The sequence below is a fragment of the Spermophilus citellus genome (assembly GCF_964194105.1).
Source record: "Spermophilus citellus genome assembly, chromosome: 1".
NCBI classification, from domain to species: Eukaryota; Metazoa; Chordata; class Mammalia; order Rodentia; family Sciuridae; genus Spermophilus; species Spermophilus citellus.
Genome location: NC_138182.1, coordinates 188496800 through 188568149, shown reverse-complemented (window position 1 = coordinate 188568149; position 71350 = coordinate 188496800). Strand labels below are relative to the sequence as shown.

At 46.0% G+C, this 71350-nt stretch overlaps 1 protein-coding gene and 1 long non-coding RNA gene across 4 annotated transcripts; one reads left to right on the top strand and one right to left on the bottom strand.

The window, feature by feature from the left end:
- Nucleotides 1-12993: 12993 nt before the first annotated feature.
- SPRY4 (sprouty RTK signaling antagonist 4) lies at nt 12994-29274 on the bottom strand. 2 transcript variants are annotated; one of them, XM_081283429.1, is made up of 2 exons: nt 24403-25850; nt 12994-18788 (listed from the first exon to the last, which is right to left on the bottom strand). In XM_081283429.1, exon 2 carries the CDS (start codon nt 18739-18741, stop codon nt 17842-17844), a length of 900 nt encoding a protein of 299 aa, XP_081139555.1. In that variant the 5' UTR covers nt 18742-18788; nt 24403-25850; the 3' UTR covers nt 12994-17841. The 2 variants fall into 2 exon arrangements, with proteins under 2 accessions (XP_081139555.1, XP_081139554.1); XM_081283428.1 differs by lacking the exon at nt 24403-25850 and adding an exon at nt 29077-29274 and having other exon boundaries at nt 12996-18788.
- Nucleotides 29275-29515: 241 nt separating this feature from the next.
- On the top strand, nt 29516-64436 carry LOC308650010. 2 transcript variants are annotated; one of them, XR_014022219.1, is made up of 5 exons: nt 29520-29598; nt 35456-35510; nt 39711-39865; nt 54031-54279; nt 63182-64436. It is a non-coding gene; the product is annotated as an uncharacterized lncRNA (long non-coding RNA). The 2 variants fall into 2 exon arrangements; XR_014022218.1 differs by lacking the exon at nt 35456-35510 and having other exon boundaries at nt 29516-29598.
- Nucleotides 64437-71350: the final 6914 nt, after the last annotated feature.

Here is a 71350-nt window from a genome sequence, read left to right as displayed (position 1 = left end):
TTATCCTGAGGTTCACACCTTGAATTTCTCACTGGGTTTCAGCTCAGCTGTCACTTCCTCAGAGGGCCTCTGACTGACCACCACCTGCGTCATTACCTATCCTGTCACCTGATGTAATTTCTCTGTAGCCTTTTCACTTTCTAAAATTATCCTGAACATTTATTTCTCACACAGTTCTTTCTCAGCTGCTTCCTTCCCTGAGAACATGAGCCTGTCTGTGAGGGTCCTCTGGCTGCACTGTGCTTTTTGGGCCCTTGGTCAGTGTTGTTGACTGGCCATTAGTAGCAGAGCCCGAGTAGGCCAGTCACCAGGCATGGCCTTTGCTCCTTGTTGGGATCTCTGCTTGCTGTAAAAGGTCATGACTTTTCATTTTGGGGGCTATGGAATCTCCATCACTCTTGATCAGCAGGCAGGACAGCTGCTCTGGGTTAAACATACAGCCTAACCCCCAGGACAAGATGCAGGTGGTGGAGCTTTGCCAACTCTGTGCCAGGAGAGGAAGTCATGTTGTCCTTCTGTTTCCCCTCGGGAGCTTCTCAAATCATGCCAGACAGTTCCTCCCTGTGTCTCTGTAGCTCTGAGATCTGCCTCTGCCCATTGCACTGGCCCCACATGGCTCTGTAGTTCTCTGTCCTATTTCTCTCCTTTTCCTTCTCTTTCTCTCCTGTTTTCCTTCACTGAGTTCTTACTTCATGATAACTGCTATGCACATAGACTCTTGCTGACTCCTAACAAGAGGTCATATGAGACAAGTCAACCTTATTGTTATTATGCGGTACCAGGGATTGAACCCAGGGGCAATGAGCTATAACCCTAGTCCATTTTATTTTACCTTTGGAGACAGGGTCTCACTAAATTGCAGAGATTTGCCTCAAACCTGGGGGTCCTCCTGTCCCAGCCTCCCAAGCCACTGGGATTAGAGTTGTGGGTCTTGAGATAATCATTATTGTCATTATTTTTCAGATAGAGGCACAGAGGCTCTGGGAGACTTTCTGATGTGTGTTCACACAGAGCACACAGCTCTGCAAGATCTGAACCCAGATCCTCTGATGTTTAAACTCTAGGCTGAGCCATGGTTCTCACATATATAAAGAGTATCTCATGAGGGTCTGAGGTTGTGGCTCAGTGGTAGAGCGCTTGCCTAACATGAGTGAGGCCTTGGGTTCGATTCTCAGTACTGCATATAACTTATTGAGTAAAATAAAGATCTATCAAAAACTAAAAAAAAAGAAAGAAAGAAAGAGTATCTTATGAGCCAGACACAGCGGTGCACATTTGTCATTCCAGTGACTTGGGATGCTAAGGCAAGAGGATTGCAAGTTTGAAACCAGCCTCAGTAACTTAACAAAGCCCTAAGCAACTTATGGAGACCCTGTTTCCAAACAAAAAATAAAAAGGGCTGGGGATGTAGCTCAAGTGGTAAAGTGCCCCTGGGCTCAATCCCCATATAAACAAATCACAAAAGAGTCTCTCAGGAGGCCTTGATGATCTCAGGTCCACCACTCCAACAGACTTCTTAGGACAAAGGAGGCGGAGCAAGGTGGAAATGAGCTTGGACAGGCCTAGAGCGTGTCCGGGCAGGTGAGCTTGTGAGATCACCCTATGAAGTCACCCTCCAGGAACATTCTGCCTCTCTGAGTCCTACCTGATGAAAAAAGTGGGGGATCACTTGATCTCAGTCCAGGCACCGCTCACAGGCCATCTGGTTTATTTGTAATCCCAATTGTCGAAGTCTGACCTAGAAGATCTTCTACGAACTATTTCTATCAGGTCACCAGTGACAGAGGCCAGCTCCAGGAGACCCTTCTGGTAGAAGAGGTGGGAAGGAGGACAGGAATCAAGTTATCCTTATCCAACAACAACAGAAATACGAGCTCATCACGCTGTTAATATGGGGTGGAGGTATGGGAACTGGTCAGCCTGAACCACCATCTTCCAGACTGTCCTTTCAAGAGAAGTTTGGGGAGGCCTTGGAAGTAGCTGCTCCCCAGCTGGCCTGGCAGGTAAGTTAGGGTTAGAGAGCGGGGAAACATGCTCCTAGGGCCCGTCTCTACTGGCCTCGCCACTGAGTGGGCCGGTGACCATTATTTACAGGGCTGGCTTATTCATGGCCACTGGAGCTCGGAGAGGCAGGATGGAGACAGCATCGAACAAATGAGTTATTTATATCTACATCCCAGACCTCAGAAGGAAAATTCCCATACTTAGACATTCCTAGATGGCCTGCGACACAGGATATTTAAAGTAACAATGGGCCAAATTCTTGCTCACATTTTTGGCAGGGCTCCAGTCTGAAAGTCCACAAGAGAAAGACTTGGGCTGTGTAGCTTGGGGGGTGGGAGGGGCTGTTTCTAATTTGGGATCTATTTAAGATCTGACTTCCCCCCTCCTTCCTGGAATTACAAGGAAAATATGATTTTGATTTTAGAGGCAACATTCCATGTGATCTATTTGGGAAGATTTTAGGAGTTGTAGCTCTGTGCCCCGCCCCTCATCTTTCAGAAAGGGGGGGTTGTTCGGTAAACAAATAGGACATACGTTGAAAAACCTGAAACTTTCTTCTACATTTCTTCTACCATTCATTCCTCTTCTACCTGAGGGTAGAAACAGCTGCTACCAATGGTCAGGCCAGTGAATCCGTAGATGATCACAGAGGAGGACATGGCTCTCTACAAAACAATCAATGACCCATTTAAGATGTGACTTTGAGACACCAGTTCCAATGAAATCACAGAAAGGGTTTAAAATGTGACCTATTGTACTTACAGAGTTGAAATTATTGTCAAAGTGACTTTTTCCAATAACTGTATTGAGGTCTGATTGACATAAAAAGCTATGTGTATTCAATCTATGCAAGTCGATGAGACGATAACGTCTTCAGGCCCTTCCCAACCTGATATTTCTAAACACTAGCCTCACGTAGAAGTAGAGAATGTAGTAGCTATTTCAGGTAGGACGCCTTTGATTGCAAGTCACAAAACTTATCTGGCTCAAACTGGCTTAAGTTAGAGGAGCTGGGTGCTGTGGGGCATGCCTGTAATCCCAGTAGCTTGGGAGGCTGAGGTAGGAGGTTTGATTGCAAGTTTAAGGACAGCCTCAGCAACTTAGTAAGACTGTCTAAAAATAAAAAATAAAAAAGGCTAGAGATTTAGCTCAATGGTAAAGTGCCCCTGGGTTGGTTCAATCCCCAATACTAAAACATAAAAATAAAAAAATAAATATATGGAAGATTTATTCTCTCATAACAAGAAGTCTCCTGGTATCACCTCAAGGTTGTCTAAGTAGGCCACTCAATGGTGTCAAAAAGCACCCAGGAGCCAAACTGTGCTAGTAGAGGCCATGTGGCATCTGATGCATTGCAGCCATGTCACACTGGTACTAGTATTGTGATCCCAAGTATTATGGTCTAGGGATGTACAATATGGAGATAGCAGCTGAAGCAGAGCAAGGTGTACCAGCGGCAGCCACAGAAGCAGCAGCAGCAGCAGCTGCAAGCAGCCACTTTCATGAAGGAGTTGTAGGCCTCATGGAAGACGTGATTCAAGAGGGTTACCTCAGCCACGAGGGCACTGTGAACCAGGGAGGTGTCGTATACCGTGAGGCACAGCCCAGGCGGCCTGTGGTTCTGCAGCTCCGGCACAGCCATCCACCAATCCAATCCAAGTTCTCAAAGTGGCAGTTGCAGAACTGGAAAGTGTTTTCCAATTAACTCAGTACTCTAATGTGACCACCAGAAAGGGGCTTGCAAGATGCATCAACGTGACTGAAACCAGAGTGCAGGCTTAGCTTAACAAAAGGAGAGCTCAACATAGGAATCATCAGAGGAAGTTAATGCTTGGAGATGCACCATCTGGTTTGCAGGACCACATATTCCTGGCAATCATGAACAAACCCTAGAATGCCATCCTTCAAGAGCCAGATGATACATGTTGCAACTGATACATGGGCCACTGCTCCTTCATGGTGCTGGGAAGGCTGCAATTCCAGTGTCATGAGAAGATGCTAAGTCATGTTCATTTTTCCTTTTGTTTCTCTTGCTTCTCTCTTGCTCTTTTTAATGCTGGAGATCTAACCTAGGGACTCAGTATGATAGGCAAGTGCTGCCCCGAGCTATACCTCCAGTCCTAGGTTCTCATTTTAAGAATGAAAAAACTTTTCTCACCAGGTTCCCAGCATATTTCCTTCAGGTCCCATTAGCCAGCACTGGATCACATGTCCACGCATGAGCCAATCACTAGCAAGGGTGATAGGGCCTAATCATTTGATGAGCAGCTTCCTGGTTTATCTCTAGAGGTGCCAAACAAAATTGTTCTTTCCTGAGTCACATAGCAAGGGGTGAACTCTGGAACACAAAGGGCAGCCAACAAAAACTAAGGACGAATATCATCTAAATTGCCACTGTAGCTGTGAGAGCAAATATTTGGAGAGCATTAATATCCATCAATGGGGAATAGATTCATTCATTAAAAACAAAGAGAGAAAACTATTGACAACCAATGTGCTAGGCAAAGTCTAGAATCTGCAGATTGAGCAGTAACTAAAACTGCTGCCCCATTAAAGAGGAAAGACAGTTAGTAAATGAATGCATGTGTACATAATTGCAAATTGAAATAAGTGTAGTGAAGGAAAAGATCAGAGCTAGGGTAGAGAATGTCAGGGCAGCCCAGAGAGGCCTCTCTGAGGGGGGGTGACACTCCAGCTGGAAGGACAGAGCCATGCACAGGGACCAGAGCATTGCCCTGGGAATCAAGGGCTGATCCCAGAGCTCATAAGCAGGCTGGGGCCTCTTAGCTTGTTGAGAGCCAAGGAGGTGCAGGAGGGAGGACCAGGTGAGGGTGGGAGAGGTGAGTGGCCAAGATTAGGCAGGATCTTGTGGATTTGGGTAAGGAGCTTGACTTTTGCCTTGAGATGAATGAGAAAAAGCCAAGTTCAAAGCAAACAAACAAAAATTTATTTTTAAAACTTTTTATTTTTAAATAATTTTAGGTTTACAGAAACGTTGGAAAGATACTAGATAATTCCACTATATTCTTCAACCAGCTTCCCCTAATGTTAACATCTTTATAAACATGGTACATTGATCAAAATGAGCAATTAACACTGGCACAATACTACACAGACTTTATTCACATTTAACGAGTTTTTCCAACAATTGCCTTTCTCTGCTCTGTGATCCAGTCCAGGATACCGTGGAACTTCCAGTCTTTCATTGTTTTTCAGGACTGTGACACCCCACCCCGCCCCCAGGTGCTAGGGGTGTAACCCAGGGCCTCACACATGCTAGGCAAATGCTCTACCACTGAGCTACATCTCCAGCCCCTTTTATTTGGAGAAAGGGTCCCAAGAAGTTGCCCAGGTTTGTCACAGACTCATGGGCTCCATCCATTCTCCTGCCTCAGCTCCTGAGTGGCTCGGTTTACATGTGTCGTAGCACCATGGAAGCATGGACCTTGACAGGTTTTTGTTGTTTTGTGGGGTGTTTTTTGTGGTGCTGGAGATCAAATTCAGGGCCTCACACATGCTAGGCAGGTGCTCTACCACTGAGATACACCCCCAACCCAAATTTGGATCTTGATGCTTTTGAAGAGTATTAGACAGGTATTTTGTAGAAATGTCCTTTGATCTGGGTTCATCTGCTATTCTCTTATAAGACTAAGGTTATGAACCTGGGGTAAGACTATCAGAGGGGAAGTGTCCTTTTTGCATGTGACATAAGATCATATGACTTATTTCTGGTGATGCTCAACCCCAATCACGTGGTCTGCCAGGCTCCTCCACGGTCAAGTGACTATTTTTCCCTTTCCATATTTTGTTCTTTAGAAGTAAGTCACTAAGTCCAGCCCACACTTAAGGTGGGGTGGGAGAAACTGTAGGGCTTTAAGAAGGGCAGGACAACAAAGGACTGGATGCCTAAACTACAGTCACTGTGGAATGCCCCAAGGTGTGCAGATCTGGACAGCCCAGCCACCTGTGCATTTGAAAGCCAATAGCCTTTTCTGTTTCCTCCACTTGATTGTCTTTAAGGTGAATCCCATTCCATCTAGGATCTTGACCTAACTCGGATATACCACTGGCAGATCTTCCAGCGAAAAAGGAATTTCCTTCACCCCTAAGTGACAGCCTTCCCTGTGTGTCCCCCCCACACCTCCCGCCACACTCAGGGGCCCAGGAGGTCCTGCTTTTGACCAGTGGTCTCCTTGGGCAAGAAGAGGGCATGGCTAGTATGGTTCAGGTGAAGCTGTAGTGGGGGTAAGAGGAAAGAGCAGAGCACATCACAAGCCAAGTGGGAAGAAGAGATGGCAAAGACACAACGCAATAAAATGCAATAGCAATTAGAATGTCTGTTGGGTACACTGTGATCCCATGTATACATAGTTGTTGTTTCTTGGTAGTGGGGATTGAACCCAGGGGTGCTTTACTTTTGAGCTACATCCATAACTGGCCTTCCTTCCTTCCTTAATTGCTGAGGCTGGCCTTGAACTTGTGTTCCTTCTGCACTCAGCCTCCTGAGTTGCTGGGATTACAGGCATGTGTCACTTCACCCAACCCACATGTGGTTTGAAAGATGAAAGGATGATGCCTAGCATGTAATCAATATTATTTCTTAAAAGAATAAGTGGGAATATGATGGAGTTTTATTTTTCCCATTTTTTCTTTTGCAATAGTTATTTTTTAAAAATATAATTTGATTTATAAAATAAAACCCCACATACCACCTTGATTCTTTTTCTGCAAATTGATCAATAGTAATTCTTTTGTGTGTGTGTGTTGCCAGGGACTGAACCCAGGGCATGGAGGCCAGCACTATATCAACCCAGCTATATCCCTAGCCCCAATAATAATTCTTATACTGGTCTGGTGGAGGTGGTAAGTGTTCAATACTGATCCTTAATAAATACTTGAGGCCGTACACATTCTAGAAGGGCCAGAAGAACCAAATAGCATAAATCCGTAAGGCCTTCTTTTTATCCTCCTTGAGAATATTCTGTCACAGGCAAGTAGAGGGATAGGAATTTGCCAGATTCAGTTTGCAAAATACAGCCCATGGGGAGTGATTCTAGAGAGAAGGTGGTCAGGAATTCCAGCCCCACCCTCTCCTCCCACACACCACCCACCCCCCACAGCTGGCCAGAAGACACCCTGCTAAAGCCTCTTCTGCTGGGCAGGGGAAATAATGGATTTTAAAAAACCAACTTATTTGGGGGTCCTGGGGTTGTGACTCAGCAGAAAAGTACGTACTGGGCATGTGCGAAGCCCTGAGTTCAATTCCTAGTGTCCCTCCTCCCTCCAAATGAAACTTTTAAAAATATTGTGCCCTAGCACATGGTAAATACTCAAATGTCAGTCATCAGAGATGAGAGCTAGCACTACTATTCACATCAAAATGATTATGTAATGGAAAGGCTATATTACTTGGCTAGTTTCAGGACAGAAAAAGTCTAAGGCTATTTGACTCTCTCTGAATCTCTATCTTTACAAATTAATACATTTAGCAAATATTTCTTGAATGCCAGTCCTATGCCAGATGCTATTCTGGAAGCTTACCAACAGGTAAAAGGTAGCAGGTATATTGAAATACTGGTCCCTCAGATTTATCTCTTTTCTAAAGAAACAGGCAGTGGGTGACTTGGGGAGAGCGATCCCTGGACCTCAGTGGACAAGTCAAATATCACGTATATATGAAAGCCAGAAAGTGCTGCAGTCACGATCAAAGAGGCCAAGTTTCCAGCCCTGATGGAACCCAGCATGTAGAAACAGAAGGCTGTGAACAAGCCAACAAAGTATCAAACCACTGCATATGGTAGGAAAAGCAGGAAGGAACCAGAGGAAGAAGAAAGAGTGTGAGAGGGGGTGGCAGTGGGGGTGACAAAAGACACATCATTGCTTTAGTTCCACTTTGTTACTATAACAAAACACCTGTGAGCAGGTAAATCCAAAAGCATGAGTTCATTCAGCTCCCGTTTCTAGAGGCTATGCAGTCCAAGAGCAGACACCGGCCTTCTTGCTGCATCATAACATGGAGGAGGATGTCACGTGGTGAGACAGTAAGCAAGCCAGAGAGAGCTTGCTTCTGCAACAAAGCCACTTCTTAAGAGCCCATTAATCTATTATCTTTGTTTCTTTCTTTTTTTTTTTTTTTTTTCAGTACTGAAGATCAGCCAGGCAGGGTAGCACATGCCTGTAATACTAGCGGCTCAGGAGGCTGAGCTGAGACAAGGAGGATCACAAATTTGAGGCTAGCCTCAGCAATTTAGCAAGGCCCTAAGCAACTTAGTGAGATCCTGTCTCAAATGAAAAATTAAAAGGTCTGGGGATGTAGCTTAGTGGTAAAGTGCCTCTGGGTTAATCCCTAGTAACAAACAAACAAACAAACAGTACTGGGGATCAAGCCCAGGGTCTTGTGCATGCTAGGCAAGTGTTCTGTCACTGAACTCCATCCCCAACTATTTAAACAAAATTTTTAAAAAATTTTAACAGGGCCTTGCTAAGTTATCCAGGCTGGCCACAAACTTGTGATCCTTCTACCTCAGTCTCCTGAGCTCTCAAGTATCTGGACCACAGGCTAATAGAACACTCAGTTCTAATCCATGAATGGGTTAATCCATTCTTGAGGGCAGAGCCCTCATGACCTAATCACCCAATCACTTCATGGATTGAACCCAGGGGCATTTAACCACTGAGCCACATCCCTAGCCTTTTCCATATCATATTTTGAACAGGGTTTCACTAAATTGCTAAGGGCCTCACTAAGTTGCTGAGGCTGGCTTTCAACTTGTGATCCTCCTGTCTCAGCCTCCCGGGGCACTGGAATAACAGGCACATACCATCACACTCAGCCCAATCTCCTTTTAAAGATGACCTCCCAACACCACCACAAGGGCAATCAAATTTCAATCTCAGTTTGAGGGAATAAACTCTATACCAATCATAATAATCATTAAGGTTGATAAGTTTTGGATAATTTTTTTTTTGTAGGAGACACTATAAATTGGTTCATAAATGCCTGAAAACCAGTTTCCTAAAGAAAAAAAAAATTGTCTCTTTTCTAAAGAACCAGAAAACATGGCTCTTATTCTTGGCTTTGCCACTAAGGCTCTCTGTATGTGACCTTGGGGGAGTCACTTGTTCACTTTCAGGGTCTCTTATGCTCATCCAGGCGGTGGAGCTCATGGATTGGACCAGTAATGCTTAACATTTTGGAGAGGTCACATACTGTTCTGAGAATGCAGAAAACATATCTGGGCATGGGGTGCATGCCTGTAATCCCAGCGGCTCAGGAGGCTGAGGCAGGAAGATCATGAGTTCAAAGCCAGCCTCAGCAAAAGTGAGGCAACTCAATGAGACCCTATCTCTAAATAAAATACAAAATAGGGCTGGAGATGTGTCTCAGTGGTCAAGTGCCCCTGGGTTCAATCCCTGGTACTTGCCCCTCCCCCAAAAAAGGATGCAGAAAACATGCCTCAAACAGAAAGAAAAACACACCCCAAAATTTATCTTCCACCTCACAAATCCTAGACTGGTCTCTTAGATCTCAAGTCCTTTCTAGGATTGACTCTGGGATCTGCCATCTGAGTAACATGACACAGGTCTGGCATCCTTAGGAAGCCCCCAGTCAGGGGTTGAGACAACATGATGTCTTGAGTTGAGCTGTCCAGGAAGGCCAATCAGACTTGACATCAGCCAGCATCAAAAGCAGAGGGCCAGGCAGGCATAGAAGAGAAGCAGGTACAAGTGACATCAGGTGCAAATCCAATGATGGATGGTAACTGGCATTCAGCCCAGGGGACTCAGGCAGTGAAAGGGGGCTGAGGAAAGGACAGGGTGATGCCTGGTTTGAGAAGGGCAGCTCCAACCCATCATGGCCATAAAGAATGGGGCCAGGAGTGCCAGTTCCCTTCCAAGAGAAGTTTTAGATCTGGGTAGGGAAACCTTAATTTGGGTGACAAGCCCAGTTTTTAAGAACACCGTAGGCCAACAGCGCGTGACTTTTTTGTGGTTGTTGAAATGTGGTCTCGATATGTTGCTCAGGTTGGCCTTGAACCCACGACCTTCCTTGCCTGAATGGCTGGGATCACAGGCCTGCACCTCTGCTTGTGGCTTGTTGCTTACCTGGTGGTCCACACTGCCAGGCTGAAGATGGAGAAACCAAGGCTAAGAGGAGAGCAGAGATGAGTTCTTCTGTTCTCTGCTCTCCCATCTTTAAGAGACTAAGAAGTTACCAGTGCAGGGCTGGATCTAACCTCCAACGGCACGGGGGGGGGGGGGGGGGGGGGGGGCTGGGAGTGAGCTCAGTGGTAGAGTCCTCATGCCGGAAGCTCTGGGCCCCATTCCCAGTACTTCCTCCCAACACCACAGCTGGTGAAGGCCAGAGGTGAGGGGGACCCACGCAGAGGACCATAAGGCTCTGTGTTCTTTACCCCATTTTCCTAAGAGTGGCCTTGTGGAAGTAGCTGTCTCTTCTTCGAGAGCCACAATGCCCCTGCTAGGCCCACTCTGGGAACTGACCTGCCTAGATGGACACAGTGCTTTAGTAACCCTGGGCTGGCTGGATCAGTGCCCGAGAAATGGTCAAGGGGCGCTTGGAGGGTTGAGTGGGGCACTACTTTTAACTTGGGGAGTCCCCAACGCCTTCCCCACTGCCTTCCACTCCTCCCTGACACTTTGGCTTTCTGGTCCCTGTTCCATCCGTCTACTCCAAAGCTGGCATGAAGAGGAAGACGTCTGTGCCCTGGAAGAGCGGCGTAGCCTATGCCCACTGTCCCACGTACTCACGTCTCCTCACTTACCCATGAAGTCAACAGACTTTGACTTTTCAAATTATCTGAAGCAATCTACATTTCCTTCTCTCACCTTGAAGATTTTTGCTCTGTCCCCAGATACTGCCCCTAGCCATCTCAGCCCCAGTTATTTCTCTATCGTAGAGGAAATCAGGAATGCTGTTCTGAGCAATGTCAGAAGGGATGGTAGCAATGTTGTATGGTCACAGAGGATCCTTCCCAAGCCGCTTGATGATGAGCCCTTAGGATTTTATATGGGGTGTTGATGGTTCACTGGTGAGATCTGGGTTCAAGTCCCATCTCAGTTACAGTGGAAATATTCTTGGTTTAAACAAACTACCTATTCTACTGACTTCCACAGAAGCCCCACGGGGAAGAAAGCCTCTTTCTGGGGACGCAGGAAGGCATCCCAGGGGAGGTGGTCCACAGTTTGGCCTAATACTTATAAAAGCTTCTTAGTGTTCCGCGTACTGACTTTGGAGGTGGATCCTCTAAATTGGAATCCCAGGTCTACCTCTTATCAACCGTGTAGTTCCTTGGGCAAGCAACTTAATCTCTAAGCCTTGATTTTCTCATCTGTAATGAGGCTGATTGTATCAACCTAGTTTAATTGTTTTCAGGATTGTAAACAAGAATCTGCATCTGTGCTCAGAAGTGATATCCTCTGTAATTATATCCTGAGGCCGCTTGGTCTGTTGCCCTGAGGCTTCACAGAGAGCCCTGTCTGCAGGTTTTCCAACTGCTGATTACAATCAGAACCTCACCCATCGCTCTGTGACCTCTCTCTGAGCTACTCCCTCCACTATGCCCAGTGGAGGGGAGGAAGCCAGTCAGGACATCACTGGATTCTCTTCAGATACAGTGAAGGGGCCCAAGGGAGAGGGTGGGAGAGGAAGGGAAAGGGATGAGGGATGGCTCCAAACTTTTGCAACAGTTAAATGTTAATATAGGTGTCGGCATAGGAAGTATCTTCTAATGACAGAAGGAACCCAGGGAGTTTTTCAATCATCTCCTGCTTAACACATACAGATGTATTCATAATCACCCCTTGCCTCGGGCCTCGAGGCCCAGGTGGGTTCCAGACGGCCTGAGCCGCTGCCAGACAAGAGTCCTTAAAGAGCATCATGTAGACAATTGGAATGCCATTTATCGTGCAAAACACAATAAAACCCTGAGCTCTCTTCCTGTCTCAGAGACCTATAAATTATGAAAATTATACCTGCCCCAGGCCATGGACATATTGTTTTATTAAAGTTCCATGAATAAACTTAAGGCTCTTAAAAATGTCCTCTTGGCTTTTCCTCCGGCTCACACCTCCAGCATGGGGCCTGCTGCCTGGGTTTGTTGGATTCCTTCACAGTTCTTCCGAAAACTGAGCTCACTTGAGCTATGGAGAGTTGGGGCCTCTTGAACAGATGACCAGGCTAGGGGTGTGTGTATGTGTGTTTTAGCTGTTGCCAGAGTTACCCAAGACCATTTGTTCTGGTGTGATGTCCTTTTAGGGGATATATGGTCATGGACAAAGAGAGGGTTAAAATCTGCACCCCTCCCATGTTTTTTTCTAATATTGGGGCCTGAACCTGGGGGCTCATGCTTGCCAGGCAGGTGTTCTACCACTATGCTTCACCCCAAGCCCCTTCCTTCCTGTTTATTTTTACACTGGATCTCTGGGGAGCCTTCTATCTACTCCATCATGTTCTTTGTCCCCAAATTGAGTCACTAAATTGTCTTTACTCTCTACCTCTCATCACACAATAGGCGTGACTTCTTTGGACCTGTTTCTACATCTCTAAGGGAAATAACCATAATATCTGCCACACATATTCAGTGTAAAGCAAAAAAGAAAATTCCACGATTGTCACCCCAAAGCCATCTTTTAATTAGGAATCTAGAGGAATAGGACCAGATAGATAAAGATAAGAGAAGCTCATGGAACTTTTTCTATGGAAAAGTCCAGCTTCCATTTCCCCAAGAGCATTTGGGGGGCTGGGGATGTGGCTCAAGCGGTAGCGCGCTCGCCTGGCATGCGTGCGGCCCGGGTTCGATCCCCAGCACCACATACAAACAAAGATGTTGTGTCCGCCGATAACTAAAAAATAAATATTAAAAAAATTCTCTCTCTCTCTCTCTCCTCTCTCACTCTATCTTTAAAAAAAAAAAAAAAAAGAGCATTTGGGTGGGTGGGACTTTAAGCACTCAACACCTGGTACAAGTTTTTGTTGCTTTAATCCCCTAAATTCTAGAAACAAAGTAGAAAAACCAGTGAGGGTGTGTGTGTGTGTGTGTGTGTGTGTGTGTGTGTGTGACTATCCTATGTCCCAGTAGAAAGAAACCCAAGACAGAGACAAAGTATGGTAGACACCAAGTAGGACTGAGCTGATTAAAAATAAATTATTCCCCAAGTGCCAGTTACTTACCTTGATGGGGAAGGAAGAATTGAATCACTTATTAACCTTTGTCCATCCCGGAGAGGGGACAGGCCACATGGTCAGGCAACAGAGAGGGAGGCCAAGCCTACTTTTATTCCAAAGTTTTATTATAAACAAGAACACCCTGAAGAAACTTTGTGTCTTCTTGGGCAGTGACCAGGAGATCCTTGGCAGGCATTTGGATGTCTCTTACAAAGGAGCCTGGGAGGCCATAACTGGCGATCTCTAGAAAAACCAAGAACTGAAATAGGGATCCTGATCTCTCCCTCCACCCGCCCCTAACTGTCATTGGTCATCTCTCCTGATTGGTAACAGGAACTATTAATATTTTTTCTTCCAGAAAACAAGGCATAAAGTCTAATTCTCACTGTGATTGACATGAGGTAATGAAAAAATCCCCCCAGTTGTGTAAACAGAAGTGGCTGGGTCTTACCAAGTTTGAGAGTAAGAGGGGATGGGGGACATGGAAATCAAATGGAAAGTATATGAGAAGGGCAAAGACAAGTACTTCAGTGGATGGAAGGCTTTAGTGATCAAAGGAACTGGCTTTGGACAATATCCATCAATCCACTGTAAACCAGGAAGTCACCAAGGGCTTCTCGGTTTGGCTTCCTGAAGCTTATAGATTTGGGAGAATCAAGGCCTAAGTGAAGAGATGCAGAATTTTCACAAAACAGACAGATCAAATTACTCTTCCTCACCTTGTCTATGAGTTACCAAGATCCCCCGTGTAGGAGACCACCGGCCCAGGAAAGAGGATTTCACAGCATCTGGTGGTCGTCAGTTTCCCAATAAAGTGAAGCTTTCCTTCAAGGTTCTTAGGTCATCCAAGAAGCAGGACAGGGGTCTGTCCCAGCCCAGAAGGACCCCACTCCCTGCAGTTGATGCAGCGGCCTAGTGTTTTCTGACAAGCCAAAGGCCTTGCTAGGTGAGGATGGTCCAGAAACTGAACACACAGACACACAAGAAAACAACCTGTGTATATTTAACAATATATATTTATAGATATTTTCTAGATCAGTACATTCAGTTTTTAACTTGTTTTTTTCTTCACAAACAGAAGAACTCTTACAATAGTAGACTTTCTAAAATAAATACTATTAAAATAGAGCTTCAAAATAAATATTCTATACAAAGGAAACCTTCTATGGTAACTTTTTGTGGTGGGGTGAGAAGGGGCTACAGTGAAGGGGAAAATGAAGTAGGAATGTGGTGGAGGGGGATCCAGGGAACAGCTTTACTGCTTGCAACACGAAACCAAACTGTGGGGGCAGCAAGTTAGAGAGAGCAGGAGAAGAACACTGCATACGAGCAGCTACCCACAGCCAAACAATAGCAATGCAATATTTGACATCCACTGTCACAGTAAGCAGAGGAGGCATGAAAATGCTTACCAAAGGCATGAACCAGAGGGCTGGTGAAGCTTGCAGGATGCCATAGTGAACTGTACAGCACAAAGTTGTGTCCCTGCACCCCATCATACACTTCCTGGGGCAGCATAGGAGAACATGACACTTCAAGGTGACAGTCACCTGGGTTCTGGCCAGACACAATTTTCACGTGTGCAACCTCAGGCAAGTCTGTCTAAATGGGTCCCACTTGATGCACAGCAGGAATCAATGTAGACTCCAAACACAGAACAAATCCCACACCAAATGCGTACCTTCTGTCTGTCAGCCATGAAGGGTCAACAGAAGGGACCAGTCTTCACCTCCAGCCAGTTTCTCAGAGGAGCCTTGGTTGCACCCTATCACTTGATCTGGGAGGGTTCTGCTAGCTTAGACCCAGTTCCCAGGGTGCTTGTTGGGGTGCCAGCCTTCATGAACCCACCCTCAAGGCGGGGCAGGCAAGCAGCCACAGAAAAACTAGGCAAAGTGTCCTGGATCAACCCCAGTCCCAGGTCTAAGAGAAGTGGGAACCAGCTGTCACTTTTCAAGATGAGAAGTAATCCAGCCAAGCAAGCTGCTGGTGACAGCAAGCAACCAGCCAGAAGCAGCTACAGAAATGTGTTCTCAGTGCTTGATCCCTCCACGGCTCTGGACTGGCTTGGGAAGGGCTGGAGGACCCACAGCAGGCAAGCCACATTTTTTCTTTTTCTTTTTGGCCAACGAGCCAGGGAAAACTGATGCTGAGGGGACTGGTGCATGGCAGAGCTGGGAGAACCCAGGGCGCTTCCTTCACTGCTTCCCTTTCGCCACTGCGCATGCGGGGCACAGAGGTGGACTCCTGGGGACAGTTCTGCTGACAGATCTAGCAGGTTAAACACAAGCCACAACAGGGGAGGGGAAAAAAGAAAGAAGGCAAACCAAAACCCACAAGATCCGTGTTTACAACTATGTACACAAAAAGTCAGGGTTCAGGAGGCCATTTGCCAGGAAATGGGGTCTTTGTCAGTAGGGGGTCTGTGTGTGTGTGTGTGTGTGTGTGTGTGTGTGTACACAGCTTATGAAAAACCAATTCTCCACAGAATGGGTGTGTAGACCAAGATCACCAAAGTGCAACTTGCCACTGGGTTAGGTTTCCCATGGAGATAATTTTGAGGGAGGGGCCCTGAGAACCAATCCCATGGCCTTGCAGGAAAGAGTACACATGTGCTATCATTTGGGGGGGGGGGGGGCACCTCTGCACACCTCATCTGAGGAAAAACCTCTCCAGCCCCTTCAGCACACTTCCAATACATTCAATGAGTAAGTGGTTGCTGAATGTTTGTTTTCACCATTCCCTCCAATTTGTGCAAGAACATCCATACATCCATCACAATTGTGGCAAGGGGAGCTATGTGAATTAGCCTTGGAAAATGAAGATGCAATACCTTATACTCGCCTTTTACAAGCCAGCAGATGTTACATAAATAAAGCCAAAAATAATAAGACCCTCCCTTCCTCCAATCAATAAATACCTATGGTTACAATTAACTTATTCTAAATCATAAGATGTTAACTACTAATATCCGAAGGGCGGGGGAGGAGGAGTCCTTGAGAAGCATGAAGTACATGCCACTCGGGGCTCCCTGCCTCCTTTTTTGGAGGCAGTTCTGTTTTTATAGAACAAGCTGGAAATGCTACAGATGCTGTCTAATGCGCTTCCAATTTTACCTGGGCATCTCTTCTGACCCAGGCCATTTCCTCAACAGATGGGGAGTGGGATACAACATACCACACAAAGCAAAAACCCCACACAATAGCTGGGGTGGGGGTGGGGGTCGGGGTGGGGGAGGACCAGACACACTACAGCTTTTGCATGCAACAAGTACCTACCCACTGGACGTGCTGCACTTTCCGAGTCCTTTAGCACCTTGAAAGAAAGAGTTGCTACGTCTTTGGGGGCTGTCGGGAGGGAGGTGTGCTGTGCACAAAAGCAGGGCTCTATCCCGGGGGCCCCTGGAGAACTTTCCCACCCTCTCTTGAGTTCTTCTGACTCCCCCGCTGGGGCTTCCTAACACTAAAATATACTCTTTTCACCATCTCTATTTACATAAAGATACAGACTCGTCACTATACACAAAGGCTATGACAGTAAGCAGCAGAATCAGGTGAGAGGAAACCCAGCCCCAGCTCGGCTCAGCTGTCATTCTGCCAATGAGAGGTGCTGCCTCTTCTTCGCTGTTAAGATCCTCTTCTTGGTGGGCAGGGGAATTGTGTTCCTTGAGGTCGCTTGCCCCCCAGATTTTGATATCAGCCCTTCCTGGGGGTGGCCCAAAAGGAAGCAAGTTGTTTTATTATTATTTTTTTTAAAACACCGTTAGCATCTGGTTTAATTATTCTATAAAAACATCGCGACTGGATCCAGAGACCACAGCCTCAGACTCATTGGCAAAATGATATTTGGTCTCGCATGTGCTCCCCTGGCCTCCTCTACCCATCAAGTTTCTGGAAAGGATCTGAGTAGAGAGAACTCAGGACACAGAGCAGGTGGGCAAGTCTGTGACTCGGTAAGAACCGGTGGACGGTGATGAGCGGACACCCCAAGTTAGTGATGCGGCCAAGAGAGAGGAATGCACTGCTCAGTGGCTCCGAAATCCATCCTGTGGTTCTGGGGAGGCAGGAGGAGGAATGAGGCTTCAACTCACTTGCTGTCCTCTGTTCTCAGCGACTCCCAAGTATATACAATAGGAATGGCTAGGGTGTTCTAGACTTTCTCCTGGACGCAGGAGCCAACTGGTGTGGAGGGAGGAGGGGAAGAAGAAGGTTGAGAAGTTGAGACTCCCAGGGTCTTCTTCAAGGTTACCTTGGCCCTCAGTTAACAATTCCTCCCAGGCAGTCAGCTGACTTCTGTGAGAGCCAAAGATAATGGCAAAGTAGAGGGAGGAGCAAGGAGCCCAAAGGCTATCAAGCAGCTGCAACTTGGGAAATGCGCCCACATCTGTGTTCCGTCTTCTGAAAAAGAAAAATCCCCCCAAAATCACACCCTGCCTGTGCCACTGTCTGCTTGACACAAAGTTCCAAGACCCTAAAAATACCCAGAGTACATCTTCATCCTTTTGGGGAACAGAGGGTGGGTGATGGTGGCTGTCTCTGCCTGCTTCTTCCCAAGCCAGGGATGTGAAGAGGACACACGTGGGGAAGGTCAGCCTCAGAAGACTGGCAGGAGGAATCACGTTTCTAGCGACAGCACTGGGGCTTCAACCCAAAGTGTCAGAAAGGTTTGTCGGGTCTGCTGGCCTTGACGTCCCCACTGGCTGCCTTGCAGATGACGCTGTTCGTATGCTTGCAGCGGCAACCAGGGCGGCGCAGGCGGTCATAGCCACGCTGGGCCAGCTTCACGCAGCCGGTGGCGGGCAGGTAGCAAAGCAGGCAGGGCAGCACCACGGAGAGGGCACCCATGAAGGACCAGCGGGCGCAGCAGTTGGAACGGGAGCAGGAGCAGGGGTGGTCGGCGCAGGAGCCCTCATCGTCCTCGTTGGTGCAATGGTAGAAGATGCCCTGTACCAGGCACATACATGTGCCATAGTTGACCAGGGTTTGGGCCGAGCACAAGCACTCCTGGTTGCACACCCAGCAGGAGGGCAACGTCCGGGGGGACGCACACTCCTTGCACTTACACTTCCCACAGGCCTCGCACAGCAAGAAGTGCTTGTCCAGCTCTGGTGGGACTGCTGGGCCCTTTAGGTCCAGTGGCTTACAATGGACCACCTTGGGCTGGAGGCGCACTGCCCTGGGCGAGGCCTGCTCAGCCACAGGTGGTGGGGCCATGTGGTCTAGGAGCCGCTGATCAGAAGAGGTGCTGCTACTGCTGCTGACAGAGCTGGGGCGCCCACTGAAGGAGATCCAGTGATGAGTGACATCCTGGTCACAGCGGGCAGGTGTTGGGGCCAATTCTGGGGCCCCAGCCCGGGGCCGCTTGGGGCCAGTTGGGGGGGCCAGGCCAGGGTTGTCAATGTAGTCGTTCTCCACGTGGCTGGTCTTCATCTGGTCAATGGGAAGGATGGTGAGTGGGTGCTGGAGCCGACTGTGGGGCATCCGGCTATCAAGAAGGGGCTGCACCATGACTGAGCTGGGAGTCAAAGGGACGCTCTGTGGGATCGGGGGCTCCATGGGGCTGAGGGTCCTGGACCGCGCCGAGAAACAGGCTTCTAAGGGCCCTGGGGGAAAGTGGGGAAAAGGAAGAGAGAATGGATTCCAGGCATCAATCAGTAGGCAGCCTGTTAAAGGTCTCCCCCCCACCCCTCAACAGTCCTTGGAAGCCCAAGTAAAATGGGAATTCAATTCCCAAGTTTCCTTAGTGGACTTTCCAGTAACATCCAAGGCTTAGACAATTAATATTAATAATTACAATACTACTAATAATAATGGTAGTAATAACACTTATTGGGCTGGGAATACTTGCCTGGCATGCATGAGGTCCTACTTTGATACCCAGAAAGAAAAAATTTAAAAAGTAGTATTTAAGTTACTCTCTTTTAAGTATCATGTATATCATTAAGTCATTAACTCTTTACAACAATGGTAAAATGTTATCAACTATTATCCCCCTTTTCTACTTACAAAAAACTAATGTTCCAAGTAACTTGTCCAAAGTCACATGGAAGTATTAATAGAAGGACCAAGGTTCAAACGTGGGCAGTCTGAGTCTATTCTCACAATTGCTGTGAAACACGCTCATTTAAAATGTACAGCTCAACATTTATAAACACAGAATCTAGAATTAGATCCGAGTTTGAATTTTTACCTTTGCCTACCAGCATGTCTGTGGATGAGTTCTTTCATGTCTATGCCTTAGGCCTTAGTTTTGTCATCTGTAAATGGGTTTTTTAAACGCTTTTATTTAATTTGTTTTTATGTGGTGCTGAGGATGGAACCCAGTGCCTCACGCATGCTCTGCCGCTGAGCTACAGCTCCATGTAAATGGGTTCTTGCAAGGATTAAATAAGAAAATGCAAATCCAGGACCTAGCCCACTGCCTGGTGCATGGCAAGTACTTGACAATTTATCATACCTGAGAACAGTTTAGATTCCGTGAGCACTGACAACCACTTCGTGCCAAGCATTGCGCTGGGTGCTGAACACAACCGCCCCTGTGTGCTCCCACAGAGTTTATCAGCTGGATAAACAAAAGCCATTATTTCAGATATTCACAAGAGAAGGAAGGGCTATATCTGATGCCTGCACATCCAGGATATTAACTTATTACTACTACTTCCAAGGGTAGCAACCTCCAGTGGCTAATAACTCCTGGGTAGGTGAGCTTCTGACACCTTGGATGGGAAATCCTCTCAAGGGGCGCTCACATCGCCCATTTCCAAGTGCTGAGCTGAACATTCAGCCTAAATGCTATTTACTAGAATAGCTAAGCCAACACTGGATCAGTTTCTAATTTCACTGAGAGAGTGCAATTTTAAGTTGGCATCTGGCCAGAGATTCAACTGCAGCGCCTGACACGGAACCCCAGGAAGTCACTTAAATCAAAGAGCGGAAACGGCTTGGTTCAAATTTAGAAAGTGCACATTGTTTTCTATTAGAAGTGCCATTTCCTTGCCTGCTGACCTTTACATTTGGAATTCGGATGGAGATCAATTTAAAGAAATAGCAGCAGAAGGCCGAGACCTCTGCTCAAGGGAATGCAATTTGGAATCCAAGAGACAGATTAGACTCTGGGAAGATTCCACCCTTAAGAACTCCAGGGGATGGGGAGAGGAGGGAGGGGTGTAGAAGGAGAAGATGACAGGCTACACAACAACAACAACAAAAAAACCCACTGGATTAGTGTTATGGGTGGTGTTTCCGTAAAAGCTTTTGCAAGATGCTAATGACATTGTAACTAGGAAAGCTGACCCTACCCCTCAGCTAATAGGTTAACTTTCCCTCAAAGGAGCTGCTGAAGAAGAGGATGGGGATAGTTTCCATGTGTAGTTCATCTAGATGGACACTGTGGGTCCATCTAGATATTCCAATCACAGGAGAGTGATAAGGAGGCATTCAAATGAACTCAGTATGTTACTTCCTCTGCCAGTTAAAATTGTTGAGGAAGAGCTTCCTTAGATGCCTCAAATCCATCAAATAGAGCTAGCTCTAGATGAAGCAGATAAAAAGGGCTCTGCAAGGTTCATCTGTGTATCATCTATACTGCTAAATGGGAAAAAAGGCAAATCTTTTCTACAAGGTTTAATGCTCAGTCAACTGATATTTCCCACTGACACAGGGGACCAACTATTGACTCTGTTCCCACAGCCCTGCCCATTTAAAAGATGCTGGAATTTCTTTATACACCTTTTCCTATCTTAGATAAAGTCTACCTGGTGACATCACCTGCCCCAAAGTTCTCTTCAGAGAACATCATCTTCAGTTAGGAGTCCTCCCAGTATCAGTTTGCCTTGGGTATCTGGTGAGTCTGCCACCAGAGTAGTTATTTGCCAAGGCAGCCTGCGGTGGGGATCCTGTGGTCAGAGCTGGACAAAGAGAACACAAGGAAGTACTTATGGGTTGAAGTTTTTCCAGGGAATGCTATCTCAGGTACTCATTCTAAGTAGAGTCTCAAGGCCTTGCTTCTAGAATAAATGAAATCGAGGGTCAACAGACCAGGCAGGATTAGGGGCCAAAATTCCTAGCCTTGGGACTTTAACAAGAGGAAAAGGCTGAACTTGGTATAATGAAAAATGTTATGGATAAGAGTCTCTGGCACCCTCCAAGAAGTGCCTCAGCTTGGAATCTCACCCTTAGACAAAGACAACACAACACGATCCCCTTATTCCAAAAGCCTGAGTTAGTAATACTACAGGTCCTGCCAACAAAATATCAGTGGCAGTTTGAAGATGATATTGTCCCATGTAGCTGGGGTTGTCTCAGTTCTGGGGTTCTGGCCATGCTACCAGAACAGTAAAGGTACCTAACCCCACCCCCGCATCTCAGATTATCCACTCTTGTTTTCCCAGTTCATTGCTGGAACTCTTTGAAAATAGCTGCAGGCAGATGAAACAAAAGCCATGGGCAATGCTCAGGGATTTTAATGGGCTCTGGAATCAGTGGGCAGATTCCCCAATTCATGAAAAGTCCCACCAGGAAGCCAGGGTGGGAGCAGCCACTGCAAGCAGTGGGGAAGTTGGCATTAGCAGGTTCCCATCACCCCCCACCCAGAGGCAGCTGTCAACATCTGGGCCTGCAATGGAGGCCAGACATGGGGGTGGGAGCTTGGCCTATGATGACTCAGCTCTCTCAGGACAAGAAGCATCTGATGGTTCCAGCAGGCATATTCTAAAATGTATCTTCCTACCATAACCTTCATGTAGGATCTCTCTTCCGGCTACTAGCTCAGCAAAAACCAATGGCTGGCTCAGAGTTTCACTGCTTAAACTTGCTCAGGCCTGTGGCCTCACCTGCCTGGTACAGGGACCCTTGCTGTAGGAGGGCCCTCCAAGAGCCCCTGATGAATTTATTTGGCCGGTAAAAAAAAGAAAAACAATTCCCGTTCTTTCTATTTGATAAATCACCAGCACAGGGGCTGGGGATGTGGCTCAAGCGGTAGTGCGCTCGCCTCGCATGCGTGCGGCCCGGGTTCGATCCTCAGCACCACATACCAACAAAGATGTTGTGTCCGCCGAGAACTAAAAAATAAATATTAAAAATTCTCTCTCTCTCTCTCTCCTCTCTCACTCTCTCTTAAAAAAATAAAATAAAATAAAATAAAATCAATCTGCCTAAGATCAGTGGTATAATACTAGTTCTCTGTTCCTGCCTCCTCCTTTAAAAAAAAAAAAAAAAATCACCAGCACAGCTCCATGATGTCTCAAAAACAGAAAAACTGAGAGCTGGTTTAGAAGACCAATCTGCAAATCCTGGGACATGCCTACCCTCCACTCTGAATGCTGTTGTGCATCTTAAGTGCAGTTTAATTAACTTATTAAACAGTACTGGGAATCGAACTCAGGGGCTACTACTGAGTGAAGTCTTTAGCCTTTTTTATTTTGAGATAGGGTCTTGCTAAGTTGCCCAGGCTGGCCTCAGCCTCCCAGGTCACTGGGAGTACAGGCATGCACCACTACCCTGGGTTTTAAGTGCAGTTTAATACATACCTCTGCTTCCCCTTCAAGGAAGGAAGAGGTTCATACTATAAATAGGAGACAAGGCTTTGCCTCATGTAGGCTATTTGGAAGAGACTGATAGCCAATTTGGAAGACTCTAGAAAGAGAAATGAAGCCAACGCTGCACTTAGCCAAAGAAGCATCTCTTTGGAATTTTAGGTGGCATAAGGCAAGAGAACTTTCACCTTCACTCAACATTCTAATAATAATTATGGAAGCAGCTAATATTAGGAAGCATTTCTAGGCTCTGGCTAAGCACTCTTGCCATCACCTTGAAGTATAGTACCTATTCCACAGAGTGAGAAATTAAAACACAAAGGGTGGCTGAATTGTAGGGAGTGATTAGGGCAGAATGAGACCCTAGACAGCAGGGGCTGTGAACTCAGCCATGCAGCCCTCCTTAACCCCGGAGTATTCATGGAAATACCAGTCACATTTGTAGCCATAGACCACCCCCCTCCTCTTCAGCCTCCCCAGTCTGCCACCAACCCCCAGGGAACCTCACCAGGCCATTTGGGGTCTCAGTAACTCAGTGAGCAGGGAAATGAAGCCAGTCAGGGCTTGTATCAGATTGCTCCCCAGTTAGAGTTTTCACTGTGGTGGAGAGTGGGAAGCTAAGGGTTTGTAAGTTCCTGTCATTCAAGGAAGGCACAGAGCTCAAGTTATCTCAACTTCTCAGTTTTCTCTGCTCTCCTTTCTGTCACCTCATCCCTCTTTATTTTCATTTTTAGTTTCCTTAAAATCCAATGGGTCTCACTTACAGGATTTCACTACAAAGCAATCCTTAAAAGGAAACCCTGGAAAGGAATCCCCTCTGTTCTGCATCTACCAAGTTGAATTTACAGGTCCCTAAGCACCTTTATGGATGGCGCTTCCTGGACAGGTCTGTGGGGAAGGGAAGAAGTGAGGTACAAGGAAGCCAGGAAAGTTCTAGAAGACTAAATCCGCAGGATATGGAAACCCCCAGAATGCACAGCCTTTTTGGTGTTTGCTGTTTGGCACATCTGGGAGCCCAGAGCTGGCCAGTCTGCCATTTGTACCTGCGGGGAAGGGCTGCAGACCTACAGGCCAGGTGCAAAGAAGCAAGAGGTCTGTTAATCACCCAGCACAACTGGGTTCACACAAGTGGGCCAGATGCCTATTCCCACCCACATCTTCCCCTGGCCTTACCCTAGAGAGGGGAGTTGGGAAATATTGGGAAAACCTGACAGTTGTATTTTGAAAGCCATAGGTCAGCTAATGACAAACTGGCAAAAAGGCTCTGACTGAATGGGCAGTTTTTGCACTGCCCCATTGAGTCTCTGGGGGTTCTTTCAGTGAAGGTTGTTTAACCCTTTAACAACTCAGAAAAAAGGTCTTTAAACTGTCAGAGAGCCCGCCCACCACTTTCAACCACCATTGCTTGGTTATTTTTGACAATATCCTGTGTTAGTTAATGAAGCTATAACCAAATGTTGACTTATTGCTTTAAAAAGACTTCTAAAGTGAAGGGACGCAAGGGAAGCCAGGGACTTGTCCTTCCCTGCACCCTAAGGAGGAAGACAAACTCTGCTGAGAATGGCCCAGTGGGAGAATAAAGGTTTTAAGGCAGCTGGGTTTGTCTGGGAATCCTCCATTCTCCTGGCATTGCTTTGCCCCCAGCACCCCTCCCCACCCCCAGCACCGGCACTAAGGAGCTCACCTCAATCTATCAGAGATCACAAAAGAAAACAGTTGCTTTTCATCACTTCACCCTATCACCAGTTGTCAATTCCCAGTACTTCTTTCCCTTCTTTCACAACCAATCAGCTGAGTTCCAAAGTTCCAGCACATAATGGGTGGGAGACTGGCTGTACTTTGGTTCTGGGTAATTTTAACCAGCTTCAAGTTTCGGCTTCACTGTAGTACCCCATTAATTGTTGTCTACTCAGATCCTGTAAAAAGGAATCATGTTCAAATCACATCAGGGTCACCAAAAAAAAAATAAAAAATAAAAAGAGGAATCCGAGGGCTAGGGGTGTAGTTTAGTGGTAGAGGCTTGCTTAGTGTATGGAAGCCCTGGGTTCAATCCCCAGCATCACACACACACACACACACACACACACACACACACACACACGTAGCCATGTCAGAAAAGGGAGCTAGGAAGCTAGAAGGAACCTGCTAACCACCGCCATGATTTGGGAAGTACTGGCCGAAGTCAAGGTGCAATGTGGGACCAGAACCCTAGACCCCCAAGGGAAAGCTTCTTCCCACACACATCAAGATGGTCTTATTTGTCTCCCTACCCTCCACCAAGAAATGAACAGACAATAATAGATTTTAGCTTACTCCTGGGACCAGGCAGGAAATGACTTCCCCCTTCCCCGAGCCAGAAACAGACAAGACTACCGACAAGGGAAACCACTCTTCTAAAAGTGGCCACCTGCCCCTAAGGGCCCCTTCCCTCCTCCACTAGACCCAGCACATCTGTGCTCCCTCCCCAGTGCCCTTGCTTCCTCCACTGACTGGGGCCTGTCCTTGGAAAGAACAATCGAGATCACAGCTGAATGGTGGAGCCTCTTAAGCCCAGCCACATGTCCTGGATACATTCCCCAGACTTGTCAGCTGCCCGGATCTGCAGGGTGGCCCCAGACCAAGAATACCCCGCCTCTTACATCATGCAACACCCCGCACCTCCTATATGATACATTTAGTTAGTTAGAGGCACCCTTAAAACTAGGCCCTCCTCTGAGGATCCCAGTAACAGGGAGCAAGGCCCTAGTGCTGACCACTCACTAGCTGCTCTGCAGGCCCTCGGGAAAGACTGTTCCCCATCAAGGCCCATGCTTAGCAGGTTTGCCTAATCATTCATCCCTGCTCTGCCCTGGCCCCCAGCTGCTCTAATTCTCTCTCTCTCTCTCTTTGAGATCCGGCCTCACTAAGCTGTCCAGGAGGGCCTTGAACTTGGGGATTCCTTTGCCTCATCTTTCCCAGTAACCAGGATTTCACCAGGTCCAACTGCTCTGATTTTTTTGAGGGAGCAAAAGTATATTCCAGGGGCTGAGGTTGTGGCTCAGTGGTAGAGTGCTCATCTTTATTGTGTGAGGTACTAGGGTCAATCCTCAGCAACATATAAAAATAAATGAAATTACATATGTATTTTCCCCCTCCAATTAGTTACTGCTTTCCCCTGTCAGGGAGATCCAGGTTGACCATGAGATGGAACACCTTCTCCACTCTCTCTATTCCCTTGCCTAAAAATGTCTGGAGTTTGTTTCTACATCTCAAACCCCACACTTTCAACTGTCAAACCCACAGACTAGGGCAAAAATTCTCACCAGGATTGAGATTGTTGTTACAAGGGACTTGCACCTCAGTAGAGGCCAAGAAGACAGGTACTCTAGATTCAGAACAAAATTATAATTCTCTGAAAGAAAGAGGAAGGACTCTTTCTAGGTCTTCTTCCTGCCAACATCTAGGTCTTACCTGACTAGATGGCCTAATTTAATAAAAAAAAAAATTTTTTTTTTAAATGCTTGTGGAGGCCCAAAATAGGGAGCTGGAAGATGCCACACTAAGGGACATTAAGCATCAGAATCTGAAATCCCATGTGGTCCCAAAGTATTAAACCCCATGCTGGGTGTGGTGGCCCATACCTGTAATCCCAGGAGGATCACACACAAGTTCCAGGCTAGCCTGGGCAACCTAAACCATGTCTCAAAATAAAATTAAAAGAGCCAGAGATGTAGCTAAGTGGCAGAGCACCCCTGGATTCAATCCACAGTATCACAAAGGACAAAAAAAAAAAGTATTAAGCCCCATAGCAACACATTTCAAGGGCCACTTTATGAATGGGTTTCTCCCTCTCCCTTAATTTTTAAATCACTGACATTCACATTTTGTCTTAATTTGTTATTCAGGAAAGTTAGCCAACCCTTTAGGAACATGCAATGTCAGGTTTACAAGATTGCGGGAAAGGGTAGGAGGTAGTCAAAGGGTTGATTTCCAAAAGGCCACATCTCTCCATAATATTGGAAGGATGCAGACAAAAACGTCACCTCCGAGCCCCAAATGTTCACTAGTGCCCAGCCCCTAATCTGCTTCAGCTTGAAATCATCTATTCTATGTGTTCTGTCTCCTTCCGCCATCCCCAACCAAAACTCTTATGGAGAGAGTGCCTTTCAAGAAGGTAATATTGAAAGAGTCATGGGATCAAGCAGGAGGGATAGGGAAGGAGGGCATCCACAATCCACAAAGGAGTGACTTCTGAGTTCAGAATCTAAAATGGAAGATAACCAACAGATGTCCTTAATGTCTCCCTCATCCCAGATGGCAAATATCGGTCCATGGAGATTAAAAAAAAAAATCTACCAAAAGGCTCCCTCTCCCCCTCCCCAGAGGAGCCACATAGCTCCAATTGGTCAGTGTGTACTGTTCACCAGATGAGGATTCACCTGGAGCCAGCCAGCACATGAGGACCCTCCCAAGGGATGGAAATAGAGGAAATGCAATTTCACAGTGACATATCTACAACTTCTTTCTCACCCCTCAGAGAAAGAGAGACCAACTGCAGCCCTCCTTTTCTTAGGCCACCCCACACCAGCACTAAATGGAAAAAAAGCTGAAAATTTCAGATGTTTATGCTCCATTAGTGTGAAGATCCGGAGAACTCTAAACATTGTGAAATCCACCAGTGCAATATTGGCTAGGGCCTCAGGCCAGCCGGCGCATATTAAGAGATTGATAAACCTCTATTTCCCAATGCTCTGGGCCTTTTACCTTCCAGCTTTGTATCCCCAAGAGGCTTGTCAGGAAGGTTAGAGTCTTGGTCTGCTAACCAGACATGTGCTTGCTCCCTTCCTCCACAGGTTCTCTGGCCTCCGATATTTCCGACCTCTCCCCAAACTGGAGAGAATCATGGTCTGATTTAGAGGCAGGAAAGAGGGGGAGCTGCCACTAGTTCTGGACGCCCACTGAATCTCCCTCTACCTTTTCTTACAGCACAGCCTTGGTGGGGGATTCTCCCCAAGGCTCACTGCGCCATAAGGAGGCCTCCTGCTCTCACCCAGGCCTGGCAATATGGATGCCCATCCAGCAGTTGGTGAGAGGAAGCAAGCAGCTCTACCCTCTGCTCACCATCCAGCCCCTCCAGCCCATTTCTCTAATCGCTACATCCCTCAGCCCTTCAAGCCATGCAACCATTTTCCGCCTCTCTTGCTTCTTCTGCCCACAACCCCCAGCCCCCAATCAAAGAGAATTGAGAAACCGTCTTCTTGCACAAGAGCAGCTACTGTCTAAATGCTTTTTGATCGTCTGCATGGAGGGGGAACTGGGCACAGCCCTGGCCCCAGTGATGGAGCCAAACTCCAGCTGCCCTGGCTGGCCAAACCCGCCTCACCCCCCTCCTTGCCCCCCGTGGCCTTGGCGATTCAGAATTTCTCAGAACGTACCGTCTCTATTCTCTCTCCTGGGTGATGTCAAGCCTGGTACCACCAAGAAGGAAGGAGGGAAAGTGGGAGCCTTATCTCTCCTACGCACGCAACCTCTTCCTCCAGCTCTCACACAACCGGCGTTATGTAAACGCACCTTCAGCCCCCACCAGACCTAGCGAGGTCCGGGGGCCCTGGGGCCTGGCACAGCTCTGTGTTCTGGGATAGGGAGACACGGGGTAGCCGAGGAGTTTCGGGTTCTGCCGAGGCAGGGGAAGGAAAAGGCAACTGCAAGGTAGTTGCACAGCATAAAACGCGGCAGCCGAGCAAAGGTCAGACGGCTAGGAACCGCCTAGCTAAGGAGAGGGAGTAGAAATGCCCGGCTGGCCCCGAGCTGACCATCTAGCCGGAGGCAGAAGGGGGGAAACCCAGTCGGTCCCGAATCCGAAGGGGCAAGAAAAATCTACGTCGAGCATAGGCCGCTGCGGCGGGCTGGGGAGATTCACGGCAGAGCTGGCACCGTGGGCACGAAGCCCGGGGGTGGGAGAGCTGTCCAAGGCGAGGGCGCCCCCCAGACCCAAGTGGTGGCTCCTGACCAAGCCCAAAGCCTCCGGTTCCAGCGCCCGAGGCGAGTGGTAGCAGCAGGAGGAAAGAGGCCAGGCCAGAGACAAACTCCCGGGACGCGCACGGGGCTTCCCGACTCGCAGAGGGCGGGGAAGTCAGGCTTGGCAATGCCCAGGGGTCGGAACGGCGGTGCCAGGCTTTGAACACCCCCAGCGCCGTGCCGGCCGGGCGGAGGGCGTCAAGGAGCTGCGGCGCACCGCCGCGACTCCAGGAGACGCAAGCAGAGGGAAGGAACGCAGAAGCGCGTCTGGAAATAGCGCACCATTTGCCCCAGCCCGAGGGGAGTCGCGTCGTGGCTTAGAAGGGGCAGTTTCGGATCCCCAAACCGGCCATAGACTTACTTTGAGGAGCTGCAGAGTCACAAGCATCGCTCCACGTTTGTGTAAATCCCCGAACCCAAGCGGGTCAGCCGCTGCTGTACTCGCAGACGCCAGCCAGAGGAACCCGCAAGGCTCCCGGAGTCCCGCAGCTCCAGCTCGGGGCTGTCAGCTCTGCTCGCTGCCTCAGCGGCGATGTTGCAACCACTGCCTGGGAAAATGGCTTTTTTATGAATGGGAGGGAAGGGAGCTCCAGTGCGCACGCGCGCAGTCCGCGATTCTATGAATGGGTGGGCACAAGAGACCCCGCGCGCGCATGCGCTGCGCTCCTTTTTTTATGAATGGGGGGCCGGAAAAGAACTTAACCCGTGATTGCTGGGGCTGGCTCTGGCTCCTTAAGGGGCCGTAGTTCTTTTACAAAGAGGGGTGGAGGTTTGGGCGGAGGTTGTTGTTGGGTTTTTTTTTTTGAATGAATGGAGGGCGGCGGCGACTGCTGCAGCTGGTTCAGCTGCGCGGGCTTTACCCCCTCCCAGCCTGCAAGAGGAGGTAAAAGCAACCTTCACACCACTGCGGGCCTGGGCAGGAACCCTCAGTGTCGCTGGGGGTGGGGGGCGCTGCGGCCTCCGGATACGAGGCTCAGAGCAGGGTGGGGGTGGACACACCTAGATCTGGGTATCTCTTCCCGCCGCAGGCAGTGTGCGGGGCGGGGGCGGGAGAACCCCTGCTGGGACCAGCGGCGCCCAAGGGCGTCGGGGGCTGGGGGAAGGAATTTTGAATCTGCTTTTACCAGAAATTAAGAAAACGTCCATTGCCCATATTCAAGAAGGGCGGGGTGGGGGTTGTTGAGTGAATCTGGTTCCTTCCTTAAGGCTGAATCTTTCTTGAGTGCAGACCACCCCTCCCCCATTTCTTGGGTGTGGACAGTGACTGGGCCGAGGCCTCTTCCAGCTCCAGTACCCCCCGGGGCGATTCTGTCCACTCAGCCAGAGGCCTCCCCACTCCCGAATGTAATCTCCTTAGTGCCAGGAGCCTCTGTCCGCCCTCTGCAGTCCTGGCTAGTTGCCTCCCACTCTATCCCCGCAGGTATCAGAGCCTTCACCGGGCACTGGCTTAAGGAGCATCCGTCCATCGAAGGCCGACGGCCGGTGGCTGCCATAATCGACTTTCCCAAACCCCCTTCCATCCCCGCCTCCCCCTCCAGCTCCCCTAAAGGGAAGCGGGAGAAGCAGAGAACTGGCCAGGTGCATGGGTGGAGCCCGCCGCACTGAGGATGCGGCCGGGGTGGCCGCGGGATTAAATAACAGGGCTCTTGAGCCACAGAGGAAATGGAAATGGCCGGGGATCCTTTCTTTGCTGTTAATGAGTGGGGGCGCGGGGGGGGGGGGGGTCAGCCCCAAGCCTGTGAAAAGAAAAGCCCCTGCCATTAGGCCTGACTCCTGGTAAGGAAGGAGCGAACCTTCTCTGTAGGCCCAGCTCCGCCCAGGAACAGAGGAGATTGTAGTCTCCGGGGAGCCAGGGGTAGGGGGTGGCTTTGATGCCAGGACAAGAGCTGGGCTTGAGTCTGAAATCCCTGTAAGGTGTGTCTTGCTAGTGTTCGGCCTTCCCACGAAGGTGGTGAGGCTATTTCTTCCTACGCCACCGTAGGTCGGCACTTAGCTGTTGTCAGAGAAACCAATGAAAGGCCTCTCTCGCCTGGGGCTGGACTGGAGCTGCAGAGCTGGGAGCCCAGACTAGAACCCAAGGTCACTGTGTCCTAGTCTAAAATATTCTCACCACTTGGACTCATCTCTCCCGTGTGATTACTTACCCAACTTCTAGAGGCCAGAGCAGACTCCCCCAGGGGACCTCAGCCTTCCTTCAGGACCAAGACCTTTCTAAAGCCAAGAGAAAAATTTCACCAGGACAATGGGGGATTTTACAGCTGTTCAGAACTTCCCTTTATGGGAATTGAAGTTCATTGTCACTCTCTCCATTTGCCAGACGTAGAAATTGAGGCCAAGGGTCCTGCAGATGGTAAACGGAAGCACTAATAAATTGTAGTGCTGATTTTCTACCTGGTTCTTTGAAACCTGGTTCTTTCTACTCTGCCATCAACTGTCTACTGCATCACACACCTTGCATGTCGTTTAAGCAGTTAAACAATTATGGTTTTTCCAGCTGGTGTTCATCCATGATCCTTGCATTAAATGTACAAGGATGAGAGTAAATAAATTGTTTTTAAGTTATGGAGAATGTTGAGAATGTGGGGTTGCTGTCCTGTTTCCTTTATTAGAGGAATTAGCTAAGAGACAGGATTCCATTCATGGCCTTTTTCTTGGCTTTCTTGGGGGGAAAAAAAAGTGAGAAGACCCCCAGCTCAAAGTGGGGAAGGAGGAGGAGCTCTAAGTCCTTATCTGGAAGGGGCTCTGGTGATCCGTACAGTGTAATGGGAATGCTGAAGTGCACTGGAGACCATTTTCTTGTTCTGCTTAGAACCTAAGTGGAGGATTAGTTTAGGGCAGCAGTTATGAAAAATTCATTCATTCAGTTCTGTGCCGGGGCCTGCACTGACTGGGGACAAGTAGTGAAGGTGAGATTGCTCAGTACTTTTAGGAGGTTGACTGTAGGATTCAAGGCTATACTAAGTGTTAGAAGGCACAAATAAGCATGCTCTGAGAGCATGGCAGGGATTGATTGGGGCACAGGGAGTGTTTTTCTTTTTTTTTTTTGGTACTGGGAATTGAACCCTGGGGCACTTAACCACTGAGTCACCTCCCCGGTCCTTTTTTATATTTTATTTGGAGACAGGGTTTCACTGAATTGCTTAGGGCCTTGCTAAATTCATGAGGCTGGCTTTGAACTCATGATCCTCCTGCTTCTGCCTCCCACCTCCTGGGATTACAGGGATCTGCCATAGCGCCCAGCTAGGGAATGTCTTTCTGAGACAGAGTTAATAGATGTGAGTTGAGATTAAAGACTGATAAGTGAGCCTGAGAAAGAGTTGAAAGCATCTCAGGCTGGGCAGCCTAGGAGAGACTGATACAGTGGAGTTGCTGACAGGTTTGGGCTACAATCTGACCTGCAAGGTTGAAGCAAGCCTTGTGAGGAGTTTTAAGCAGGATGTAACACACATTATTTGTGTTTTAAACTTCCCCAGCATCCCTGAGGCCAATGGTGAAGGATTGTGGGGAGATGTGGTACATTTGCTCCTTAGCAGGTAGAAGATACCATATCCACTCTTTTGGAATAAGGAATCTGGCTGGCCTGTGCTGAAGGATTTTGTCGTCTTTTATTTTATTTTTTTTCCTGTTCCAAAGCCACTTAATATTTTCCCTAACTCTAACTTATCTGCTAGGGGCAAATCCTAGTAATTTTGCATTCCTGCCATGCTAATGACAGTTTTTCACCCCAACCCCAATGCAAATGTCTGTGAGTAGAGTGGATTCAGTTCTGGACTTTGTACTTTCATTAAGCTGTTACTTTTGCCAGGATTGGGGAGATGAGTTAGTGGGAGTGAGAGGAAGGAATTTCAATTCAATGGAGCACTTACTAAATGCCAGTCTTGTGCTCAGCATGTTTTCATAGGTAATGCTGCATTTAAAAACTGTGTCTTAGGGTCTTAGGGGAACCCTGGGTGTAGCTCAGCCTTTGAGAGTATACCTTGCCTGCGCAAGACCCTGAGTTTGGTACCCAGCATCAAAAAAAAAAAAAAAAAAAAAAATCTGTGTCCTGGCATTAGCATCCTTCTTTCATACATGAAGTTCAAGTTTCCATTTTATTTATGTGTTAATTCCATAAAAAATTATTATGCACTTCTTGTGTGTCAGGCACAGTGCCAGGTATTGAGGTTGCAGTGAGAATAGCCAGACTATTTTTGTCCTTATGGAGCTTATAGTCAGTGGTGGTGCCACAGAGCAGGAGGAGGAAGAGGGGGTTAAGGGGAGGGTGTGCCTCCCTCTTATAATCTCCACAGCATCTTTATTCATTTCTATGTTCAATTGCCATTCCTCAGCCTATGTCAAGTATTAAACAATGGAAGCCAAGCCTTCCTCCCCATGTTACCTGTTCCCACCCATACAGAAATTCTGAAACTGCTACTGTTTGTGGTTAAGTGGGGGAGATAGACCTTAAACAAATAGTTGTTCAAAGAATGGTTTAATTGTAGTTAACTTAAGTGGTACATACAAAGTACAGAATGCTGAGGTTGGGGCTCAGTCTGGACTCTGGGGAAGTTTCCCTGGAGCTTAGTGCTGAGTAGTACAGACTTAACTAGGCTGAATTTAGTGGGGGAAGGTTCAGAAGCAGGAGGAAGCCTTGGGAAGCAATATAGAGACCATGGATAGGCACTGAGACCCCTGTCCTTTGAGAAAGAAGGGGCATATCAGAACTAGAGGTTACAGCTCTGTTCCAACACTCCCTCCAAAGCTTTCTAACTCAGTGAATTCAAATGCTTCAGGTTTGGGGCTGGACAGCTTGAAAGACAGATGTGCAGACAATGACTGCAGATTGCTGGAGCTAAATCCTAGCCCTACAAGCGCCAGAATCTTGGAAACTGTATTCGAACTTTAGGTGCCACAGTTTTACCCTCTGTGATATGAAAGCTAATAGTAGCAGTACTAACTGCAAACGGTTGTGAAGCTTGACGGGGGTAATGCACAAAAAAACATTAAACACACATAACACAGTAACTGACAGTAATGTTAAGTGACAACACTTGCTAGATGATGATAATTCAATATATCCAGTCCTTTGTGTGTATGTGTGTGGTGCTGGGGATCGAACTCAGGGCTTCATACTTTTTAACTTAGCTCTTGGAGGCAAGAGCTCTACCACTGAGCTACATCCCAAGCCCTTTTTTTTTTTTTTTTTTTTTTTTAAAGAGAGAGTGAGAGAGGAGAGAGAGAGAGAGAATTTTTAATATTTATTTTTTAGTTATCGGCGGACACAACATCTTTGTTTGTATGTGGTGCTGAGGATCGAACCCGGGCAGCACGCATGCCAGGCGAGCGCGCTACCGCTTGAGCCACATCCCCAGCCCATCCCCAGCCCTTTTTATTTTTCATATCAAGGAAGGGTGTCCAGTTGCCCAGGTTGGCCTTGAACTTGGGATCCTCCTGCCTTAGCTTCTCAAGTTGCTGGGGTTAGGGCTAATAGCTGGTTTGATATGAGGAATGAGTTAGAAATTTAAGAGGAATTCATTTATCTGAGTGTATCAAAAAATCAAAAAGAAATGCCATCTAAAATGCAGAGAAAGGCTGTGGGCTATGGTTCAGCTATGGAGCGCTTGCCTGACATCTGGTGTGTGTGGGGGGGCGGGGCAGGGCAGGGCGTTAAACACTTGATGATTGCGTGATTCTTAATCTCTTCAAGTGTGAACTATAAAATGGGAATGAATCTTGAGAAGATTGTTGAGCTGTAGATGGCATGATGCTTTTTAACTTGCTCAGAGCTGGCTGCACAACTATTTCCCTGGACCTCTAGTTGTTATGTGTAAATGTTATGTATAAATTTTGCAGGTTCTGACTTCATTATGGTAATACAGGTCACTCATTTCCTCTTTCTGGCTTTTCCTCTAGACCTTTTGTTTTCATTCTGGACAATGCAATGTTATGCAAAAGAAGCCTTCGAGAATGCCTCATATGATTCAACTGATTTCCTCATAGGTGTGAATATGAAGTCATCCTACCAGCCTTGATAAAAGAATCAGGATTTTTATAAACATGTTTTTATGGCAAGTTCAAATATGCATTAGTTCAAACTCATGTAAAATATAAGCACACTATCCGTTTCAGATGTGGGAGCTCAATCCAGAGCTAAGTACAAATGTGAACAGTAAACAAGAAAGCGGGGTGCTGTGGGACACACCTGTAATCCCAGGGACTCAGAGGCTAAAACTGGAGGATTGCAAATTCAAGGCCAGCCTTAGCAATTTAGAGAGGCCCTGAGCAAGTTAGGGAGACCCTGTCTCAAAATAAAAAATTAAAAGGGCTGGGGATATAGCTCAGTGGTAAAATACCCCTGGTTCAATCCCCAGTACCAAAAAAAAAGTTAAGAACTGGAGGGTATAGCTTCGTGGTAGAGTGCTGGTCTAGCATGCAGCACAAGGCCTTGGTTTGATCTCAGGCACCAAAAGAAGAAGAGAATTCAAAAACAAAAAATCAAAACCCAGCTGTGAGCGGTGGCTTTCACAGAAATTCTCTAATAACCTTGAACACTTCCGGTGATGCAATGGGTGATGAACTCTGGCTTTGGAACCTCCATAGACAGACTTTGCCCAGGGTACTACCACTTAATTGTTGAGAGATCTGAGATGAGTTACTCATCATTTAGAGCCCCAATCTAATCGCTATGATGGGCAGGATGATTCTAACTCCATTGGGTGGTTTAGTGAACACCCGGTAACTGTCTTCTCTTTATGTAACAGAATGGGACCCTCAGGAGGAACAGAGATAAGAACTGCCTGTCTGGACGCTGAAGGGGTCTGTGACTTTCTTTCTGGAAGCCTGAGAGACTTTCACTCTCCAAAGAAGGGAGGGATGCTGGCCCTTCTTTCTGACTTGACAGTTGTGCTTTGGGCCACCTGTCTACACACTTCTATTCCTGCTGCTTCATGTGGTCCTTCATTCAACCAATATTTAAGCACATTCTAGGTACCAGGCAGGATGCCAGATCTGTAGATACAACATTGGGTAAGGTAGAGAAATCCCCTGCTCTTACACAGCTCAGTCTAACGAGATGAGCAGACAGTAAAAAGAAAACATTTGAATAATACCAATTTCAGATATTGGCCAAAGCCCCAAAGGAAATAATGAAGTGATGTGACCAAGATTAGGGGAAGGAGATGGCCCCTTTCGTGAGATCAGGGAGAGCCTCTCTAAGCGGTTTGGAGGCTTAGGAGGAGAAGCCTGGTAAATGCATAAGGAGTGCAGAGATCCAGGGCAGGCTTACTGGAGTGTTCCAGAAACAAGCCTCAGGCCCTCTGGACTTTCCAGTGGACTTCCACCTCGATGTTGGGGTCCATTGTCGGGGTCATCCATAGCCTAATTGATACCTGCCAAGGAGTCTGAGAAAGCAGAGCCTGTTTTTCTCAAAACCGCTTTTTTGGATGAGGGGAAAGGGTACTAGGAATTGACTCAGGGGTGCTTTACCACTGAGCTACATCCCTGGCCCTACATTTTTTAAAAATTTATTTTATTTACTTATTTTTTTATGTGGTGCTGAGGATTGAACCCAGTGTCTCACATGTGCTAGGCAAGCATCCGACCACTGAGCCACAACCCCAGCCCTGGCCCTTTTAATTTCTAATTTTGAGATAGGGTCTGGCTAAGTTATGAGGCTGGCCTTGAACTTGGGATCCTCTTACCTCTGCCTCCTGAGCAGCTGGGATCACAGGCTTGTACCACCATACTGAGTGCAACCACATACAAAAATGTCAAATTCATGTGATTCAAAATAAGTACATTCAGAGAAGTGCACAAATCAAAAACATACTGCTCGGAGAATTTTACAAAGTGAACAGAACGGTGTAACCAGTATACTCATCAGGAAACAGAATGTTTCCAATGTTCGGACTCAGGACACAGCACCCCAAAATATGACACCGGAGACCAAACTGAACACCCCAAATATACTTCTTTGGCACATTTTAAGCTGGTTATTCAGAGAAACTGTTGACACAGGAGTAGCTGGGGAAAGCTGTCCTTTTGTATGGGAACTTTGCATCTAGGAAGGAAATCTACATTAGTAAAAGAATCTGTGTGGGGAAGGGGGCTGCTCCAGGCAACTTTTATTGCCCAAAACTTTATCTGCATAACAGCACAGCCTTTGTTCACCAGGTCCCTGCCCCATTCCTTTGAATAGCTTAGGATGCTCTGTAAACTTCAATCACTGGACTATCTTCCAGTCTCATTTTGTGGGACCCTTGTGTATATGCATGTAATTAAGTTTCTCTGTGTCATGTTTAAAATTTAAAAAAAAAATTTACTTATACATGGACACAATATCTTTATTTTGTTTATTTGTTTTTATGTGGTGCTGAGGATCGAACCTAGTGCCTCACATGAGTGAGGCAAACACTCTGCCATTGAACCACAACCCCAGCTCATGTTTTAAATTCAAAGAACCTAAAAAGGTAGAGAGAAGCAGGTTTTGCTCCCCCACACTAGCATTTTAGAAGCCCCATTCATGTCCTTCCCATCTCTACCCCTCACCTCCACTGACAAGAGCAATCTCAATCTTGATTTAACACTGCAGATTATTTTAGCCTATTTTTGATCATTCTTTAAATGAATTATAGACTGTATACTTTGTATGTGAGAGATTTGTCCATTTTATTCATGTAGTCATAGTGTCTTTTTCATTGCTAGCTAATATGCCATTATATGATATACTGTAATGTATCTATTCATTTTACTATTGCTAGGCATTTAGCTTGTTTTCTGTGTTTTTTTTTTTTTATTAAGAATACTGCTTCTGCAGGGATTAGTGGTGCACACCCATAATACCAGTGGCTCAGGAGGCAGAGGAGGATCATGAATTCAAAGCCAGCCTCAGCAATAGCAAAACCCTGTCTCTAAATAAAATACAAAATAAGGCTGGGGATGTGGATCAGTGGTTGAGTGCCCCTGAGTTCAATCTCTGGTATCAAAAAAAAAAAAAAAAGAATACTCCTTCTAGCCAGGTGTGGTGGTGTGGTGCACACCTGTAATCCCAGCTATTCAAGAGGCTGAGGCAGGAGGATTGCAAATTTGAGGTCAGCCTGGGCAACTTAACAAGACCCTGTCTCAAAATAAAAAGGCTGGGTTCAGGCACAGTGGCACATGCTTGTAATTCCAACAACTCAGGAAGCTGAGGCAGAAGGATTGCAGGTTCAAGGCCAGCTCAGTTATTTAGTGAGGCCATAAGCAACTTAGTGAGAACTTATCTCAAAATAAAAATAAAACCGGTTAAGAATGTAGCTCAGCAGTAAAACACCCCTGTACTAGCTCAGTACCAAAACACACTAACAAAAAAATCCGAAAAACCAGTAACAACAACAACAAAATCTGCTTCTTGTAGCTCAATGGTAGAGTACTTGATTAGTATGGGAGAGGTCCTGGCTTTGATCCCCAGCACAGGAAAAAAAAAAAAGAAAAAGACTACAGTTTCTATGAGTGTTCCTGTATGTGACTTTTGTGGAGCCCATCTGTAGATCTGTGCATGTATATTGAGGATTATTGTTAGTAGGAACTTCTGAGGAGCTATCCAAAATGACTGTGCTGGTTCACACTCTGCGGGCGTCATTCAGTGGCTCCTCACTGCCTGGCTCTTGGGCCAGGTCCTGTTGCAAAGAATGCACACACATGTAGTGGATGGGAGGGCGGCTGACATCATCTGCAGAATGGATCTGTTTGTGTAGTGATTAAGAATACAAGCCCTGGAGCCAGCCAGGCCTGGGTTCCAGTCTCACTCAGCTCCTCTCCCAATCTACTATCTCTATGACCTTGGGCAAGTCACTCAAGGTTACCAAGTCTCCAGTCCTTCATCTACAAAATAGTATATGTACAGTAGTTCTTCGCTGGGTGCAGTTGTGCATGCCTATATACCAGAGGTTCAGGACGCTGAGGATTGTAAGTTCAAAGCCAGCCTCAGCAACATAATAAGACCCTGTCTCAAAATAAAATATCAAATAGGGCTGGGGATGTGGCTCAGTGGTTAAGCACTCCTGGGTTCAATCCCCCAGTACTCCCCCACCAAAAAAATGTACAGTAGCTCTTTTCCAATAGGGTCTTCCAACAATGATTCCTTTATTTGAGAAATGTTTGTGGAGTGCCTACCAAGCTCCATTCTGGGCACTGAGAACTCAGGAGTGAGCAGGACAAGTGAGGCTTTGCTCTCATGGAGTGTATGTTCTAGGTAGGGGACACAGTTGATGACTATGCAAACAAATCAGATGATTTCAGATAGTGTGACATGCTATCCAGGCGATAAGACAAGGTGCTGAGATTGAGCAATGGGGTGAGGGTGGTGAGGGAGTCAGGAGGTGGTGACTAAATTGACTCTAGTCTCAAATGACAAGAAGGAGCAGCCAAGAATGGATCTGAGTGAGGAGCACTCCAGGTAGGAGGGTTGGCTGTGGGGAAGGATCACAAGGCAGGAGCCAACAGAAAGGGGGTTGATTGTGCCAGAGCTGACTGACCAACGGGGGGGGGGGGAGGACAACAGAAACAAGCAGCAGTCGCCTCACATAGGGTCTTAAAGACCATGCTTAATAGTTTGCATTTTCTTTTAAGATCAATGGAAAGTCTTGGGAGGGGACCATGCTGCTACTACTATTTCTGTCATTGCTGAGGCTCTTAAAGAACCTAAAATTTCCCATCCTCATTGAGAATGAAGAAGCCAAGGCATAGAACCATTACCATCCACCTGTAAAGTCAATCAAATCAGAGAACAGGATGCAGATTTTATCAATAAAGGGAAATGCTTTGGGTCCATTTCCCAACCAGGGATTTTAAGACAGGGGTTTTTCTCTGTGATTAGCAATTACTTGGAACCAACCAAATTCAGTTTCCTCAGCCCCACTTTGCTAAAATGCTCAGAGGTCAGTCACTTGGGTACCATTGACTATGGCCCTGGCCACCCTTTGAGGGGCTCGTAATTTGTTTATTTCCTTCCTCCCACTCCTTGTCTTCTACCTCTAGGGCCTGCCAGATTGCCAAGATGTTAGGCCCATCCTGCCTCCCTGACTTGGAGGCACACCGTCCACGCTCTTGCCTTACAAACAGCCCAGAGAATGTTTGTTCCTGTGCAGGAGAGGCCCGTGAAAGAAGCTACCTTTAATTCTTCCTGAGAGATGGTGAGTGAATCATCTGCGAATGAATGAATGCTAGTTGCATAAGGAAACTGGGCAAAGCTTCTTCTTAGGTCATACAGCACTTTTTTTCAGCACAAAGTGCCTTTTACTTGTTGGGATGGTTCATTCCTTCATTCATCACTATTTGCTGAGCTTCTGCTAGATGCAGGGTGCCAGGCACTGTACAGCAAAGAGCAAAAATGGGGGTCGTTCTTGCCCTCATGGAGCTTCCAGTCTAGTAGTGCCGCGGTCATTCCTACTTGGCAATGGCCCTCAGCATAGTAGGACTGACATTAATCAATTAGTGGCACAAAAATAAATACAAAACACCAGGGATAGGTGTTCTGCAGGGGAAATGGTAATGTCCTGAAGGTATATAACAAAAGCAGGGGGTTTGGGAAGTTCTTCTGGTAAATTACATTTCAGCTCAGAACTAAAGGACAAGTAGTGTTAAGTGGGCTTGGAGAGTGGAGTGAGAAGTATTCCAGGCAGAGAACAGTTGGAGGGAGCATGAGGAATCCTGTAAACCCAGTGGCTCAGGAGGTGAAGGCAGGAGGATTGCAAGTTCAAAGCCAGCCTCAGCAATGGTGAGGTGCTAAGGAACTCAGTGAGACCCTGTCTCTAAATAAAATATAAAATAAGGCTGGGGATATGGCTCAGTGGTTGAGTGCCTCTGAATTTAATCCCTAGTATCCAACAACAACAACAAAAAAAAAAAAAAAAAAAAAAAAAAAAAAAGAAAGAAAGAAAGAAAGAAAGAGAGAAATGAGAGAAGGGCAGCATGGCTTAAGGACTGAGAATGACGTGGACTCTGGTCCCTGACAGAGCTAGAGGATATGAGGTAGGGGTGGTGCTAGGAATATACCATAAAAGATATTTTTTTAATATCTTTATTTTATTTATTTTTATGTGGTATTGAGACCGAACCCAGGTCCTCACACGTGCTAGGTGAGTGCTCTGTCACTGAGCCACAACGCCAGCACCCCCCCCCCAACCCCAACTCTTTCTATTTCGTATTTTGAGACCCTGTCTCATAAATTGCTGGGTTGGCCTCAAGTTTGGAATCCTCCTGCCTCAGCCTCCCGAGTACCTGATATTATAGGCATGCACCACCAGGCCCAGCTAATTCACATTTTAAAAGCTCATCTGGCATTGTGTGAAGAATGAAGATTGGAGGGGGCAGGATGGGCTTGCCCCCTTGGGTTCCTGGAGTGAGAGCTGAGTCCTGTTTTTCCTAGTTTCAGGCTGTTTTACTATTCCTGCACTTTCTTCCCACACTGCCCATGTATTTGCAAATAGTTCCTTTATCAAACTGTCCTTAAATCACCAAATTTATTCTGCTTTTACTTTGTGGAGAAATCACAGTGACTAGATAAAGTAGAAGGAAAGTTTTATTTGTTCTTTTGTTTTGGGACTGGGGATTGAATCCAGGGTGTCTCACCACTGAGCGACACCCCCAGTCTTTTCTTTTTTATTTCTAAGTCAGGATCTCACTGAGTTGCTTAGTGCCTTGCTTTTGCTGAGGCTGGCTTTGAACTCACAATTCTCCTGCCTCAGTCTCCTGAGCCACTAAAATTACAGGCATGTGCTACCTTCCCTGGCAGTCATTGAACCTAACTCCTCTCTTGTGCTTGTGAGGCTCTTAAATGACTGGACTTTGTTTTCTGGTGAGTCTGACAAACTTTGTCTTTTCAGGGCAGAGCAGAGTTCAGTTTGCTTGTATTATTATATGTTGTGGAAATTACCAAATTAGCTCAGGAGACTATCCTTATTTTCTGCTATTTTCCCTGTTTTGTATGTGTGTCTGTGCGTGTGCACGTGTTCAAGTGCTGGGAATTGAACCCAGGGCCTCACACCAGGCAGCCAGTCTTCTCGGTTGTCTTCTTCCTCCCTCTCCCTCCCTCCCTTCTGCCCCCCATTTCCTCCCCCTTCCCATTCTCCTTCTCATGTCCTCTTCAGCTTCAGTCTGTTATATTTATTTCTGAGTTTTTCTTGATCCTTTTTGGGATTTCTGGACCCAGAGTTTGGTGTCTTACAACAATTTGGAAAAATATTCAGCAGGGTCAGAACTCATGTGAAACTAGTGCTGGGTACAAAGTCTAGAGAGGTGCTCATTGTTAAGGTTGTGCAGATGAAGCCTTGGCCTTGAGAGTGAGCATTTCAATTAAATTTTATTCCCTATATTTTAAGCCTTGCTCAGGTGCCTTAGCTTATTTTCTACAAATACCTCCTCCTCCAACTTAGTTTTCTTCCACACATGCCATTACACATATATTAAGCCATCTCATTCTGTCTTCCAGTCCACATATCTTATTCTTTGTATTTTTTCTCTGTGTCTCTGAATAATGTTCTAGATTTTTGAAGATCCAGTTTTCAGTAAATAAAGTCTGCCTGTAACAGTGTTTTTAGCCCACTATTTAACACCTCAGTTTTTTATATTTCAAAATTAGCTATAGACTTTTGTTCCTAGATTACATATTGGAGCCTCACATTCATATCTCAAAATATATTTAAAATACCCCTTTATCTTCTGTACTTAATCATTTCTATGACTCTATTTTGTGGGTCTGATGATGTCTGTAGTTTCTGCTGGCTCTCACTCATGGTGCCTTGTTTCCTTGTGTATTTTGTGATTTTTAACTTTAGGCTTAAGTTTCTTGAAACTTTGTGGACATTTTTTTGAGGCACAGATTGAAATTGCAGTCCTTTGGAGAGCACTTGTATTTGATTTTACCAGTCACGAGGATTTATTCCTAACAGGTGCTCACTAAGTGAAATTTTCCACTTGAGAGTTTTCTAACAACATAGGCTACAGGTTGTACGAATCAGACTGCACATTCATGGAAAGACTGGTTTGCAGTTGGGAATTTTCAGGAAAGATTTTTTTTTCTTCTCTCAGCCAGTATCCATCCAGGTTGGTCAAACCAACTTCTCTGCTGTCCCTTCTGTGCCATCGCTTCACTTCTCGTTCTCCCTTGCATAGAGAGGAGAATGCTGGGTGCACCCTTGGAGAGAGAGTCTTCTATTAGACTCCTTACCTTGTATGACAAGTTTTATCTCTATTTTCAGCTCTTTTCTCATTCTTTATTTATTTATTTTTGCAGTGCTTGGATGGAATTCAGAGCCTCAAATGTGCTAGGCAAGCTACCACTGAGCTGTGCCCCCAGCTACCAGGTTTTGACAGATACCCTCAGTCCCAGTTGGTCTTGCACACTCACTTATATTCCACAGTTACTCTTTTTATTTCTATATTGGCTCTTCATAATAAGCCTTTTCTTTCTTTCTTTTTCTTTTTCTTTTTTTTTTTTTTTTTTTGGTACTGGGGATTGATCCAAAGGGGCTTTACCACTGAGCCACATCCCCATCCCTTTTTATTTTTTATTTTGAGACAGGGACTTGCTAAGTTGCTTTAGGCCTTGCTAAGTTTCTGAGGTTGCCCTTGAACTTGGAATCCTCCTACCTCTGCCTCCTGAGTTGCTCGAATTACAGGCATGGGCCATCATGCCCAGCTTAGAATAAAGAGTTTTAAGGCTTGACCACACTGAGTTCAAATCCAGATTTAATTCTTACAAGAACTCAAAGATGGATATACCATCACTGTCGCCATTTTATTGGTCAAGAAACATGGTTCAGGTCACAGAATGAAACCTGGAACCAAATCCAAGTGAGGGATCCCTGAGTCTGGGCTCTTCACCTCAGTGCTGGTCCACCTTTCTAACAACAGAACAGACAAGTGCCACCCCAGGTCCCATACTTATCTACATATAAATGCACCAAAGTGTTTATTCAGGGGGAGAAAACAGGATACAAGTGCAGAGTACCTCCCTGAATGGCTGTGAGGGAGGAAGGGAAGGGCAGAGGGAAGATGGCCACTTTTTTTTTTTTTTTTTTTAAAGAGAGAGTGAGGGGCTGGGGATGTGGCTCAAGCGGTAGCGCGCTCGCCTGGCATGCGTGCGGCCCGGGTTCGATCCTCAGCACCACATACCAACAAAGATGTTGTGTCCGCCGAGAACTAAAAATAAATAAATAAATATTAAATATTCTCTCTCTCTCTCTCTAAAAAAAAACTTAAAAAAAAAATAAAAAGAAAGAGGGCTGGGGTTATAGCTCAGTGGTAGCGTGCTCGCCTCGCATGTGGAAGGCATTGGGTTCAATTCTTAACACTATATGAAAATAAAATAAAATAAAATAAAGGCACTGTGTCCATCTACAACTAAAAAAGAAAGAAAGGAAGGAAGAAAGAAATTTCTGCTGGGAGTGTGATTCAGTGGTGGAGCCCAAGTTTAGCCTGCACATGACCCTGGGTTTTATGCATAGTACTGAAAATAAATAAATAATGAATGTCTAATTTAGCACCTATCCTGAGTTGAGTGCTGTGCTAAGCCAGAAAGAGAGATCAGTGGAGCAAATATCAAATATTTATTGACTGCTTATGCAACATCATGTCCTGTGTTAAGCACTCGGTGTACATCCTGCTCTCAAGAACACTCTAACACAGGCGCTGTTGGTGTGGCTCTTTTACTGATAGGGGAAATGAACCAACGAAACCTTAGGGTGATTTGGTAACTCACTGCAGGTCCCAGAGTAATCAGTAAGCCACTGGACACAGCCCAGGGGGGTGCCTTTTTCCTGCTCATAGCTTTCTCAGGCCCCTGAGCTTCTCCAGGGTACAGTAACTGGCGTGGGGTCACAGATGAGTCAGGCCAAGCTGGGGATAAGCAGTCCTAGTTCCTGCAGCCCATCCTGTCCTTGGCCTAAGAAAGGACACTGTGTAGGGACGGATGTGGGCTGGGACAATAGTGCCACGTCACTGCCTGCTTGTGTGCCTCCTCCCAGCCACCACCTGAAGCCTGTTGCAGCTACGGTCTTTGTCGTCACCAATGCATCCCTCCCGGCCCCTCTGAAAACAGCTGGGACTGTGTCTCATGATCCAAAAACGTATTTCCTTCCTTTTCTGGGGCTTCCTCAGAACTACCCGAGAACAGCCAGGATTTCCCTACAGTTCCAGCAAAAAGGGAGAAACCTGCTTCCATGAACTCCTATTGGGGAGGATCATGAAGAAAAGCCCAGTGACCTCCTCCTTCTCCTCCTTCTCTCCTACGCACCTCTTTTTATTTTCTCCTTGCTATGCGGGCAGTTGAGTCCAGGGATGCTCTACCACTGAGCTACATCCCCCATCCTTTTTATATTTTATTTTGAGACAGGTTCTTACCAAGTTGCTGAGGCTGGCCTTGAATTTGTGATCCTCCTGCCTCAGCCTTCCAAGTCACTGGGATTACAGGCATGTACCACCACACCCAGTTTACTCTTTTGACTATTAATTAACTAACTAATTTTTGGCACTGGGGGTTGAACCCAAGGGTGCTTTACCACTGAGTTACATCCCCAGTCCTTTTTTGTTTTTAAATTTTAATTTTAATTCTTTTTTTTTTTTTAAATATTGAGAGAGGTCCTCACTAACTTGCAGGGACTGTCCTCAAACTTGGAATCCTCCTGCCTCAGCCTCCCCAGTCACTGGAATTACAGTTGTATACCACTGGGTCTGAATTCTTTCTTCTATTTAGAAGTAAGGAGGAAGTAAGGAGGAAGGTGACGACACTGCTGACCACTAAATCAGTGCTTCCAGGGTCTTAATACCATCCAGGTGGAAAACTTGAAGTAGAACCAAATTTGAAGCATTGTCCCCAGGTCAGTCTAACCAGGCAATCAGAAGCCTTGAAGACATAAGGTGTCCTCAGAGGTCTATATACAGGAGGTTCATTACAGCCTTCCACTAATAGCAATGTCTACCTATAGGAGACTGATGAAATCCATGACAGCTAATCTTTACAAAGAAAATCTATGTTGCCATTAAATAAATGTGATGGACCTATCAGGTGCAGATATAGAAAGGGACTCAAGACTGATGAGTGACTGAAGCAAGACATAGCACAGCACATGCACTTGTGTATAATTCTATAGCCACAGATGATTTTTGGAAATGCAAGAAACTAAGTCCAGAAGGTTACTTATGAAGAGTAAGAAGGGGCATTTGGGCGGGGAGTAAGACTCTTGCTCTTCATTTTACACTCTTGCATGCTTAAAATATTTAAAAATGAGCGTGAGTTGCTTTTATAATAAAATAATAAGGATAAAATAGGAGAAAGAAGGGCTTGAGGAACATTGCAGTGGGCCTGAGATGGTCTTGCACATTGGGACTAGTCCCTAGCCACTGCTTGTGGAGCTGTGCTTTAACCAACCAGGGGTGGGCACAGGAAGGGATTGGCAGGAAATCACTATTTGCAAGGATGACTCAGTGACAGAAAGGTAAAATAAAGTCAAGGCCAAAGTTCAATTCCAAGGATGGGGATTGGAGCATCTAATAGTAGCTAACATATAGTGAGTTCTTAACTGTGTATTGAAGCAGTGTGCAAACTGTCTTACCCAGCACGATCTCATTTCATCTTCATAACAACCCTTCTATTTAGATGTAAGGAGGAAGGTGACCACACTGCTGACCACTGAATCAGTGCTTCCAGGGTTATTGTTATTGAGGGTTACTGTTATTACCCCAATTTACAGACCAGAACACTGAGGCTCCAAGGGTTTACATTACTTGCCCAAATATGCATAGTTGATAATTGTCAGTCTGGGAGTCGTAAGGCATGTCTCTAATCCCAGCTATTTGAGAGGCTGAAGTAGGAGGATCACAAGTTTGAGGCCAACAACTTAGACTCTATCTCAAAGTAAAAAACTAAAAAGGGCTGGTATGTGCTTGCCTAGCATGCCAGAGACCCTGGATTCAATCCCCACTGTCACAAATACAAATAAATAAATAATTGGTAGGCCGGTGATTTAACCGAGATACATGTGTTTTTCTGCAGATAGCTGTTTTATCTTGTTGAAAACTACTATGTGCCAATCTCTTAAGGTTCTTGTAGGTACAAGAATAGGTCATCATTATACCTTTGCCATAAAAGGGAGCATTAAGGTAAACTGGGAGAAATTCACACTAACATACTTAGGCTGGATGATATCTTAGATAAGGTACTCATTAGAATTTAATGGGGCTGTAAAGATGATAAATACTGTTTGGATTTTTAAAATTAATTAATGTTGGTGCTGGGGATCGAACCCATGGGTGCTCTACTGATGAGTTACATCCCCAGCCCCTTTTTATTTTTGAGGCTGGCCTTGAACTGGGATCCTTCTGCCTCAGCCTCCTGAGTAGCTGAGATTATAGGCCTGCACCACCATGCCCAGCAACTGTTTGGATTTTAAAGTTGGGGAGATCACCAAGGCCTGAAGTTGTCAATGAAGGTATCTTGGAGGAGGAAAGATTTAAGTTAGGTCTCAAAGAATAGACTGGATCAAGACAGAGGTGAGGGAGAATGTTCCAGAAAAATGTACAAGGTATGGGCTGGGGTTGTGGCTCAGAGGTAGAGCGCACGCCTAGCATGCATGAGGCACTGGGTTCGATCCTCAGCACCACATAAAAGACATCGTGTCCACCTATAACTAAAAAATAAATACTATTTTAAAAAAAATGTACAAGGTATGCATTAAAACTGCTGTTTTTTTTGAGGCATTGAAGCATCTTACCTAATCAGGGTGAGAACTGTGTATGTCCAGTGAGCTGCTGCGAGTATGGAATTAAAACAGCACCAGAAAGGTTGAAAACTGGCAGATGAGTTGTAATTGAAGGTGAAAGGAGGGGCTGGGGTTGTGGCTCAGTGGTAGAGCGCTTGCCTAGCATGCGTGAGGCACTGGGTTTGATTCTCAGCCCCACATACAATAAATAAAATAAAAGTTCATTATATATAAAAAAAAGAAAGTGAAAGGAAATTAGAGACTTTAAAAATATTTTATTGTTTAGTTATAGTTGGACACAATACCTTTATTTTATTTATTTATTTTTATATGGTACTGAGGATCAAACCCAGGGCCTCGCATGTGCTAGGTGAGCTCACTACCGCTGAGCCACAACCCCAGACCTGGAAATTAGGAACGTAAGTAGGTGTTTTGGGAGTGAACAGATAATATATATATATTTTTTAATGGTACTTCAAAGAGTTTGCTTTGTTTTTATAGTGCTGGGGATTGAACCCAGGACTTGGTGTGTGTAGGGCAAGTGCTCTAGTACTGAGTGACATCCCCATCCCTCACAATGACCAATTAGACAGGAGTCAAGGTGACACCCCCCTGCCCCCCCTGCCCCCCCCCCCCCCCCCCGTGAAGGAGGGAGCCATGTGAAATCCTACATGTGGGGTGATGGAGGTCTCACGCTGGACCAACAGGAGGGTTGATGTGAAGCAGGTTTAAGGGAGAGGAGGTGAGAGGTCTTGGTGATTATAAAGAGATGTGCTATTGAAGGAGAGGGTCTGGGTCAGATAATTCCAGGGCTTCAAATCCAGGTGTTCACAGGAGAATGCCTATCCTGGGACAGGGAATTGGGAGAAGGTTCTTTTTTTTTTTTTTTTTTTTTTTTTTTTTTAAAGAGAGAGTGAGAGAGAGAGAGAGAGAGAGAGAATTTTTAATATTTATTTTTTAGTTCTCGGCGGACACAACATCTTTGTTGGTATGTGGTGCTGAGGATCGAACCCGGGCCGCACGCATGCCAGGCGAGCGCGCTACCGCTTGAGCCACATCCCCAGCCCTGGGAGAAGGTTCTTGTTGGCTGTTAGAGAGGGGTAAGGAAGGAAGAGATGAGTACCAGAATGAATTGGGTTTTCATTCACAATCCCCCTTCTTCCCAAGATGGTAAAGACAGTGTAGGAACTTTTTGCTTTGTTGGTTTTCTTGGTAGTATAATACATAGGTCTTGCTTTGTCTGGGGTAGATCGTTTTTTTTGTTTGTTTGTTTAAATATTTTTATTTATTTATTTATTTATTAGAGAGAGTGAGAGAGGAGAGAGAGAGAGAGAGAGAGAGAGAGAGAGAGAGAGAGAGAGAGAGAATTTTTAATATTTATTTTTTAGTTCTCGGCGGACACAACATCTTTGTTGGTATGTGGTGCTGAGGATGGAACCCGGGCTGCAAGCACACCAGGCGAGCACGCTACCGCTTGAGCCACATCCCCAGCCCATTTAAATATTTTTTAGTTTTATTTATTTATCTTTATGTGGTACTGAGGATCGAATCCAGTGCCTCACCTGTGCTAGGCAAGTGCTCTACCACTGAGCCACAACCCCAGCCCTAGTTCCATTTTTTACCCCCCTCCTGGTGCTGGGGGTTCAAACCCAGACCTCACACATGCTAGACAAGGGCTTTACCACTGAGGTAGGTAAACCCAAAGCCTGCTCACACAGCCTGCTCACTGTTGGGCACAGTGGCTCAAGCCTGGGAGACTGAGGACAGGTGGATCACATGTTTGAAGACAGCATGGGTAACTTAGTGAGATCCTGTCTCAAAATAAATGATATTTTTTAAAGGGCTTGGGATTTAGCTCAGTGGAAATGTGTTCACCTGGTACATAAGAGACTCTGGGTTCAATCTCCAGACCATAAAAACCAAAGCAAAACAAACAAAAACCCCACCTATTTATTGTCTGGGTGTTGGAAACACAACACTGAGCAGAGCCTAACTATTCTTATCCTCAGAGAAGACAGATAGTCAACAAGAAATTATAAGAGTTATTTCCATGATCCTAATATCAAGGTGGCATTCCTTTCTCACAGAGCAATCCTTTTTTTCTCTATCCCCAAGTCTGGACATGTACCAATTGGTAAGGAATTGTCAAACACTTTATTATATAGTGTATCTTTTTTGGGGGGTGGGTACTCCGGGGATTGAACCCAGGGACACCCGACCAGTGAGCCACACACCCAGCCCTATTTCGTATTTTATTTAGAGACAGAGTGTCTCTGAGTTGCTTAGCACCTTGCTATTGCTGAGGTTGACTTTGAACTCATGATCCTCCTGCTTCAACTTCCAGAGCCACCTGGATTACACACATGTGCCACAGCTCCCAGTTTATACTGTATCTACCCCCCCCCCCCCCCCCGTGCTTGGGATCAAACCCAGGGCTTTGTGCATGTGAGGCAAGCACTCTACCAACTAAGCTATATCCCCAGCCCCATATACTATATCTTTTAATTAAAAACAAAACAAAACAAACAACAACAACAATAACAACAAAACCGAAAATCCCCCAAACACCATGACATCATTTTTTTTTTCTTTTTTCTATAAGTATTTATTGAGCAGCACTATTGCTATGGATTCCTAGCCCTCATGCTCAAAATCTAGTGGAGGACTCATAAAAGTAAATAGGAGTGAATACATTGTATAATAAGTGAATCAAGAGGATAAGCAGTGTATGTTGTGGAGCTCCTAGGAGGCATATCTACAAGACCTCAGAGGGTAGAGGTCTAGGCAGGGAAGTTTCTCTGATGAGGCTAATGTTTATCAGGCTATTCTCATAGGTGTTAGCTACATAGAGGTGTCAAGGAGGATGGGGACATGTGTTCCATGGCAAAAGAAATTTTTAGTTCAAAGACTAGGCACTGGAGAAGCTTAGGCTTGAGGAGTAGAGGTGGTGGTTTCAGGGAGTCATTTACAATCTAGAATTTTATACCCAGCAAAACCATCAATCAATGTGTGAGGAATGCCGGATTTGGTGGTACATGCCTATAGTCCCAGATGCTTAGGAGATTGGAGGCAGAAGGATCACTTGAGCCCAAGAGTTTAAGCCTGGCCAACATAATGGGAAACCAAGCTCATCAAAAAGTCAAAAAGAAAAAAAAGAAAAAGTTCTACCTATTCAGGAGTTGGAGATAGGACCATGAGAAGAAGTTCATTCAAGTTCAAGGTCAGCCCTGGCAGCTTAGCATAACCTGGTCTCAAAATAAAAAAGGTTGGTGGTATAGCTCAGTGGTAGAATGTCCCTGGGTTCAATCCCCAGTACCAAGGCATGGGTGGGGGAAATGAGAAAGCAATAAAAATAAAGACATTTTTGGATATGGAATGTCCAAAAATTTGCTCTTGTATATCTCTTTCCAGGAGTCTAGTGAAGGATCTGTATCAAGAAAACCCCACCCACTCAGATCTGTTTGGGGGTTGAGGACATAGCTCAGTGGTAGAGTGCTTGCTTCACACATGCAAAGCCCTGAGTTCAGTTCCCAGCATCGCAAAAAAAAAAAAAAAAAAAAAAAAAAAAAATCCCTAGTTTCTTTATTGGGCTGGGGATGTGGCTCAAGCAGTGGCGCGCTCGCTTGGCATGCGTGCGGCCCAGGTTCGATCCTCAGCACCACATACAAAGATGTTGTGTCCGCCGAAAACTGAAAAATAAATATTAAAAACTCTCTCTCTCTCTCTCTCTCTCTCTCTAAAAAAGAAAACGAAAAAGAAAAAGAAAACCAAGGTGTAAATCAAGAGAGTAGACAATGTAAGAATAATGGCGTGAGCTCAGTTAGGCGGGGCCTGGATCAAAGAGGGTTTATTAATAATCTTACACTTCATTGTGATGTCAATTTTTTCTCTTTTTTTGAGTGGTGCTGGGGAACAAACTCATGACCTTGCACAGGCGAGGCAAGTGCTCTACCCTAGCTATAATGTCAAAGTTACTTAAAGTAATAATAGAATAATATCCTAAAATAGAGACTTCTTTCTCAAAGTTTGAATCTCAGAGGCCCTTTTGAACACAATGTGGTTTACTTCAAACAGAAACAATAGTTTTAATCAATTTCTGTGTGTGTGTGTGTGTGTGCACGCGCCATGCGTATATTATATATATATATATATTTCCTTTGAAAAGGGTTCTGCTGCTTTTTCTTTTTTGTGTGTGTGTGGTGCTGGGGATCAAAGCCAGGGCTTTGTGCATTTGAGGCAACCAGCGTTTTCTTTTTAAATTTAATTTAATTTCCTTTCTTTCTTTCTTTCTTTCTTTCTTTCTTTCTTTCTTTCTTTCTTTCTTAGTACTAGTGATTGAACTTGGACTTGGGGTGTTCTACCACCTATATCCTCAACCCTTTTTATTTAGAGACTGAGTCTTGATAAGTTGCTTAGGGCCTCGCTAAATTGCTGAGTCTGGCTTTGAACTTTAGATCCTCCTGTGTCAGCCTACAGAGTTGCTGGGATTACAGGCCTGCAAAACCACACCTAGCTGTTACTTTTGAAAAAATGTTTGGAAGCCCCCATACTAGAAAAACCAAAAAAAAAAAAAAAAAGTCTTAACTACAGATGTTTCACAATTTATGATAGGGTTATGTCCCAACAGAGGCATCATAAATCAAAAATGCACTGAATATACCTAAGCTACAGAACATCATAACTTAGCAACACAGCACAACGTGGAGTACTGGGTTTCCCCTGGTGATTTTAAGGCTGACTGGGAGCTGCAGCTTACTGCTGCTGCCTGCACCACAAGAGAGGATCATACTGTATATCACTAGCCCTTGAAAAGATCAAAATTCAACATTTGAAGTCTGATTCCTATTAAATGCGTATTGCTTTTGCACCCTCTCCCAGTTGGAAAAAATCACAAGTCAAAGAATTGGAAGTCTGACCATCTGTACTACTTAAGTAGCCTTGTGCAATCTGGCAGAGCCCTGGGAGATCCTGGGTCCAGAGGTCATAGGAATTTTAAGGTTTATGTAGGTGGCTGTGAGCTATTGAAGTCCCTGGAGCAGTACACTGGAGAAAGGCTTGGAGAGGTGAAAGGGCCAGCTACTGCGTTTTAGGCACATTTTGTTGGTCAGTTTCCCTTTGGCAGCAAAGGTGATCCCTGGAAGAGCATCTCTTCTAGGACAGCTCTGCTCACCACTTAAGTAAGCAAGCTGCCTCTCCAAGGGACTGCCAGCCAGTAAATTTTTCAGCTGCAATCATGGGGTGGGGGAAACACAATATGGCCAAGTCTCTTGCCAAACTTTGGCACAGCTGGAAAAAGCAGTGTGTGCCAGCGTGCGCGTGCGCACATTCGTTTGGTGGGCTTAGAAGAAATTTATGAGCATGTTATATTTTAGCAAATCATGGCTGAAGCCAGAACAGGGATCCAGGTGTTCCCTAGATCTGAAGCCAAAGAGAACTGTTTATTTATGGTTCCAGTAGATAGACATTTTCTTTTCAAAATCTGCATTTCAAGCACAATGATAAAAGATCTGCACACAAACCACACTTGCGGGCCATAAAAAAGGGTGTCCTCCAGTTCCCCATCATTTAGGAGGTCTTTCCCTTGCCCTCCCCAGACCAGCCTTGTCCCCCCCTTTCCTCCCAAGCAGGGAGTTTTAAATAGTGCTGCTCTAAACTTGTTGGCTGGTGACCTGGAAAATTCCTTTTGCTTTGTTAAGCTGTTAATGGCCCATCAGTTCAAACCTCCTATCAATCCCAGAAAGTTCCTTCCTCCTAACTAGATTGGAGAAGGAAGGAGAAGTTAAAAGGGAGGAAGAAATGCTATTTGAAGAAGTTGGGGAAGGGTGGCCTGGTCCAGATGGAAGGAAGGAGTTTCATCTATCTTGATGTGTCTTCAGAGCAGCTAGCTCAAGGGCACAGATAAGTAGGGGCTTATTGAATGATTTTAATGAAGGTGATACTTTTGAATGAAGTAATAGCTTAGCTATGTAGGATGTGAATGAACACAGGTCTTTTGGAAGACCTTTAATCCCGGAAGCCAAGATTCAGATTTACCTTGGCGATATGGTAAACCAGTAGGTGTATGAACTCAGATGAGCTGCTTAGCTCACTTTCCTTTTTCTCATTTGTTGGGAATTGTTAACTGCCTTGAATCTTGTATTTTTAGTTATAAAACTAGCAGTTACTAAATACTATGTGTGCCAGAGTACAGGGCTGGGGACTTTTCATGTGTTTGCTTATTTAATTCTCACCATGAACTCTATAAGGTAAGTACTAGTATCATTTCCATTTTAGAGAAGAGGAAACTGAGCCTCAGAGAAGGAGATGGAGTCTGACCCGAGTTCTCTGTATTCTTAGTTAATTCTCTGAACCTTCACATGATGCTGCTTATAAACTACAAAGATCTAGACAACATAAATAAGAAGCAGCGTAGAATGGCCAATCAATTCTCAGAGCACACCTGTCACCTTTTGCTGGTGACCCAGGTTATGTATTTGCTAAGTTTTCAGGTCCTTCTTGGAGGAGACTGTTCTGCACTTGGCATTATAAACAGACACATGTCACTTGCCTTCTGGATTTCTGGACCAAAGTTCTGACCACAAAGCCCTGTTTCTCTTCAGGACGTGGATGGTTACATTCTCTTTCTCAGACTCCAGAACAGGACTTAGGGAAATGAGAGCCTTTGAACACTAGTGCCATTCCCAACATCCACCACTGCTACAGCATGGCCATCAAGAAGCACCTGGGACATTTTTCCTTCTCCCATGAGCTTTGTTGTATCATTTGGAGCCAGCAACTCTCAAATCCACCTTCTGTAACCCAGAAATGTCATAGGACACTGGACAATTGGAGAAGAGACAGCTGATCAGGTAAGAGACTGCCACTGGACTAGCCGACCCAGGAGAAATAACCATGAGGGAGGAATGGGGCTGCTGACATCGGCTGGAAACCTTAAAAGATGACATAGCCAGGGGTCCACCCAGCATCAAATTCCCAGGGCCCAGGGTCCTGCCTCTGGGAACTGCACAAATGGGAAGGTGGTCAAAGGTGAAAAGGGCAGGGGAGGACCCATATGGGAGAGTGTGGAGGGGGTAATGTGCTCTATGCGGGCTGTTCCTGTGGTGCAGAGGAAGCTCTTTCTCCTCCTTGCCCTGCCAAATGGTTCTTCTGCCTGGCTAAGGCAAAATCTCACGCTTTATGGGAATCATCTTTGAAATAGCCAAGAGGATCAGAAGGGATAAACACAATAAATAGTCTGTTTTCTTTAGACTGTACTCTTGAGACCCCCATCTTGGGCACCTAGGCAAATCCCTTGCCTCCCTTGAAGATATACAAATTGTCTGGGTTATGGCATCTTTTCTTGGTAGCTGTTTCCTATGTGTTTAATGACCCCATCAGGTTGAAATTTGTTCCTTGTCCCCAGCTAAGATGATACAGGCAAGACAACTTATTAACCATGTGCCCTTAATCAAATTCCACATCCTCTCTGTACCTCAGTTGCATTATCTGCAACATGGGAATAATAATAAAATGCCTCTCATTTAGCAGAGGTTTTCTTTGTAACTTAATTTTTTTTTTTAAATATTTATTTTTCAGTTTTTTTGGCGGACACAACATGGTTGCTTGTATGTGGTGCTGAGGATCGAACCTGGGGCGCACGCATTCCAGGCGAGCGCACTACCGCTTGAGCCACATCCCCAGCCCCATGTAACTTAATTTAGATGAAAAATATATGTTGCCTATTTAGGGTAGCCTGTGGTAGATGCCACATACTCAATGCCTGAGCTGCCTTCAAATCCAAACTTCAGATCTAGTTCTTTGGCTCTAAATCTTGCCGGAAAACTAAATCTCCTACCCCTGGAGCCTTGCCAAAATGCCAGTGCCTGGGCCCTATTACCAGGGATTCTAATTCCCTTGATCTATGGTGGGTCCAAGAGTCAGTGTTTTTGAACCACTTCCTGGAAATTCAATTTACACCTAGAGAACCACTAGATTTTGTGGTGTTCACCTTTTCCAGATGGGAAGCTCTGAGGCCTGGAAAGGGGAAGAGACCTGCCCAGGTCTGACAGCCAGACCAGAGGAAACCAGGTTTTTTATCCTGGATGCTAACCCCCAGGGCTTCATGGGGAAAATCTGGCCCTCGGACACCATTCAGGTCTTTGGGATGGGAAGAGAACAGCTCCCTTTTGCAGGCTCTTTCCTGAAAATATTATTTGGACCCTTCGATCCAGTTTTCCAGGACTCAGACCTTTTACCCTGCAGGCCTCCGGTCAGAGGGCCACCTCCTCAGAGAGCTCTCCGATTAGACTGCTCAGCTGATCTAGAATAGGATGCTCTTTGATGACTGCATTTATAGATGTAAAATACTCCTGTTCATTCATTCATTCCTTTGCTTTTGAAATTGTAAGCCCCTGGGGTCAAGGACCGTGTCTATCTTGATCCTGCTGCACCCGGGCTGAGCAGTGACCAGCACTTAGTAAAAAATACTCATTAAATGATTGAATGAACGAAATCCCGGGAGGGCAGTTGAGTATTTATTTATTTATATTTGGTCCTGACCATCTGATTCTCATTACTCCTACAACTCGGGAAGTCTCTCTCTCTCTCTGCCTTGGCATTTTATAAACCTCGTGTGCATACGTCGACATTTTAACCATAAATCCACAAGAGTTTTCGGGGCTGGAAAATTCGAGGCGAGGGGATTGGGGGAGGGAGATAAGACGACCCGGAGGTCCGAAGCCAAGGCGGCGCTGCCCAGGTGGGGGAGGGAGCGAGCAGTCGCCGGGCGCCCCTCGGCCCCGTGCCCGCCCCCTCGGCGGGAGATGGCCCCGGGCTGCGACATCTATCAAGGGGTGGGCCGCCGCCGCCGCTGCGGTCTCCGCCTGTGGTGGTGGTGGGGGGGGGGCGCCGCGGGGGCGCCGCGGGGGAGGGGACGCGATCCGGGTCGTGGCCTGGGGCGGCGGAGCAGTAGCCCGCATTCCGGCCGCGCGCTCCCGGAGGTGGCGCCTTGGAGAGGTTGTATTTTTTTGAGCCGCTGGGAGGGGTGGGGGAGGGGCCCTGTGTGTGTCTCTTTAAGAGCCGAGCGCTGCCCCCGCCTCGCAGGCGCCCGGAGCCTCACAAAAGAACAGGATGTTGTTGATTTGTCACCAAACCACAGAGAGGAAATGATTGTAAATTTCCTTTAAACATCCCCACCGCGCTCCGGCCGCCCCCGCTTCCGCCTCCGCCGCCCCCGCCCGGCCCGGCGCAGCAGGGCCTCGGCGCTCCCGCGGGGCGCCCGCTCCGGCCTGCGCCGGCCTCCCGGGCCAGGACTGGCCGCGGCCCCCGGCCCCGCGAGTAGCCCTGGCCGCCGCGCCCCCTCGCCCGGCCGCGGTGGCTTTAGTGTGATTTTTTTTTTTTCAACTGCTGCAGCCGAGGAAGGTCCTCGGCCCCTTGGGAGCGCGCCGCCCTTGGCTTCTTGGACGGAGGGGAAGCGCGCCGGCTGCCCGGTGCCAGGCCCGGGAAGAGTCGGCCGGTGCGCGCCACCCGCCGCAGCCTGCGCCTCCTCGCAGAGGCAGCGATCCTTAGCCTGGAGGTCCAGGGGGACACTGAGGCCCGGAGAGGTCACTGCAGTAGGCCAAAGAGACCAGCTCTTGGAACTCGCTGAGGGCTCTTGGAACACCCCCTACCCCTCCCTTAAGTAGGCTAAACTGAACTGTAGTGATGCAGGAACATTCTAGAAATCCCAAGTCTTAAGCGGTGGCACTTTCCCTTGGGAAGCCAAAGTAACAGTCCCTCAGTCCAAGGAATGTCATGGGGAATATCCTTCCCTCCTCCAACGTGCACCCTCCTCCTCAGGAGCTGCCTTTCTGCACCCTTACATATGCTGGGCTCCCAACCCCAACTCACTCACTTCCTAAGTTTTCTGGAAGCCTCCAGTGGAGTTAATGCTTGCTCCAACCTGTGGCCCATGGCGGAGTGGTCTGGTTTGGTCTGTGGTCTGGGAAAAAGCTGCCTTTGCTGTACACAGTGTACTTTTGGAGCTATTAATGGGTATGCCGGCGTTGACTTCACTGCACTTCTAGAATATTAAAGGCAGCTGCTGGTATCCTAGGCACTGTGCTGAGCCGAATTCTCTCTTTTAATCCCTTAGCCCCCAAAGGTAGACTTCGCTATTCTGTCTATACAGAACTAAGGTTCAGAGAGGTTGAGGAACTGGATCAACTCACAGCCTAAGCACCAGATTCATTTAGTCACCACGTTCTGTTAATGGTGATAACCGGCCTCAATATTTTAGATTTGATTATTTGGTTAGTGGAATGGAGCACAGGATATTTTTGTTGGGTATATTATCTCCTCAATCTGCAGTGAACTCTGGTCTAGACCTCACTTTCTGGAAATAGACTTGGGTGACTGGTGCACTCTAGCTGAAATCTGCCTTTTTTGGGCATGTGAGGTCCTGAATGGCCATGTGAGGTCTTGAGTGGCTTGGGGCCTGTTATTTCTTCCCACTCTACTTGAATGAAATAATGGGGAATCTTTGAAAAGTGTGTGGTGCTAGATTTCTAAGGCGGAATAGCCCCATCCTCTGCAAGACCCTCTGTTTAATAACTCTAGGGGGCAGTGGTTGGAGTGGAGAATAGATGGCGGGGTTGACTCTTATTATAAGCGATGTAATACATCAGTGTTGTCCTGTGCTTGCTAGGTACATGTGGCGTGTCCACCTATATCCTAAGAGATGAAAGTTGGTGCGGGGGGAGATCATGCACCTTGGAAGAGTAAAGTTGGGGGTGGGGTTTGTTCCTATGGACTTACACAAGAGCAAGTCATCCAGGAGCCCCAGAAATAGTACTGCAGTTGCTTGCCTTCAATCAGTGCAGGAAGCTAAGAGGTCTGTGATGTTTGTGGGTTTGAGAGAAACAGAGTGGCCTTTGCCTCCTTTGTGCTGCAGCTGTCTGCAGATCTCCAACTCAGAGAGTTTGTTGATGGAACCGGCTTTAGCATCTCCACCTGTCCTGTTTTGCTTTTGTGGAATGCCAGTCACAGGGGCACCCAGGTCCCCAGCACTTGGGAGGGAGGTTCTGTCTGGTTGTTTCCATTCCTCAGATGGGAAGCACTGGGTACCAACCTCTGTGATTGGTCTATGGTCACCCCGAGTGGGATGGCTCAAGGCAGAGCAAAGTCACCAGGAGTCAGGGTCCCCAGCCCCTGCCACTCAGTTCTGGGGAAGCAGGAACCAGAGGGCAGATCGTCTGATGTCTCTGGTCTCTGTTTCCTGAACTGTGAAGAACTTTGCTCTTGGTTGGCCCTTCCAGCCATTATATGAAAAATAGCTTCTGTTTATTCATTGCCTTAGCATTTATTATTAGCCTTTAGCATTCTTTGCATTGCCATGCCCCACTGTTACCAGCATTAAAGATAACAGCAGTCAACAAAACCAAAGCTGTGCCTTCTTGGAGTTTACCCTTAAGGTGAACAAGACTCCCAAATTAAATAAGAATCTACGTTAGGCATATGTAAATATATGTGTATGTGTATGTGTATATGACTTTCCCTGTGTGTATATGTGTAAAATATCAGGTAATGCTTAGGTTATGGACAAAAATGAAGAGTGTTAGGGGAGACACAGTTTTATGGGTGGGGGGGCTATTATTTATTTAGGGTGGTAAGGAAGGCACACTGATAAGATAGAATGGAAGGAGTGAGCCACACAGCTTGCAGGAAGAAGCTTGCTGTAGGTAGTTGGAATGGCACCGATAAAAGACCAGGGAGGTGAGTGTGTTGCATAGCACTTAGTATATATCGGGCAATGTGCTAAGTGCTTTATATTGTTATCTATTTAATCCTGTTACCGCTTTTTAAGTATGAGGCTCAGAGAGATTAAGTGATTGACCCAAAGCCGCACAGCTAGTAGATAGAGGAGATGATATTCAAATGTCAGTCTTAATCATGCTGTTTCTGCCTAGGGACTCTCAGAGCTGAAGCTGGTATTTAATTCATAACGTGGTTCTTTTGATTTCTTGAGGATTAAGTGTCCACGGTGGCCAACGTGATTCTAGGCCCCTGAGTAGCCCGGTTTGGACAGGAGCTCAGGGACTGAAGTTCCTTTTTGTGAGTGGGGGAAGGTAATATGTTTGAAGCTGAAAACCCCATGTTGTGTTTATGGCATAAGGGGAAAACACCTTCAGATTATTAGCATAAACAAGAGAAATGGGGAACCGGGGCAGCCTGTGTCCCTCCACCCCACTCCTTTCCTTTTAATTTCCCCATGATAGGTCCAGCACAGCATGCCATATTATACAGCGATAATTAAAACACTTGGATTAGTGAACTGAGATTTATAGGGCAAACAGGAGCCAGAGGAGAAAACGACAGTCATCTCTTTTATTTGCAGGCAGATATCCAAATTGCCAATTGCTTGCATTTTCTTCCTGACACTATCACCTACTCTGCTTAATTAGATCCTTTTTTCTCCCCATATCCTTCCAGCCACTGCCCGCTAGCTCAGCCTGCTGCATAGCAGAGCTGGTGAAGCCACAACTCAACGCTTTCCCACAGCCCAGGGAAATGTGAGTCAGAAACACAGCAGCAGACCCTAGGGAAGGAGGGTACCTTTGCCTGGGGCCATCCAGCTGGCCTGTCCACCAGCATACTGGAGCAGGGACAGGAGCTAAGCCCAGGAGCAAGAAGGGCATGCCACGCCTCTTCCAGCCTCCGGAGACAGTTTTCCACTAAAGGCTAATTTGTTGTGGGGAAAGGAGAGTGAGTTTTGAGTTTCCCAAACATCAGGCCACCCCCAAAGCACCTTCAAAAAGCAAGTCTTGTATTTTTCTACTGTGTTCAAAGTTATCATTCTCAACGCTGGCATTAGGGATGGTAGGGACTGAAATGAACGAAATGCTGTCAAATTTCCAGGCCAGTAGAAGGAATAGTAAAAAATGGCTAATGAGAGTTTGGGGGCCCAAATTAATTTGTTTTGGCCAAAATATTTTTTGAGTACCTACTACGTGCCAAACATTTTTCTAGGAACTGAAGGGATACTGCACAACAGTATCACAACACCAAGACATCCCTGCCCACATGGGTTTACTTTTTACCCGGGTGAGGGAGAGTCGTGACAGCAAATTTCTTTGTAAAGAGCAGAAGAACAATGCAGAAAAATGAAGTGGGGAAGGGACTGGGGAGTGCCGGGACCACTAAGATTTAGAGTGAGGTGAAGAGGGCATAGTGTGGAAACCCGCATCTGGTCTTGAATCAGATGTGGACACCTACTGGATGTGTGGCCTTTACATTTCTGTAATCAACTGATCTGAACCTTAGTTTTCTCATAAAGGATAAAATGAGGAAAAAATATGAAATATACACCGAATCAGGGCTCCACGAATGAGAACCATTATTAACATTCAGTGCTTCTGATGGGGGCACTGCAGAAGTGATTGCATTGGGAAAAGGGTGGCTATTCCTGTCGCCTTTCTTTTTCCCAGCATTCCTGGTTTGACTGTATGTGGAGAAGGCAGTAGGAGTGCCCTGGACTCTTGCAGCTGGTTCCCACTGGAGAGGATTCAGATACCGGCTTGGTATATGGGCAGTAGCTTGGAGTAGAGAATTGTCAGCATTTTGCATTTGATTTTCAAGATTATTTTCCACTTGCTTTGTGTTCACCCAGATAGTCCACTGTAAGCCTGGTGGGAGGCTGGGGCTGCCCACTTGACAAATGGGAAAACAGGCACCGGATGTGAGTGCCCAGCCAAGGTCACCTCCAGTCTCCAGAGGAGGACTCCTGCTGGCCTGGCGATGAGTCATGCTAGAGCTTGCTCCGGGGTGAAATCACAAAGGAAGGGAGGCTTGGATTGATTGCAGGCGGCAGGGGAAGTTTCCTGTTCTGGAGCCACCTGAGCCACCTCAGCAACGAGGCCTCCTCCACCTGCGGGGCCTTGCTGTCCCCAGGTCAACCTCCTGGGTGAAGATACAGGGACTGCTTTGGGGTGAAAGAGAGGAGATCAGAGGGCTTTTGGCATTTAGGGAGGAGAAGCAGCAAAAGGGAGAGACGGTGCGGTGGAGAACTTGGGGCGCTGGGACCAGGCAGACTGGCTGCCGCTTAGCAGCTTGGGCAGATCACATCACCCTCTCTGAGCCTCAGTTTAACAGTAAGTTCCAGGGTTGTTGGGAGAATAAAGTTCCACGGTGTGTGCAGTATGTTGAGCACAGTTCCTGATGATAGGAAGCTGTGAGCATTGGCTGTGGTTCTGAGAGAGGAAAGGGGAGTTAACCGGTTCAAGAATCAGTGGAGGGTAGAGGGCTTCCTGGTCACTCTTCTGGACCACTCAGATGAGATTTCTAGTCAGCCACACAGGGGAGTTGATCTTGGCTTCTAGGAGTTTACTCTGGGACCAGCAGAGCAGGGACAGACCAGCATCTGACGTCTCCCTGTCCCGGCTCATCTTCCCTGGCGGCATGCTTCAGTGGGCTCTGCGGGCCTGGGAGTGCCCCCCCCAGTTCCCTAACTCCCCCTCATCTTAACCTTTGCCTCTCTGGCAGAGACTCATTATGCCTCCCATCTCTGTTGCCTCCATATAATGAAAATAATTGAGCCTGTCTCCACCGATCACTGTCCAGGAATGCATCAAGCCCCGCTGCAGTCCTCTCTGCGGGCCAGTGCACCCGGCACAGCAGCGAATGGCCTGTGGGACGCTTGCTCCTAAACCCCCTCAGGGGAGCCTGCCGGCTGCATGCACACTTAAAGTGAAAAACAAACTTGGGAGGGAGGGTAGCAGACACCCCAGAGGGTGTCTAATGGTTCTGGGACCCAGGCTCAAAAGCCCCTGAGCACCTCTTAAGTATGGATGCAAAACATTGCTGATGGTGTGTTTAAATTTTGAATCTATCTTTCCTCTTTCAGCTGGGCTTTGCTACCAAGAGCAAATGTTATGCCTATAAGAATAGCACCTCCCAGCCTGAGTGACCAGATAGGGCTGCAGATAAGAGGAAACTTACTTAGTTAGAATCTTAAATTAAAAAAAAAAAAATTAAACTATCCATAATCTTCCCATCTCTAAAATAACCCGACCTTTTGCTTGGGATCCATCTGCATCTTTATCCTTTATGTGTTCCGTAGGCCTGAATTGTGCTAAATTTTTCACTAAATCTTTGTAGTAACTCTGGAAGGAAAAAATTATCTCTGATGCTTTGATGGGAAGACTGAGGCTGTGAGAAATCATGTGGTCACGGTGAGCAAAGCTGGGATTCAGACCCAGCTCTGATTCCATTCAAAGTTGACCAACTTTGAGGTCATTGTGATTCTGTGTCTTTCTTTTTTTTCCTCTTAGCAGTATGTTATATATATTTTCTTGTGTCCCTCTCTAGTTATTATTATGAATAACATTATCATTATTAATTATTATTATTATTATTGTTTCTGTTTGTTTGTTTTGTTTGTTTACTGAGGATTGAACCCAAGGACACTTAGAGCTATATCCTTTTTGAGACAAGGTCTCACTAAGTTGCTGAGGCCGACTTTGAACTTGAGATTCTCTTGCTTCATCCTCTGGAATCACTGGAATTACAGGTGTGCAGCACCATGCCCGCCTTCTTAATTATTGTCTAAAATGGGAACATAGAATTCCCTAAACCATGATTTATATCATCATTTTCTTCTCTGGGACATTTTCGTTATGTTCAGATTTTCACTGTTACAGACAAATTTGAACTTAAAGCTTTTCTTCTCCCACTTTCTCTGCCTCATCCTACATGTTGAGTGACTTTTTTATTTATTTATTTATTTATTTTTTTTAGTTCTCGGCGGACACAACATCTTTGTTGGTATGTGGTGCTGAGGATCGAACCCAGGCCGCACGCATGCCAGGCGAGCGCGCTACCGCTTGAGCCACATCCCCAGCCCCATGTTGAGTGACTTTGCAGCCCAAGTTCCTGATTCCATTCCAAGCCCCAGGCCTGGGGACCAAGGGAGCACATGGTTAAGGTTCAGTTCAAGTCTGAAGGTTCAAAGAATCAAGAGTATAGTTAGAGGACAGGAGAAGCTGGATGCTCAAGAAGACAGAATGAACTTTCCCATCCTCGGTTTTTTGTTTTATTTAGGTCCTTAATAGATTAGATGCCAACTCACATTGATGAGGGCATGTTTACTCAGTCTATGCATTAAAATCTCATCCAGAAACACCCTTCCAGACTACTCAGAAATGATTTTTTACCAGCTATGTGGGCATCCCTTAGCCTAATTAAGTTGACACTAAAATTAATAATCACATACAACCCAGTTCCCTCTATAGGAGCAGCTGTTTATTACTAAAAGTCTGTTATCTTTTCACATACCCTGATGCACACAAATATTTAAAATTCTTTCTACCCCTTCAACTTCAAATAAGAGAAAACTTGGGCTCATAGAAGCTACACAATGAATTATAATAGTAGCATCTATTCCATGCATGAAGAACTGCCCTGGTGCTTGTGTAATTTTGTGTCCCTGCTGTAGTCCTGCAGAATGAGTTTTGTTGTATAAATAAATGCTTCAAACCCTAGTTTACCTCAGTGGGTTGATTGGAGATTAAATTAGATAATTCATGTAAAGGACTTAGATCTTGGCACATGATCCAGGTTTTATGGGGGTCCAAAGCTTATACAATTTGAGGGCCATCTTTAAAATAAATACTACAGAATCATGAATCCAATACTAGAAGTCTAGTGAATATTTAGAGTGAGAAAAGAGCTCTTACAATTTACACATTTAGTTTCTTGTGGTGCTGGTATTGAACCCAGGGCATTGACTTGCCAGGCAAGTGTTCTACTACTACTGAGCTTCACCCCCAACTCCATTTTTATTAACTGCCTAATACACCTCTATAATACTCTTTATTCTTTTATCTTCTGGCTTCATACTCTTTGATCACTTTATAATAATGACAATGATCCTCTAAAATAATTTTCTATACAGAAAATAAAAGATTATTTATTCTTTTCTCTACCGTGTGTTTACATTGTAAAAATGAGGAAATTTACACATAGACCCAAGCACTATTTATAGATTACTACGTGTTTGTGTCTCATGGAGGAATTTTTGTAAATTTATTTTGTACAATCCTCACCAAAGATGGAAAAAGAGCCTGTGGTGCAACATAATTGTATGTATGTGCTCACAAGTATATTAAGTGTATTTTTTTTTTCTTGTACTGGTGATTAAACTTCGTGATACTCTACCACTGAGTTACATCCTTTTTATTTTATTTTATTTTTTTGACACAGGGTGTCACTAACTTGCCTGGGCTGGCTTTGAACTTGCGATCCTCCCGCATTAGTCTCCTGACTTGCTGGGATTACAGGTCTGCGCCATGTGCCCGGCTCCTGATAAATATATTTCTGACAGAGGAGAACTTCCATTTTGATCAGGGGAGCTGAATCTTCCGTTTACAATTTTGTGAGTCTAATAAGTGGAAGCATTTCTCACAGGAAGCATCTGATCCTACACTTTGAACCTTTCTCTTCCTCCCTCATCATGTACATCGGGGCTGGCAGTATAGGACATGTCCCTGCAGCGACACAGCTGTGGAGGTGGTCAGGACCTAGGTGGTGGGCACATATTCCTGGGACCTGTGCCAGCTTCTTGAAGGTGACTGTGAACCACATAGATGTGACCCACTAAACTCAGACTCAGTGTCACCATCATAGCTCCCGTGCATGTTCGTTCCCAGAATGCCCTTGGCCACTTCACCATCACACAACAGGAAGGAAACCACAACAGGAGGGAAACCAGAGTGGAGAGAAACAGTGGTCCTTCCAGCGTTGTTTGAAAGACAACTTTTGTTTGAAAGCAAAAGTCTGTGCAAACATATTTTTTTCCAGGCCCCTCGTAGGTAAGGACCCTGAAGCACCAGTTCCATAGGTTTGCAGTGGACCTGATGAGGTACTGTTAACATTTGTGGTTAGGAGCATGGTCTTGAGAGAGCCACAAAGCACATTGAGGGGTGGCCTGTCCTTATTGGTATGTTAGCAGCCTCAGTTATCTCCGGTTCCTCGGTAGTAAGCATGACACTAGTAACAGTTATGTTCCTCACTAGGAATAAAAACTTCTCAGAGGCAGACACTGATCTCTTGCTTATTGCCGTATTGTTGGTGTCTAAGACATAGGCCTCAGTTAGCACATGCCAGGTGTTGTCTGGGTAGCCCCAAGCTCTTAGAGAAAGGGAAACTGAGGCAGAATGGACCAGGTGCCTTGACTTGAAGCATATTGGGAGCTGCCTGTAGTCAAGTCCAAGGGGGACCCTCCGGCTGCCTTTCCTTTCCAATGACCATCTCCCATGAGGTAACCTACAGAGTCCCTTCCTTTCTTAGGATGTGAGCCAGGGTTCCTGGGTATCCCCCCCCAGAGCTCACTCTGATTCGTGGAATTCACCATTCCAGGGACTCCGGCCTTCTTGCCCTCCCCAGCCTGGGTCCTTGGGAATGGCCAGGAGACAGTGGGAAGAACAAAGGTGAATGATTTTGAGCCATAAAATAGTGATCCTGAAAAACAAGTTTGGAAGATGAATGGCTTTGTGCCTTGTGGAGCTTAGCAGGGGCAGCCCTCAGAATTACTGACATTCCTGCCTGAGAATTCCAGAGGCCCCCGGAGCCTGCTCAGCTCCCGTCCATTCCAAGGGGGCAGTGAGTGAAGCGAGAAACCACGGTACCTCAGAACCACTGAGATGAAGCCAGAGGGGCAACCTTCATCAGTCATTGTCTTATCATTACGTGCTAGTGGCTGCAGAAGTGCAGAGCAGGTGACAAAACCTCAGCCTGGTCTCCCAGCCTGAGCTCACCTCCTTGTGGTGCGTCTTCTCTGACTGATGCAGGTTTCCAGCTGAGCTCTGTACATGCTTCCACCTTGGTTGATTTTGCTTCAAAATTGCCCCATGTGCAGGCCCCAGCCAAGGATACTCCCCCCACCGAGCTCTGGGACAGGCTGCGGGTACTCATGTCTCCCCTGATGTTTAACATCACAACTGGGATGGTGCAGGCTCTGCTTCTAGCCTGATTTTCCCTCCAGCCCTGGGATAATATTTATATAAAAATGTTGGCTCTGATCTCCACTCAGGAAAACACCAGCTGCTATTGAAAAATCTTTTTGCGTGTGATAGAAAGCAGAGCGGCTGGGCCTCATGCAGACCTCCTTGAGCTTCTCTGGAGAGTGTTAGGAAACGGCAAGTGTGTTTTATTTACATTTTTCAAAGTCATCCCAGAGCTGTGTCCAGGCAACTGAAGGCCTGTCAAAGAACTGAATGCTTAATTCTATTTAGAAGAAACAAAGGGATTAGGTGTTCCTGGGACTTTAACAAATGCATTGTGGAACCAGTTGAGATGGCCCATGCCTGTAATCCCAGCTACTCTGGAGCCTGAGGCAGGAGGACGGAAAGTTCGAGGCCAGTCTTAGTAACTTAGCTAGGCCCTCAGCAACTTAGATCCTGTCTCAAAAAGAGCTGGGGATGTAGCTCAGGGGGAAAGCCCTGCCTGGGTTTAATCCCCAGTCAAAAAAACTAAAAAACCCCAAACACACTACATTGTTGGTTTTGCTTTAGGTTTCATTTAGGGAAGGCAAGTGCAGAAAGCAGGATGCCAAGGATCCAGGCTGCCAGAGCTGTGAAGATTCCTGGAGACGGGCACACACAAGCTGTTGGCAGAGACATGAATCAGTGCAGCCTTTGGAGGGAACGTCAGCAACTTCTTATAGCAAATGAGCCTGACCTTTGATGCAGTTCTTCCATGTTTTGGAAACTATCCTACAATAATAGTTGCACACGTATACAAGGACCTGTGTTCAGAAGTGCTCATTGGTGCAAAAAGTAGGAAACCATCTTCGAGTCTATCAGTAGGGGACTGGCCAGAAAGTAATAGTTCATCCAAAACGGACTACTCTATGGCTATTAAAGAAAAAGGAGGGGCTGGGGTTGTGACTCAGTGGTAGAATGCTCGCCTAGCACACTTGAGGCCCTGGGTTTGATCCTCAGCACCACATAAAAATGAAATAAAGATATGTGTCCACCTACAACTAAAAAATAAATATTTTTTTAAAAAGAGGTATATAATAACAATAGCCAGCACACATATAGTACTCATTGTTATACACCATTCCAAATGTATGTTTATTGGGATATTTGCAATATTAATTCAGTTTTTTTCGATAATCTTTTTGTTACTATGAGAATGCTTTTTAGATGGGGAAAGAGGTTTTAAGTAGCTTGGTTATGGTCACATTGCTACTAAGTCAAGGCCCTTTGGGTGCAGGGTCAGTAATTATCATATTACACCTATGTACAAGTATGGAAGAGATGCTTATGACATTCAAGGAACAGAGAAACAGGGGATGATTTTGTGTGCATATGAAGACATACCATTAATTTATGAAAGTAATAGTGTAGAATACATATTCAATTAGCAGGTCTCTCTATTTTTAAGTAGTCCCTTAGAAGAGACTTCTACCAGACATGTTGGTGCCTCAGCCTCCCAGCAACTTGGGAGGCTGAAGCCGGAGAATCACAAGTTCAAGGCCAGCCTCAGGAACTTAGTGAGGCCCTAAGCAACTTAGTGAAACCCTGTATTAAAATAAAAAATAAGAAGAATTGTGGATGTAGCTCAGTGGCAGAGTGTCCCTGGGTTCAGTCCTCAGTGCCCCCCCCCCCAAAGAAGAGGCTTCCTATAATCATGGGCTTAGAGTGACACTCATGATAATTCCATAGCAATAGATGTGGAGCCAAGCCTAGTAGCGAGGCATTACTGAGTTCCATGAGGGTAAACTGAGGAATTGCTCTTCTGATTGGCTGAAATGCATTCTTAAAGAATGATTCCTGTTCTTATTACCTTCTGAAGTCTTACCCCCTCTTGGAAGCTTGGCCCCTTGTGGGACCAGTAATGGTGATTTTTCTTGACACACACAGACGTGTGTGTCATATTCATCCCCTGCCCCTGTGTCACACGTGTTCACTTAGTGCATTATTACGCATTCTAAGTGCTTCCTTCAAGTACTTTACCGGAGCCTTTGTTGAAAGCCTTCTTCCTTCTTATTTAGTAAAAATGGACTCAGGATGGGTTCCATTTGTAGGTGCTTTGCAATTTGCAAATCTTATTCCCACGTGTTATTTCAGTTAACTGGGGATGGGGCCTTGACACTTTAATGACTTTGTACAACACCTCTTTCGGAGTTAAATCATGCAGGAGATTAGGAGAGGTTTAGATGAAGAAAATGAGGGTGATCAAAAATTTAACCCCTATTTTAATTTCTCTCTCCTATGGTGTTGGGAATCAAACCCAGAACCTCGAGCATGCTAGATAAGCTCTCTACCTCTGAGTTATACCCCGAGGTTTCCTCCGCCATCAGTCCCAACTTTTAAACCCCAGTTCTCCAGTGTTTAAACAAAATGTCGCCCATCATAGAGAATATAGAAAAATAACAATAGCCAGGTGTGGTAACCTACACCTGCGATCCCAGCAAATAGGGAAGCTGAGACAGGAGGATCAGAATTCAAGGCCAGCCTTAGGAATTTATCAAGACTCTATATTAGAATAAAAAGTAAAAAGGGCTGGGGGTGTAGCTCAGTGGTAAAGTGCCCTGGGGTTCAATCCCCAATACCAAATAACAACAACAATAGCTGTACTTACTACGTCAGCTCAAAAAGCACTCAGTGTTTCCAAGGGGTTTTTCATGTTTATTATCAAAGCAAGTTTAGAGGGTAATATTTTTTTAATCTCTCATTATCTTCATATGGAAGCTGAGGACCAAAGAAATTGCAAAAAGTACTCCATGTTACATGAGTACTTTTTGCAATCAGTAACTTAGCTAGGCCCTCAGCAATTTAGATCCTGTCTCAAAAAGAGCTGGGGACCTAGCTCAGTGGGAAAGCCCTGCCTGGGTTTAATCCCCAGTCCAAAAAAACCCCAAAAAACCCCAAAACACAAATACATTGTTGGTTTTGCTTTAGGTTACATGTTACATGAATGGAAAGAGGGAGATGGATTTCTCACCCAGGTCTATCAGTCTGTCTGTCTGCAAAGTCCCAGTGCTGAGCCTCTCTGCAGAGGAAAAAAGAAAAAAAAAACTCACTTAAATACACCTCCTAACATGCTGTTAGCAATTTAAGTTTATTTCCTTTGTCTTATGTATGTATCTAAACAAAACGAAATTAAAAAAACACTTTGGTCATTAGAGGATATTAAAATGTTTATATTGGGCTGGGGATGTGGCTCAAGCGGTAGCGCGCTCGTCTGGCATGCATTCGGCCCGGGTTCGATCCTCAGCACCACATACAAACAACGATGTTGTGTCCGCCGAGAACTAAAAAATAAATATTAAAAGATTCTCTCTCTCTCTCTCTCCCTCTATCACTCTCTCTTAAAAAAAAAATGTTTATATCGTGTTTTGTTTGTTTCACTCACGTCATCGTAAGGGCTTCTTGTGACTGTTTCTTATAACCATCTTCCTTGATGTTCCTCATCATCATTTTAAATGACCGCACACTATTTCAAGGGATCGGTGTCCTGGGAGTGGGTGAGATTCCCTGACGTGGAATTGGCAGGTCCAAGCGTATGAATGTTTTTGTGTTTTTTAATACATATTGCTAAATTGCTTTCCAAAAGAGCTGTATTAATTTGTGCTTCAGTCCACAGTTTTGAGAGTGTCATTTTCATCAAACGCTTGCTGATGTTTGTTATAGTTAAACAATGAAACCAAACAGGACTGGTGGTATAGTGCAGAGGTACAGTGAGTATTTAGCATGTCTGAATCCTGGGGCCATTTTCCAGAACCCACCCCCACCCCTAAAATATACCAAACTCTTCATGTCAGGAAGCTTGGAGTGTGCAGTGGGGCTTGTGCGAGGGAAGGTAGTTTATTTTTCACGTTATCTAAAGTAAAAATATTTTACTATAGGCACAAATTATTTTTCTAATATTTGTTTGTTTATTTTTGGTACTGGGGATGGGACCCAGGGCCTTGTGCATGCTAGGCAAGTGCTCTGCCACTGGATTCTTATGTTCAATTCTCTCCCACCCACCACCCCGTACTAGGGATTGAATCCAGGGGTTTTCGACCACTGAGCCATATCCCCAGCTCTTTTGTGTTTATTTTGAGATAGGGTCTTGGTAACTCCAGCTGAGCCACTTAGCCCAGCAAACTTTTTATGTTGAGACAAAGTCTCATTAAATTGTAGAGGCTGGCCTTGAATTTGCCTCAGTTTCCAGTGTAGTTGGGATTACAGGTGTGTGCCATCATGCCTGGCTTGTGATACGTATTTTAAATGTTTTATTTTGAAATAATTTGTCTTTTAGAAAAGCTGCAGAAACAATACAGAGGATTATCTGTATAACCTTTGTAACACGAACACATACATATATATTTTGTGGTGCTGGGAATTGAACTCAAGGCCTTTGCAACTGCTAGGCAAGTGCTGTAGCACTGAGCAACACCTCAGCCCCCAGTTAGGTTTCTTAATTGGCTTGCCGGGGCTCAACAGCAACTTGGGCAGTTTCTTATGAAAAAGGTAGACTCTTAGGCTTGAGCAAAATCTATTGAATTAGCTGGGCACAGTGGCACATGCCTGTAATCCCAGCGGCTCAGGAAATTGAGACAGGAGGACAGCAGTTCAAAGGCAGCCTCAGCAACAGTAAGGCGCTAAGCAACTCAGTGAGACCCTGTCTCTAAATGAAATACAAAATAGGCCTGGGGATGTGGCTCGGTGTCCCTGAGTTCAATCACAGGCACCTGCCCCCCACCACCTTGCAAATCTATTATATTAGAATATTCAGGGATGAGCCTGAAAAATCTGCATTTCAACTGCTGAGGCAGGGGGATGGCAAATTCAGATCCTGTTTCAAAAAAATAAAAAGGACTGGGGATGTAGCTTAGTGGTGAAACACCTGTGGGGTCAATTTCCAGAACCAAAAAACCAACCCCAAATCGTCCACCTTCATGGCTATTCTGAG

Excerpts from the sequence above, each read along its gene's own strand:
- SPRY4 (XM_081283428.1), bottom strand. The coding sequence starts at position 18,741 with ATGGAGCCCCCGATCCCACAGAGCGTCCCTTTGACTCCCAGCTCAGTC.